Source organism: Scyliorhinus torazame, chromosome 3 (genome assembly GCF_047496885.1).
Source record: "Scyliorhinus torazame isolate Kashiwa2021f chromosome 3, sScyTor2.1, whole genome shotgun sequence".
Lineage (NCBI taxonomy): Eukaryota > Metazoa > Chordata > Chondrichthyes > Carcharhiniformes > Scyliorhinidae > Scyliorhinus > Scyliorhinus torazame.
Window position 1 is genome coordinate 307449589 of NC_092709.1, and position 72089 is coordinate 307521677.

Genomic DNA, 72089 nt, shown 5'->3' on the forward strand with positions numbered 1-72089 from the left:
CAGGTTCCGCACTGGCCAAGCAAGGTCTTTGTGCAGCAAACTGGCACTCAGCGCTCCAGTTAGCCATTGCAGAAGCTGTCGCCTGGCTTGGGTCACAATTGGAGTGTGGCATGCCTACTTTAATGCTCAGCCAAGTTAGATTTTACCGCAGAAGTCTCTCATACTCAATCGTATATAGCCTTATCTCCAACACACTTTTATTCTCAAAATTCCTGTGCTGGCACAACTTCCCAATGGCTTGAGGCAATGCACCAAAGGACATCCATCGCCTATAGTAAACACTCTCCCCCCATCTGCCCTGGAAGTTCCACCACATTCGGGACAATTGATCAAGGCATCTTCCACCTCCCAATTGCACAGCTCAGCAATTGATACCGTGATGGGGGCGGGGCCTGGTCTGGGATGGGGCGGGGACCGGCCCGGGAATTGGGGCGGGGCCTGGTCCGGGATGGGGCCTGGAATGGGGCGGGGCCTGGCCCGGGAATGGGGCGGGGCTTGAACCGGATATCCGTGTCTCCTGGGGCGACCGCCGGGCCGGCTTCAAGATGGACAGCCCCGAGGCTGCTTTCAGTCTCTTCTACGTCGTCCTGTCTTTCTGCTTCGTCTTCACTCCGACCGAGTTCCGCTCGGCGGGGGTGACGGTGCAGGACCTGCTGTCCGACCAGCTGGGCAGTGAGGATCTGGGCTTCGTCCATTACCACATCCGCAGGACGGCGGCCACTGTCACCGTGCACTCGCTGCTACCGCTAGGTCAGGGCAGAGCGGCTCGGGGGGCCTGGGCCAGGGGGGAGCGGATGATGCTATTGGGGGTGGGGGCGGGGATGTAGTGTGACCGTATTTGGAAGTTGGATATCGCTTTGGGGCTAATCGTTTGTGTGTTTAACTGGAGAGAATGGTGTCAACATTAACTTTATAAGCTCCAGACAGTACCTACACTCTTACTCCCCAGGTGCATTCGACACGGACCTTTTGGTGGTTGGGGTTTGGTTACAAAACTGCAGATGTCAATCGCTTTTAATGAGCGAGTTTTCTAGTGTCAAATTTAAATGAGGGGTCAGAAATTGCAAGTGAGGATCGCCGATTATATATTTTGTCGTTTCTAAATCTGTGAGCCAGGTGACGTGTGTATGTTTGTGTGTCAACTTGGTTCGTCCTCGCCTTTGAGTCAGTGATGGGTTTGAACACAGTACTTTCTGTGCACACAGTATAATGAGGCGAGAAGCTCGCAAAGCATTCCAGTTTGTTTTGTCTCTTCGCTCTTTGGATGACTCAATGGGTCCCAGCATTTGGCCTGAATTGCATCTTATTGGCTTTTATATATTCCTACACACGGTTTAATTTGAACTAGTATTGCAAATAAACTTTTTATTCACCTGATTATTTTACATTACCTTTTAGGCTTTTCTCTGATTTGCCTCCTTACAAAGCTTAGCAGTTTCAGATATTTTCTCACATCCCTCTTCTGACAGGAGGGTAGCCTTAAGATCCTTGGCTCCCTTATTTTCATGGACATTTTTCATTTGTACCTAATGGACAAAACTGAATGAATATAGTCCCTGAGATGCAGTCTAATCAGATAACTGCCAAACTTGCTCAAAGTACAAAGCCTACAGACTTGTATTTCATCAATAGAATTCATGTTTCAAATTGATGACCGTTTGTAACAGTTCTGGTGAAAGATCATTAACCTGATATATTGACTCTGTTTCTCCACTCTACCTCACCTGAACATTTCCAGCATTTTCTGTTTTTATTTCCAAATCTAAAATATTTTGGATTTTGTTAATTTGCTAGTATAACGCAGCATTTGTTTGCTTTGTTAGTTGAGGTTTTGCAGTGACAACATAATTATTCAGTTTTCCATCTTCTATACAATTCACCAACATTCATTGAATGTTCAAGTGTGGTGTCTGCTTTTTCTCCTTCTGAACTGTAACTCTAAGTACTGATTTATAATTTAGTATAGCTCTGTTTGCTTGCAAATTTTACCAAAATATTTTAGTAGGTCTTTGGCATCAGTATTGTTATTATCCAAACAGAAACACTCCTTTGGTTTGGTTGGTGCAGTATGAAGAGTGCTGCATTGCTGGAGGCATTATTCCGTGGAAGGTGGGCAGCACTGTAGCATAGCAAAGACCCACAGTTGCTTCACAGTTCCAGGGTCCCAGGTTCAATTCCCGGCTGGGTCACTGTCTGTGTGGAGTCTGCACGTTCTCCCCGTGTCTGCGTGGGTTTCCCCCTGGTGCCCCGGTTTCCTTCCACAGTCCAAAGATGTGTGGGTTACATCGAACAATACAACACAGAACAGGCCCTTCAGCCCTCTATGTTGTGCCGAGCATTGTCCGAAACCAAGATCAAGCTATCCCACTCCCAGTCATTCTGGGGTGCTCCATGTGCCTATCCAATAACCAATAATAATCACTTATTGTCACAAGTAGGCTTCAATGAAGTTACTATGAAAAGCCCCTAGTCACCACCTGTTCGGAGAGGCTGGTACGGGAATTGAACCCGCGCTGCTAGTCTTGTTCTGCATTACAAGCCAGCTGTTTAGCCCACTGCTAAACCTCTCTGTTAGGTGGGTTGGCTAAATTGCCCTTAGTGTCCAAAAAATGTTAAGTGTGGGTTACGGGGATAGGATAGATGCATGAGCTTCAGTAGGGTGCTCTTTGAAAGGGCTGGTGCAGACTCGATGGGCCGAATGGCCTCCTTCTGCACTGTAAATTCAATGATTCTACAAAATCAGAATCCTGCCTATTTTAACGGTTTGGGTGTATGCTGATCACTTGGCACATGAGGAGTAGTCATCTCTGGTGCCTAAGCAACATTTCCTTCAGCCAATCTTGCCTGAAATTAAGTTGACTGATTTTTAAAAAAAAAAAAAGTATTTTAATTAAAGTTTTGCAGAATTTTTCATCATAAAACAGTAGTAACAATAAAAACAAAACAAACTAGAGTGAACATTAACATAGTGCAGAAAGAGAATATACAATAACAGTTAAATAGACATTACCCCCACGCGACTCAGTCTTCCCACACCATCCCAATGAAGCACTCATCCCCCGCCCCCCCCCCCTATAGATTGCTGCTGCTGCCATTTTAATTTTCCCCGTGAAAGTCGACGAACGGCTGCCACCTCCGAGAGAACCCGAGCGTAGACCATCTTAAGGCAAACTTTATTTTCTCGAGGCTGAGAAACCCAGCCATGTTGTTAACCCAAGTCTCTACACTCGGGGACTTCCAAGTCCCTCCACATTAATAAAATCCGTCTCCGGGCTACTAGGGAGGCAAAGGCCAAGACGCCCCCTGAACTCCTGGGTCTTCTGACACTCCAAAGATAGCTATCTCTGGACTCGACACCACCTGTGTGTTAAGCACCTTGGACATTGCCCTCGCGAACCCTTGCCAGAACTCTCTAAGCTCCGGGCATGCCCAAAACATGTGGACATGGTTTGCAGGGCTGCCCTTGCACCTCATACAACTGTCTTCTACCCCAAAAAACTTGCTCATTCTCGCTGCCGTCATGTGTGCCCGGTGGACCACCTTCAATTGAATTTGACTGAGCCTGGCACAGGAGGAGGAATTAACCCTGCCCAGGACCTCTGCTCACAGATCTGCTTCCAACTCCTCACCTAGCTCCTCCACCGGGGTTTCCACCGCCTCCTGTAGTTCCTGGTAGATATCCAACACCTTCCCATCCCCCACCCAGGTTCCGGAGACCTCCCTGTCCTGTATCCTCAGTGGCGGCAGCGTCGGAAAGGCCACTACCTGTTTTTTCAGGAAGGCTCGTACTTGCAGATATTTAAAGGCGTTTCCTGGTGGCAGATTAAATTTGTCCTCTAGCGCCTTCAAACTGGGAAAGCTTCCGTCTATGAACAGTTCTTCCATCCTTCTGATGCCTGCCCTCTGCCAGTTCTGGAACCCACCATCCATCCTACCTGGGACAAACCTGTGGTTGTTACATAACCCACTTCCTAATCATAGCTATATTGGCCACCCAGTAATAGTTGCAAAAGTTCGGCAGCTCCAAACCCCCTGCCCCCCCCCCCCCCGACTGCGCTCCAACAGCGATCTCCTTACTCGTGGGGTCTTATTCGCCCACATAAAGCCTGAACTGACCCTACTCACCCGCTTAAAAGAGGCCTTAGGGATGAAGATGGGGAGGCACTGAAAGACGAACAAAAATCTGGGGAGGACAGTCATTTTCACTGTCTGCACCCTCCTTGCCAGTGACAGCGGGAGCATGTCCCACCTTTTAAAGTCCCCTTCCATTTGCTCTGCCAACCGGGTCAGGTTGAGGCTGTGCAGAGTATCCCATTTCCTGGCCACCTGTATGCCCAGGTAATGAAAACTTTTCTCTACCATCCTGAGCGGCAGCTCTTTCAGTCTCTCCTCCTGCCCCTTGGCCTGGAACACAAACAACTCGCTCTTTCCCATGTTCAGTTTGTACCCTGAAAAACTACCAAAATCCTCAGGATCCGCAGAACCTCCCCTGTCCCCTCCACAGGGTCAGAAATGTACAGGAGCAAATCATCCGCCCATAACGACACCCGATATGCCCCCCCCCCCCCGGAACCAGTCCCCGCCAGTTCCTCGAGGCTCTCGGCACCATAGTTGCGGTTCTATAGCTAGGGCAAATAGTAACGGGTAGAGGGGGCACTGACTCGTTCCCCGGTAAAGCTCGAAGTACCCCCACCTCAGCCAGTTTGTACATACACTTGCTACAGGCGCCTGGTACAGCAGTACACTTGCTACAGGCGCATGGTACAGCAATTTCACCCAGCCAATAAAACCCTCACCAAACCCGAACCTCCCCAGCGTTTCCCACAGGTACTCCCGCTCCACCTGGTCAAAAGCTTTCTCTGGGTCAAGTTGACTGATTATTCATCCTTTATGACTAATGGCATTGTCATGCACAGAATGACCATTGCACTTGTTAACAAAATGGCCACTGCACTTCAGAAAATAGTGGAAGATGTTATATGGATGTAAGGGTTATATTGGATAGAAAGGGAAGGTTGGAATTAAGGCTTTAGTTGAGAAAAATATATCTATCTCCCTCTTGAAATCATTTAATGACTCAGACTTCACTGCACTATGGGGCAGAGTTCCACAAATTCACCACTCTCGGAGAGAAGTAGTTCCTCATCTCCGTTTTAAATCTACCTCCTCTCAACCTATATCTGTGACCTCTTGTTCTATATTGCCCACAAAGGGGAACATTTGGGCTACATTTACTTTATCAATCCCTTTTAATAATTTATATACCTCAATCAGATCCCCTCTCATCCTTCTAAACTCCAGCGAGACCCGGTAGAAGTCTAAAAAATTATCACGGGCATAGACAGGTGGATAGTCAGAGGCTTTTTCAAAGGATGAAAGTGTCAATTACAAGGAGGAACAGGTTCAATGTGAGAGGGGAAAATTTAAGGGAGATGTGCGGGGAGAGAGTGGTAGGTGCCTGGAAAGCCCTGCCAGAGGATGTGGTGGAAGCAGACACGTTAGCAACATTTAAGAGGCATCTGGATGGGTACATGATTAGGGAGGAAATGAAGGGGTACAGGCCGAGTAAGGGCAGAAGATTTTTCTTTTAGATATAGCTTCATGATCGGCACAGGCTGTGAGGGCCGAAGTGCCTGTTCCTGTGCTGTACTTTTCTTTGTGCTTTGAGTATAAGCCTAAACTGTTTAATATCTCCTTATACATCATCCCCGGAATCAATCTGGTGACCCTCCCTCTGAACTGCTTCCAATGCCACCACATCCTTCATCAAATAAGGAGACCAAAAACTGGACATGATATTCCAGATGTGGTCTCACCAACATCCTATACAATTGCAACAATACGTCTCTACTTTTGCACTAAATGCTTACATTCCATTTGCCTTTCTTATTACATTTTATACCTGCATATTCTGCAATTCATCAAAAAGACACCCAGATTCCACTGCCCAGACGCAGTTAGAATCTGCTTTCCATTTAGATAATTTGCCTGACTACTTTATCGGCCAAAATGGATAACCTCACAATTATCCACATTAAACTTCATTTGCCAAATTTTGGCCCAATCACCTAGCCTATCTATATCTGTCTATAAAATCTGTATCTCCTCTTCACTGCCTACTTTCCCACCTATTTTAGTTTCATTGGCAAAATTTGCTATGTTACACAGTTTGCAGGTAGTTGAGGTCGGAGGATTGAACCCTGCAGCACCCCACTAGTTACAGTCCGCCAGCCAGAGAAGGACCCATTTAACCTGACTCTCTGCTTTCTGTCAGTCAATTCGCAATCCAATCTAGTATTCTACCCCCAACCCCCTGCGATCTCAGCTTCTGGATCAATCTTTTATGCGGCACCTTGTCAAATGCCTTCTGGAAGTCTCGATATACCACACCCACAGGTCCCCCATTATCTACCTTGCTGGTTACATCCTCAAAGAACTCAAACAAGTTTGTCCAGCACGACTTACCCTTCATAAAACCATGCTGACAATGGTGGATTGAGCTTTGTCTTTCCAAATGTTCAGTCATATCCTCCTTTAATGATTGATTCCAGCAACGTCCCCACCACAGAGGCCAAGCTAACCAGTCTATAGTTTCCTACTTTTTGCCCCTCTCCCTTTTGAATAAGGGAGTTACAGTAGCGTGTTTCCAATCCACCGGGACCTTTCCGGAATCTTGAAATATCATAACCAAACCACCTCCTTTAATACTCTAGGGTGCAGGCCATCAGGTCCCGGAGACTTATTTGCCTTTAGTCCCATTAGTTTATTCAATACCTGTTCCTAGGGATGGTTATTGCACTAAGTTCCTCTGCATTAACTGCAGTTCTTGGAAATTTTTTATTCTCCTCTACTGTGCAGACAGAGGCAAAATATTGGTTCAGTGCCTCCGCCATCTCTGTGTTCCCCATTATTACCTCACCAGTATCTTCCTCTAACGAGCCAACATTTACTTTAGCTGTTCTCTTCTTCTTTATAAACTTAGAAGCTCTTGGTATCGGTGTTTATTTATCTTGCTTGATGAAAGTGTGTGAATAGATATTAAGTGACCCTTTCCTGAAATACTGTTTTCATATGTTACTCATCTCTCAACTGTTGTTTATTGCAGGTTATTATGCAGGAATGTGTGTTGCATCTTCTGGTGAAAAGCAGTTCTACTTTCTAGTAAGCGAGGGTTGGTTGATTTACTTGGTGACTGCTGTGCTGATCCCTGCTGCTGCTAGTCTTGTGGTGTTGTACTGGTCCTTTAATAAGTGGGGCAACCATCCAATATCCAGAAGCCTGGCGCACTATGCCCTTCCACAGTCTGGTTGGAGAGCTGTAGCATCTTCAGTTAATACTGAGTTCCGAAGGATTGATAAATTTGCTTCTGGAGTGCCAGGAGCCCGCGTTATTGTCACTGATACCTGGGTGATGAAGGTGACTACATATAATGTTCACATAGCACAGCAACAGGACATTCATCTCACATTGACTGAATCAAGGCAGCATGAACTGTGTCCTGATCTGAATACTCCTGTACAAGTCCTCACAATCCGAGTGTGCAGCATCAATCCGAATGTGAAGCCATTCGACATTAGGTGGGTAATGGAGTCCAATGTACAGCTGGATTAGCTATCTGAGTTATCCTGATTAATACTTGAAACCTTATCTGCTTGTCGTAAGGGCCTCTTTCCCGATTCTCTCCCCCCTAACACCAGCATTATGTCTTCTGCCCTCTCTGCAGCACCCTGCCCTCTCTGCCCTTGACAAAACCTCACTGGGTGAGACAGATTGTTGTGGTAAGTGGGTGGGGTGCAGAAAGGAAGAAGCTAAAATTGTTTCACCTCAAATTGAAGAAGTAAAGTGTGTGTTGTCTTTATGTTTATGTGCAGGCTGAATTCGACTGAGTATGGTGAACTGCGGGAGAAACTCCACACAACAGTTCGAAATGCCCATAATGTCGTCATCCATCAGACTCTAAGTGACATGTTTCTTGACACGTTCAAGATCCAGGTGGAATTGAACCAACGGTATAATCTACCTGGTAATCAGGTACATGTAGTCAAAATCAAACATTCTTTTTACCTATGAAACTGTGTTTTGTGACCACACAGCCATGCAGAGATGATGCTGGGCCCATATCCTTTGTTTGAAAATGAGATGTGAAGCTTATCCTGGGAACCTGTGGACCAGTCCATTATTATTGTACTGTTAATGGGGGCCGTTTTGGCTCAGTGGGTTAGACAGCTGGTTTGTGATGCAGAACAAGGCCAGCAGTGCAGGTTCAATTCCAGTACTGGCTGAGGTTATTCACAAAGGCCCACCTTCTCAACCTTGCACCTCGCCTGAGGTGTGATGACCCTCGGGTTAAACCACCACCAGTCTGCTCCCCCGCTCAAAGGGGAAAGTCTCTTGTCATCTGGACTATGGCGACTTTACCTTTTATTGTACTGTTTAACAACGCATCGTCCATAAATGCAACTTCATCCAAAACATGGTCTAACTTGCCAAGTCCCATCAATCCTGTGTTCACTGACACAGTGGTTCCAGGTTCATTGGTGCATTGATTTTAAAATTCTCGCCCTTGTTTTCAAATCACTGCAAGACCTCATCCATCCGCCCCCCCCCCCCCCCCCCCCTTTTTTTCGATCTCTGTAACCTCTTTCCATCCTGCAACTCCCTGAGATATCTATGCTCCACCAATTCTGGCATTTTGACTGTGCCTGATATATCATCTCTGCTATTGATGGCTATGCCTTCAGCCTTAAACTCTGGAACTCCCTCCTGAAACTGCTCCACCTTGCTACCTCTTTGACCATCTTTTGGTAATTTGCCTGCCCAAATATCTCCTTATGTAATTCAGTATCAAATTTTGTTAACTTTTGTGAAGCCGTGAAGCGCCTTGAGAAGTTGAGAAGGTGCTACATATAATGCAAGTTAATAGTATCTTGACCTTCAGAATTTCTCCTCCACACCCCATCAACCATATCTATTTTGTACACCCTGATCCCCATTTCCAGTTGAGAGAGATGGCAGACCCAGAACACTTTTCAGCACCAGCAGTGTGTTGTACAGATCAAGCTGTTCATCCATACACTGTGACTTTCCAGTCTCCCCCTCTGAAGGCTGTTAAAGTTCATGATTAACTGATTGCATTTCTTAATACAAGTAAAGATTATTCGGGTTAGCGGCTGGAGAAAGGGAGCTTTTTATGGTACATGGATATGAACAAGTTGAAACAAAATGTGTTTCTTGCACCAGTCTACAAAAGTGAACATCAACATTAATATAATTCTTAATGAAAAACAGTAGAAGAGGAGGAGTGGTTGCACATGTATACTCTTGGGCTTGTCATTTTTTGCTGAGATAAACCTTAGAAGAGTAAAATGTGCCCTTTTTATCTTCCTTGCTGTGCCAGCCTTTGCTCAATGCTTCCACTTAATGCTAAGGCAGAGGTCGGGAGCTCAAAAGGACTTTAGAGGGAGATTGCACTTACCTCAAAAATATTTCATATGGTATTGCTGTCATAAGTGATAAGGGAATTGAAGGTTGGACTGTGCCGTTATTTATGTGAAAGTTTTGCTGTCAACATTATTTTGATGGGGAAATAAGCGCAATTTTTTTTTTAACGGACTACTTCCAACTAACCACCGGAGACCCAGGAACAGTTTACCATCTTTTTATCATGATTTAAATATTGAGGGAACTCCCCAGAGATACCTCTGGAGCAGCACTCCCCTCTGATACATCTCTCCGCTCTAATACAGCTCTCACAGAGCATTCTAAGACGGCTCTTTCCACCAAGTCACAGATACAGACTGCTTATACAGTTAGTCAGTACACAGAACATTGTTTAAAATCCCAATCTTGTCTGCTGCATAGGTTTATTATTAAACCTTCACCCAGAAGCTTGGCTGTTATCTCCTCCTAGCTGGAGACTGTCTGTTCTTCTAACCAGTAAACAGTCTTACACCTGATGAAGGAGCTGCGCTCCGAAAACTAGTGATTCCAAATAAACCTCTCGAGGGAGTGCAGTGAAGGTTTACCAGATTGATTCCAGGGATGGTGGGACTGTCATATGAGGAGAGATTGACTAGGTTGGGTTTGTTCTCGCTGGAGTTCAGAAGAATGAGGGGGGAATCTCACAGAGACGAATAAAATTCTAACAGGACTAGACAGGGTAGATGCAGGGAAGATGTTCCCAATGATGGGTGTGTCCAGAACCAGGGGTCACAACCTGAGGATTCAGGGTAAACCTTTTCGGACAGAGATAAGGAGACATTTCTTCACACGAAGAGTGGTAAGCCTGTGGAATTCATTACCACAGGGAGTAGTTGATGCTAAAACTTTGAGTATATTCAAGAGGCGGCTGGATATAGCACTTGGGGAGAATGGGATCAAAGGAATGGTGAGAAAGCAGGATTAGGCTATTGAGTTGGATGATCAGCCACGATCGTGATGAATGGCGGAACAGGCTCGAACGGCCAAAATACCTCCTCCTGCTCTTCTCTTCTATGTATATATGTAAACATGTTGGACATGTTGGACTTTAACCTGGTGTTGTAAGACTTCTTATTGTGCTCACCCCAGTCCAATGCCGCATCTCCACATCAAGGAGGGGAATGTAATAGGTGGGTGGGGTTTGCAGCAGAAGTTGCAGCTAGCCCTATTTGCAGTTGTTTATGAGCTGAGAGGCATGTAACTGGCTTGAGTGAGGATATCCAAAGTACAATCTCAAGTTTTTAAACAATTCTTAATGCTGAAGCAGAGCCAGTAATGAGGCTTAAAGGTAAGCACAGGTGAAGGAGGTTACTTGTCCATTCTGGTTAATCCTGCAATGAGGATCTGTAGTTTGCCTCCTGAACCCCTACCTTCATCTCAGTTTATAATTGCCTCTTAAATTATTCCCAATTTGTGATTTGGAAGACTTTTATTTTGTTTGTGTGTAAATCATTATGTCCTGCAGCAGTTGATCTTGAAATAATGCTCTACATTAATGAGCCAGCACGTGCTGGCAAAATAAAGGTGAATTGAATGCATAACACCATTATAATAGAGTGTGAATTGTGCAACAACGTGTGGCAAGGAAGAGGTACCCTTTAAGTTGTGAATCATCATGAATTGCGAGGCTGCTCTCGATGGCCTGCTGGCGACCGTGCCAAAACAGCTCACTAGACCTCCCCATGATTTTCAAGATAAATGAAATGAAATGAAAATCTCTTATTGTCACAAGTAGGCTTCAAACGAAGTTACTGTGAAAAGCCCCTAGTCGCCACATTCCGGCGCCTGTTCGGGGAGGCTGGTACGGGAATTGAACTGTGCTGCTGGCCTGCCTTAGTCTGCTTTCAAAGTCAGCGATTTAGCCCTGTGCTAAACAGCATGATGAATTTGTGCACACATTATAATAATAATCTTTATTGTCACAAGGAGGCTTACATTAACATTGCAATGGAGTTACTGTGAAAATCCCCTAGTCGCCACATTCCGGTGCCTGTTCGGCAACACTAAGGGAGAATTCAGAATGTCCAAAATACCTAACAGCACGTCTTTCGGGACTTGTGGGAGGAAACCAGAGCACCCAGAGGAAACCGATGCAGACACGGGGAGAACATGCAGACTCCACACAGACAGTGACCCAAGCCAGGAATCGAACTGGGGACCCTGGCGCTGTGAAGAAACAGTGCTATCCACTATGCTATCGCGCCACCCATTGCTGCACAAAAACCTAATGTAGAATGTTAGGGCTGCTACTTAATAGCGTAAGGACCCTTTTAATGATTAGGTTTATGTTCCTCCATTGTCACTTAATCTCCTCTACCTAGAAATTGAAACTGGGGTCTTATTCTTGCAGCTGAGTAAATTACCCAATGAAGGTGTATAATCTTTAAGAAAGAAAGCTTTTTTTCCCCCTCAATCCAGTCTTTCTTTCTTCTCTCTTTATTTCTGTATCTTTACTTGATTTAACTCTTAATTCAAAATATTTCCTCTTGATAATTAGGGAAATCGACTATTGGCCCCATTCTTCAACACGGTCCCAGATGGCTTGTTGTCCTCAATTTCAACCCATTCTTCCAGCAAATGTGGAACAAAAATATTTTTGACACCAAGGGAAAGGAAAATAATCGAATAGGGTATCAGCCACTAAATTATGAGTTCATATGCTGTGAGTATTCATAAGGCCTCTTATAAACCTTATTTCATGGCTGAAGATTCCAAGAGCCTCTTCTCCTTCCTCAACTTACACTTATGATACCAGTGATATGTCTTATCAAACTAACCTGCACTAGTCATAATGCTTTGACGTTTCTTTTGAATGCTTCAGGATGGGGAAGTACACATTGGCATGATTGCCTCCGGCTTAAATTATTGCCTTGGTAATGTAGCTTTGTGTTCTGTTTGACGCACTAATTGCTGCTACATACTGACTGACCATGATCAATGCTTAGTCTATAATCACATGCAGACCTTTCGGTAACTCTTTCAGAACTTCAGCAACATTTTAAAGGATTTGAAGCTTTTAAGGAATCTGGGCCAGCAAATGTGATTTTTATTTTTTATTTGTTCATGGGACGTGGACATCACAGGCTGTGCCAGCATTTATTGCCCGTCTGGTTGGGGGGGGGGGGGGGGGGGGGAAACAACAAGGACAAAGAAATGTACAGCACAGGAACAGGCCCTTCGGCCCTCCAAGACCGTGCCGACCATGCTGCCCGACTAAACTACAATCTTCTACAATTCCTGGGTCCGTATCCCTCTGTTCCCATCCTATTCATGTATTTGTCAAGATGCCCCTTAAATGTCACTATCGTCCCTGCTTCCACCACCTCCTCCGGCAGCGAGTTCCAGGCACCCACTACCCTCTGTGTAAAAAAAACTTGCCTCGTACATCTACTCTAAACCTTGCCCCTCTCACCTTAAACCTATGTCCCCTAGTAATTGACCCCTCTACCCTGGGGAAAAGCCTCTGACTATCCACTCTGTCTATGCCCCTCGTAATTTTGTAGACCTCTATCAGGTCGCCCATCAACCTCCGTCGTTCCAGTGAGAACAAACCGAGTTTATTCAATCACTCCTCATAGCTAATGTCCTCCATACCAGGCAACATTCTGGTAAATCTCTTCTGCGCCCTCTCTAAAGCCTCCACATCCTTCTGGTAGTGTGGCGGCCAGAATTGAACACTATACTCCAAGTGTGGCCTAACTAAGGTTCTATACAGCTGCAACATGACTTGCCAATTCTTATACTCAATGCCCCGGCCAATGAAGGCAAGCATGCCGTATGCCTTCTTGACTACCTTCTCCACCTGTGTTGCCCCTTTCAGTGACCTGTGGACCTGTACTCCTAGATCTCTGACTTTCAATACTCTTGAGGGTTCTACCATTCACTGTATATTCCCTACCTGCATTAGACCTTCCAAAATGCATTACCTCACATTTGTCCGGATTAAACTCCATCTGCCATCTCTCCGCCCAAGTCTCCAAACAATCTAAATCCTGCTGTATCCTCTGACAGTCCTCATCGCTTGCCGCAATTCCACTAACCTTTGTGTCGTCTGCAAACTTACTAATCAGACCAGTTACATTTTCTTCCAAATCATTTATATATACTACAAAGAGCAAAGGTCCCAGCACTGATCCCTGCGGAACACCACTGGTCACAGCCCTCCAATTAGAAAAGCACCCTTCCATTGCTACTCTCTGCCTTCTATGACCTAGCCAGTTCTGTATCCACCTTGCCAGCTCACCCCTGCTCCCGTGTGACTTCACCTTTTGTACTAGTCTACCATGAGGGACCTTGTCAAAGGCCTTACTGAAGTCCATATAGACAACATTCACTGCCCTACCTGCATCAGTTAAGAGTCAACCACTTTGCTGTGGGTCTGGAGTCACATGTAGGTCAGACCAGATCAAGATGACAGATTTCCTTCCCTAAAGGACATTAGTGAACCAGATGGGTTGTTACAACAATCGACAATGGTTTCATGGTCAACATTCGACTTTTAATTCCATTTTTATTGAATTCAAGTTTCACCGTCTGCAGTGGCGAGATTTGGGTCCCCAGAGCATTACTCTGTGTCTCTGGTTAACTAGCCCTGTGACGACTTCCGGGTGCGGCGATGACCAGCTAAGTCGCACGTTTCGGCACCTCCCGTTTTAACGGACTTTTGGGCTCTTATCGGGAGCCCCAACGGCAATTTTCGAAGGCTAAACCCACTGTGAGGCGACATAGAAGGGAGTCCCCCTGGATGTGAATGGACAGAAGAGATAATAGTGGCCAGATTGCGGAGGATCCTCTGGAACAGCGGCAAAGAAGGGAAGTGAGAAGCAAGATGGCAGTGGAGGGAGGCCAGTTGGTATGGGGCCTGGAACAGCAGGAGTTCCTCCGGCGATGTGTGGAGGAGCTCCAGAAGGAGGTGCTGGTGCCGATGCTGCAGGCAATTGAGGGGTTAAAGGAGGCGCAGAAGACCCAAGAGATGGAGCTCCGTGGAGTGAAGGCAAAAGCTGCCGAAAATGAGGACGAGATACAGGGCATGGTGGTGAAGATGGAGACGCACGAGGCACTGCATAAGAGGTGTATGGAGAGACTGGAAGCCCTGGAAAATAGCTCGAGGAGGAAGAACTTAAGAATCTTGGGTCTTCCCGAAGGGGCAGAGGGAGCCGACGTTGGGGGCGTATGTGAGCACGATGCTTCATACCCTAATGGGAGCTGAGGCACCGACGGGCCCCCTGGAAGTGGAGGGAGCGCATCGAGTCCTCGTGAGAAGACCAAAGGCAGGAGAAATACCTCGAGCAATAGTGGTGAGGTTCCACCGCTACAAGGACAGGGAGATGGTCCTGAGATGGGCGAAAAAGACACTGAGCAGCAGGTGGGAGAACGCGGTGATCCGCGTGTACCAGGATTGGAGTGCAGAGGTGGCAAGAAGGAGGGCGAGTTTCAATCGGGCCAAGGCGGTGCTCCACAAGAGGAAAGTGAAGTTCGGAATGTTGCAGCCGGCAAGACTGTGGGTTACATACCAGGGTAAACACCACTACTTCGAGACGGCAGAAGAGGCGTGGACATTTATTGAAGAGGAGAAGTTGGACTAGATTGGAGAAAGAGTGTTTGAAATGAAGTAGTGAGGTGGTGGTAAGGGACTGTGAATCAGATGGGGGAAAATTTTCTTTCCCCTCGAAGCGGGGGGACACGAAGAAATGTGGGCGCCGGTGGGGAAGGGAGGGGGAAGGAGAGAGGGAGCTGCGCCATCAGGGGCGGGGCCGAGAGGCAAGCGTGGGCTTTGTTCCCGCGCTATGGAAATTGTGGGGCGCAGGAAGGAGGGGGCCTCACATAATGGGAAGCTAAGGATAAACGGGGGAAGCCGAGGTCAGCCAGAGTTTGCTGACTTCCGGAAGCAATATGGGGGGAGCAACTCAGCTAGAGAGGGATCTAGCGGGGGGGGGTTAACTGGGTTGCTGCTGCTAAGGGGAAGGGGGAGCTGTTACGGGATGGGATGGTCGGGACGGGAGGGCGCCGTCGGGGGGATAAGCGGGTGCGTGGGAACCGGGTGAGGAGCTGGTCTAAAAAAGGGGATGGCTAGTCGACGAGGGGGGGGGGGGGTTAAAGAGCCCCCCAACCCGGTTGATCACGTGGAACGTGAGAGGGTTGAATGGGCCGATTAAGAGGGCAAGGGTACTTGCGCACCTAAAGAAGCTAAAGGCAGACGTGGTCATGCTTCAGGAGACGCACCTGAAACTGGCGGATCAGGTCAGATAAAGAAAAGGATGGGTGGGACAGGTATTCCACTCGGGCTTGGATGCGAAAAATAGAGGGGTGGCAATACTGGTGGGGAAACGGGTATTGTTTGAGGCGAAGACCATAGTGGCGGACAGTGGGGGTAGATACGTGATGGTGAGTGGCAGATTGCAAGGTGAGGCGGTGGTGCTGGTGAATGTATATGCCCCGAACTGGGATGACGTGAACTTTATGAAGCGTATGTTGGGGCGCATCCCGGACCTGGAGATGGGAAAGTTGATAATGGGGGGGGGGGGGAGACAACACGGTGCTGGACCCAGGGCTGGACCGGTCCAGATCTAGGACCGGGAGGAGGCCGGCAGCGGCCAAGGTGCTTAAGGGCTTTATGGAGCAGATGGGAGGAGTGGATCCCTGGAGATTTACTAGGCCAAGGAGTAAAGAGTTTTCCTTCTTCTCCCATGTCCACAAAGTGTACTCCCGGATAGACTTCTTTGACCTGGGAAGGGCGCTGATCCCGAAGGTGGCAGGAACGGAGTATTCGGCTATACCATTTCAGATCATTTCAGACCCGCTGCAGTGCGGGTCATACAGGCCTATTTCCCTCTTGAACGTAGATGCCAAGCTTTTGGCCAAGGTGATGGCGACGAGGATAGAGGACTGTGTCCCTGGGGTGGTGCATGATGATCAAACGGGGTTTGTTAAAGGGAGGCAATTGAATGCTAATATACGGAGGCTGCTGGGGGTGATGATGATGCCCCCACCGGAGGGGGAGGCGGAGATAGTGGTGGCGATGGATGCAGAGAAAGCATTTGATAGAGTGGAGTGGGACTATCTGTGGGAAGTACTGAGGAGATTTGGATTTGGAGAGGGGTTCATTAGATGGGTTCAGCTCCTGTAAAGGGCCCCGGTGGCAAGTGTGATTACAAATAGGCAACGATCCGACTATATAGGGGTACAAGACAGGGATGTCCCCTGTCCCCGTGACTGTTTGCGTTGGCAATTGAGCCACTGGCCATAGCGCTGAGGGGCTCTAGGAAGTGGAGGGGATACTTAGAGGAGGAGAAGAGCATCGGGTGTCATTATACGCGGATGATTTGTTGTTGTATGTCGCGGACCCAGTGGAGGGGATGCCTGAGATAATGCAGACACTCAGGGAGTTTGGAGAATTTTCAGGATATAAATTGAATATGGGGAAGAGTGAACTGTTTGTGATGCACCCCGGGGAACAGGGCAGGGGAATAGACGATTTCCGTTGAGGAGGGTAACAAGGGATTTCCGGTATCTAGGGATCCAGGTGGCCAGGAACTGGGGAACCTTGCATAAGCTTAACTTGGCACGACTGGTAGAGCAGATGGAAGAGGACTTTAGGAGGTGGGACATGGCGCCCCTGTCATTGGTGGGCAGGGTGCAGGCGGTTAAAATGGTGGTCCTTCCGAGGTTTCTTTTTGTGTTCCAGTGCCTCCCTGTACTGATTACAAAGGCCTTTTTTAAGAAGGTGGACAAGAGTATTATGAGCTCTGTGTGGGCTGGAAAGACCCCAAGAGTAAAGAGGGGGTTCCTGCAGCGCAGTAGGGACAGAGGGGGACTGGCACTGCCGAGTCTAAGTGATTATTATTGGGCCGCCAACGTGTCAATGATATGTAAGTGGATGAGGGAAGGGGAAGGAGCGGCGTGGAAAAGACTGGAGATGGCGTCCTGTAGGGGAACCAGCCTAAAAGCACTGGCGACGGCGCCGTTACCGTTCTCCCCGAAAAAATGCACCACAAACCCAGTGGTGGTGGCAACTCTGAAAATTTGGGGGCAGTGGAGACGACATAAGGGAGTGACGGGTGCCTCAGTGTGGTCCCCGATAAGGAACAACCATAGGTTCGTCCCGGGAAGGATAGATGGGGGATTTAAATCTTGGCAGCGAGCAGGAATTGCGAAATTGCAGGACTTGTTCTTAGACGGGACGTTCGCGAGTCTGGGAGCACTGACAGAAAAATATGGGTTGCTACCTGGGAATGCATTTCGCTATATGCAAGTGAGGGCATTTGTGAGGCAACAGGTGAGGGAATTTCCGCAGCTCCCGGCGCAAGAGATCATGGACAGAGTGATTTCGGGGGCATGGGTGGGTGATGGTAGGGTGTCAGATATATATAGGGAAATGAGAGACGAGGGGGAGACGATGGTAGAGGAGCTGAAGGGAAAATGGGAGGAGGAGCTGGGGGAAGAGATTGAGGAGGGGCTGTGGGCAGATGCCCTAAGTAGGGTAAACTCTTCGTCCTCGTGTGCCAGGCTTAGCCTGATACAATTCAAGGTTCTACACAGGGCGCATATGACTGGAGCAAGGCTGAGTAGATTTTTTGGAGTGGAGGATAGGTGCGGGAGATGCGCGGGAAGCCCGGCGAACCACACCCACATGTTTTGGTCATGTCCAGTATTGCATGGGTTCTGGGTGGGTGTGGCAAAAGTGATTTCAAAGGTGGTGGGGGTCCGGTTCGAACCAGGCCGGGGTTTGGCTATATTTGGGGTTGCCGGGAGTGCAGGAGGCGAGAGAGGCTGATGTTTTGGCCTTTGCGTCCCTAGTAGCCCGGCGAAGGATTCTACTTGTGTGGAAAGAATCTAAGCCCCCGGGTGTGGAGGCCTGTATCAATGACATGGCAGGGTTCATAAAATTGGAGCGGATAAAGTACGCACTAAGAGGTTCGGCTCAAGGGTTCACCAGGCAGTGGCAACCGTTCCTCGACTATCTCGCAGAGCGATAAGGGAAAATAGGAAAGTTAGCAGCAGCAACCCAGGGGGGAGGGGTGGGAGGGAGGGCTCATTTGGGTCCTCAGGGGTTTTATGTGTGTGTTTATATATTAGTTATTTATATTAGATGTTACGAAGTTACTATTTTAGTTACTATTTCTGTTGTTTCTTATTTTGTTGTTGGCAGTCGCGTTAGTTAGCATATTATTTATTTTTAAAAAACAATCACTGTATATATTATTACCAAGTTGTAAAATGGGAAATTTTTGTTTGATTGAAAAACTTTAATAAAATATATTTATAAAAAAAACTAGCCCTGTGACAAAACCACTACGCAACAGCCTCCCCAGTCTAGGAATAAGGAACCAATATAATGGATTTGCCAAATTGAAAAGATGTTCTTCCAATCACACACAGTCAATAATGTGGTATATGAATTTCAGTGCCGGTGTGATCCCAGTGATGACCCAGCCCCTACTACTGTCTGAGAAAGTGCCAAATAAAGTCGCACAACCCTCCGAGAAAAAAATTATCCTCAGGGTGGCATGGTGGTTAGCACTGCTGCATCACAGCGCCAGGTACCTGCGCTCAATTTCAGCTTGGGTTACTGTGTGGAGTTTGTATGTTCTCCCAGTGTCTGCATGGGTTTCTTCCGGGTGCTCTGGATTCCTCCCACAGTCCAAAGATGTGCAGGTTAGGTGGATTGGCCATGCTAAATTACCCCCTAGTCTCCAAAAAGGTTAGGTAGAGATTACTGGTTTATGGGGATGAGGTGAGTGCGGATTTAGGTAGGGTGCTGTTTCAGACGATCGGGTGCAGACTAGGTGGACCGAATGGCCTCCTCCACTGTCGTGATTCTATTCTATTTTGTTCTAAAGGGGACAACCCTTCATTTTCAAACCATGATGCCTAGTTCTGGACTCGCCCACAAGAGAAAACATTCTTTCCATGTCCCCCTCGTTGAGAACGCTCAGGATCTTGTATACTTAAAACAAGCTACCCCTCACTCTTCCAAACTCCTGTGGATATCTTTACTAAAAAGTCAACTTGCCACCTTCGCAGGTGCTTTCTTATAAAAATTGCTGCTTTCTTCAAAAAATTAGCATTTTTGCATCTGTTCTCAAGATGAAAAACCTCAACAGCATGTCTCTTTTTCATTTATACTCAAATACTGCACTACCAGGCAACTAAATTATGTGTTTTAATGAAACAAGCTGTGGAACAGCTAGAATAGACATCTCTGGCCATTGGAAAAAATTGTTGAAACCAATATCCACCTTCAGAATAAGATATCGAGCCTCTTCAGTAGATTGAACAATTCAAAATTGAGCAGAGAGTTCTCCCTCGTGTCCTGACTAATAAATTGACTACTGTTTCTTACATTCTCATAGTGATCCCTTCAAAGTAATTCACTGGCTGCAAAGGGTCTTGAGACATCCTGAGCTCATAAAAGGTGCTCTGTATGTGCAAGTTTTACGAGACCCTGAGTTAGTGCGCGGTCAAATTCCAGCCCCACTTTGACTCTTAGTTGCAACATAATTAAAATTAACAAATAATTCTTAGAAAATGCCTGAAAATACCTATGACTGTCAAATAACTACAGTCACCAGGTTTGTAAATGTAAACATAATTTTTATTAATAACAATAACTATAATAAAATATGCAACAAATACAACTGGTTATCTTTCAGTACACCTTTCTTCAGTCTAGACTTTCAGTTCAAGGGCTTTGCTTTCATTCTGTAATGGTTTTCACTGTACATTCATCCAGGTTCAGAAACCAGCGGATAGGTAGCATTCTGGAGAGAGACAGAGAAACACTCAACTTCTTCTCTGAGTGTCCAGGATCTGACTGACACTTCTTGCATCCTCTCAACACCATCCCACTCTGGTAGGACCCAATCACTACCTGTCGCCTGGAGGAAAATGGCCTTTGGCAAATTCATTGGCCACCAGCCAGCCAATCTAACCGAATCCCTCAGATCTCCGGTGACAGAAAATCTTAGTTCTGCTGTTCAAAATTTAAAACTTCATAGAACAGTGTACTATTTTGCAACTTTTGAGTTCCTCACTACCCTGCTCGAATTAAAGGTATGTCTCCATTAAAGATCCTTGGATCAAAAATGATGACAAAATAAAAGAAATAGGAAATCAGGAATCAACAGGAAGGCCCCTTACAATTGGCCAAAGGGTAGAATGCAAATGGATGTGATATTGTACATTACAGGGATTGGCCTAAAGTGGATGCAGCATGAACTTGCCAACTAATTAAAACAAGTGGTGCAGGAGTTGTTTTTTTAAATTGACAAAGCAATATCAAGATTCTTGTGTATTCAAACTTTAAAGTGAGCAATCTCATTAAATCCTCGTGCTGTTGAAATATTGACTTGACAATTTCTGACTTTTTAATGTTCCTCTGAAACAGGAACTGGAGCCATGCATTGGCTGCATGCAGACAGCAGCCAACATCAAACTCATGAAAATCTGTCAAGAGCCAAATGAGGGTGACTGTCAGCAGTGTTACTGTCGCCCCATGTGGTGCCTGACCTGTATGGGGAAGTGGTTCGCCAGCCGCCAAGACCAGCAACATCCAGAAACGTGGCTATCCAATCGGGTGCCCTGCCCGACCTGTCGGTCAAAGTTCTGCATTCTTGACATTTCACTTGTATGCTGAAGGGACTATGAAATGAAAATGGTAATTAGTCTTTGCCATAAGATCCAAACTGTTCAACGACTAGCAAAATGTCATTATGGCCTCTTGCATGTTCTCACTGTCGTCCCTGCTGATTTTCCTTCTGGAAGCTAAATCAAATGTCTTCAGGCCATCTCAAATGTTCCTGCAGTTTTCACTCATTTTCTTTCCTTCAAATTCTTGTGCCACTTCCAATGAGAAAGATTTATTACTTTCCCCTTTCTTATTCCCTCATATCCACCACAAGATGGAACCTGTTGTATTGACATTGCTCCATCTAGTGAGCAGGTTAAAAACTGACTTTTGCAACAAGAACAAAGATTCAGAGCTGCCTGAAACTCAAACTTTCAGATCACTACAATGCTTGTACGTCTAGATTTCCGCAGGTTGACTCTTGGATTCACTAATTGCATTTATTAGTTTGAAACACTTCTAACATTAAGAGTTATATATTTTTTTATATTTCTGAACTCTCTTGGCTACACTGCAGATGTGGATTCTCAATATTTTTATACCTCCAACCGCGAGTAATCTTTTCTATATGATCACTGCAAAAACAATCTATTATAGTTTCGGATAACATTGTTGTGTCATCCATGCCAGAGACCAGGTTTCAATTCTTAATTCAGTAGATCCTTTCTGAGGGGCAGTGTTAACATTTCCTTTATGAACTTATTCTGCAGCCTTCTGGTTTCCAGGTGGTTTGATTTTTCCATTGCCCACTGCAAAATGCTGCTGGTGTTACTAGTTGTAGGAGACTGATTTGGAATTTTCCAAAATGTAGTGTTCCTCAGTTGCATTTTTTTTATTGGTGCTTTTTATTGGCAGAGCTGAATTTCTCGTCCTTAAAAGGTGGTGGTGGTGGCAGTCCTTCTTGAATTGCTGCAGTCCGTCTGTCTGATGCTCCAAGTGCCTTTCCTCCATCAATGAGGGGAAGAGGTCTGTCCATTATGTATAATCTTCACACAATGTCGATCTTCAATAAATACAAAGGGTAGATGTAGTACAGTGCAAACTCTTTTGGAATAAATCTGAAAAAAGACATCACATTCACCTGACCTGCACAAAGGGGAGTCTCTGATTAGGGGGATAGTTTAAAAGTTTGCCAGGCCTTTCAGTCATGAAATTAGGTAAGGTCTCTAAGGGTGGCAGCAGTTTGGAACTCTTTCCGCAAATAACAAAGTGGTGCTAGACTGAGAGGTGTCGCTCGACTCATTCCTTGGATGCAGGGCTTATCTTATGAAGAACAGTTGAACAGTTTTGGCCTATACACATGGGAGTTTAGAAGAATGAAAAGTGATCTTATTGAAAGATACAAGACCCTGAGAGGACTATCACAGTGGTTAACACTGTTGCTTCAAAGCGCCAGGGTCCCAGGTTCGATTCCCGTTTGGGTCACTGTGCGGAGTCTGCATATTCTCCCCTTGTCTGCGTGGGTTTCCTCCGGGTTCTCCGGTTTCCTCCCACAAGTCCCAAAAGACGTGCTAGTTAGGTGAATTGAACATTCTGAATTCTCCCTCAGTGTACCCGAACAGGTGGCAGAGTGTGGGGACGAGGGGATTTTCACAGTAATTCATTGCACTGTTAGTGTAAGCCTATTTGTGACACTAATAAAGATTATTATTATTAATTTGGAGGATGTTTTCCCATGGGGAGACTAGAGCTTGGATACACAGTTTAAGAATAAGCGACGTCCCTTTTAAAATGGAGATGAGAATTATTTTCTCTGTGGGTTATTAATATGTAGAAGTAGAGGAGGCTGGATCGTTGAATTTATTCAGGGCAGAATTTGGGTAGACAAGGAAGTCGAAGGTGATGGGGAGCACATAGGAAAGTTAAGTTGAGAGCACAATCAGATTGACCATGATTTTATTGAATGGCAGAGCAGATTCAAAGGGTCAAATGGCCTATCCTGCTCCCAAGTTCTATGTTAATTTTAAATCTGATTTTGTTTTTTGTTAATCTAAGGTACTAAGTGAAATCTGATGAAGGTGGGATGTTGCAACTCACCATGATCTCATTGAATGATGGAACAGGCTCACTTGGTTAAATGCCCCATCACATTTCCATGCTCCTAAAATGTAGCAGAACGTTAGTACTAAAATATTCTGCTGTAAAACCCATTATGACCAATTCCATTTGACAATATTTTAAGTAGCATGTGCCCCTCTTTAGAATTGAACCAAACTTAATTTGGAAAGTTAATGTTCTTTTAGCAATTTTCTCAGAACTTAAATTGCTTATTCATTCCTGATTTATGCTATCTCATTCAGAGTGGCAATGTTAAAATTGGCACAAAGGGGAGGGGGGTCCTGCACAAAGATGGACAAATATGGGATATGTGCCAAACTATGTCCATGCTGACTAGCGTGCTCTATTCTCCTTCCTGTGGTTCAATATTTGTTGTGATTGCACTCTAGAGATATACAGAAGACTGCAAGCAACATCTTTGGAACAACATCTGTGTTTCAGGAGGAAACAAAATTTGGAGAAAGTGAAAATGGTCTTTGCCTTTTTGAAAGTAACTTTAAAGATGGAATTTTATTTTGAAGCTATAAGCTGTGTTTACTGTAATAGTACTTATTGACAGATACATAATAAAGTATTCTATCCTGGAGATTCATACTGAACATACTGACTGCATCCAAAATTATTTCTGATAAATGTTGACAGTCAAAAAAAAATTCAGTGACCACAATGTCATGATTTACATATGGGTTTGCCACTAGGTGGCAAGCTTCAGAAGTACAAGCATCTCTGAATTCTGTCGATGTGTTGATGTATGCATCATGGATAAACCAATGGCGGTTTACAGATTCTTGATATGTGAATTCATAGAGTCGTACAATAGAATCCCTACACTACAGAAGGAGACCATTTGGCCCAATGACTCTGCACTGACCCTCTGAAAGAGCACCCTAACTTAGGCCCGTAACTCCACCTAACCTTTTGGATGCGAAGGGGTAATTTATGGCCAATCCACCTAACCTGCACATCTTTGGACTTTGGGAGGAAACTGGATGGAGGAAACCCACGCACACATAGAACATTACAGCGCAGTACAGGCCCTTCGGCCCTCGATGTTGTGCCGACCGTGAAACCACTCTAAAGCCCATCTACACTATTCCCTTATCCATATGTTTATCCAATGACCATTTAAATGTCCCGAATGTTGGTGAGTCCACTACTGGTGCAGGCAGGGCATTCCACGCCCTTACTACTCTCTGAGTAAAGAACCTACCTCTGATATCTGTCCTATATCTATCTCCCCTCAATTTAAAGCTATGTCCCCTCGTGCTAGACATCACCATCCGAGGAAAAAGGCTCTCTGTCCACCCTATCCAATCCTCTGATCATCTTGTATGCCTCAATTAAGTCACCTCTTAACCTTCTCTCCTAATGAAAACAGCCTCAAGTCCCTCAGCCTTTCCTCATAAGATCTTCCCTCCATACCAGGCAACATTCTGGCAAATCTCCTCTGCACCCTTTCCAATGCTTCCACATCCTTCCTATAATGCGGCGACCAGAACTGCACGCAATACTCCAAATGCGGCCGCAACCAGCTGCAACATAACCTTATGGCTCCGAAACTCATCCCTCTACCAATAAAAGTTAACACACCGTACGCCTTAACAACTCTCAACCTGGGTGGCAACTTTCAGGGATCTATGTACATGGACACCGAGATCTCTCTGCTCATCCACACGACCAAGAGTCTTACCATTAGCCCAGTACTCTGTCTTCCTGTTATTCCTTCCAAAATGAATCACCTCACACTTTTATGCATTAAACTCCATTTGCCATGTCTCAGCCCAACTCTGCAGCTTATCTATGTCCCTCTGTAACTTGTAACATCCTTCCGCACTGTCCACAACTCCACCGACTTTAGTGTCATCTGCAAATTTACTCACCCATCCTTCCACGCCCTCCTCCAGCTCATTTATAAAAATGACAAACAGCAGTGGCCCCCAAAACAGATCCTTGTGGTACACCACTAGTAACTGGACTCCAGGCTGAACATTTCCCATCAACCACCACCCTTTGTCTTCTTCCAGCGAGCCAATTTCTGATCCAAACTGCTAAATCACCTTGAATCCCATGCCTCTGTATTTTCTGCAATAGCCTATCGTGGGGAACTTTATCAAATGCTTTACTGAAATCCATATACACCGCATCAACTGCTTTACCCTTGTCCACCTGTTTGGTCACCTTCTCAAAGAACTCAATAAGGTTTATGAGGCACGCCCTACCCTTCACAAAACCGTGTTGACTATCTCTAATCAAATGATATCTTTCCAGATGATTATACATCCTATCTCTTGTAAACCTTTCCAAGAATTTGCCCACAACAGAAGTAAGGTCTATAGTTACTGGGGTTGTTTCTACTCCCCTTCTTGAACAAGGGGACAACATTTGCTATCCAGTCTTCTGGCACTATTCCTGTAGACAATGATGACATAAAGATCAAAGGCTCAGCAATCTCCCTCGTTTCCTAGAGAATCCTAGGATAAATCCCATCCGGCCCAGGGGACTGATCTATTTTCACACTTTCCAGAATTGCTAACACCTCCTCCTTATGAACCTCAAGTCCTTCTAGTCTAGTAGCCTGTATCTCTGTATTCACCTTGACAACATTGTCTTTCCAGTGTGAATACTGACAAAAAATATGCATTTAGCACCTCTCCTATCTCCTCGACTCCACGCACAACTTCCCACTACTGTCCTTGACTGGCCCTACTCTTACCCTAGTCATTCTTTTATTCCTGACATATCTATAGAAAGCTTTAGGGTTATCCTTGATCCTACCTGCCGAAGACTTCTCATGTCCCCTCCTGGCTCTTCTTAGCTCTCTCTTTAAGTCCTTCCCAGCTAACTTGTAACTCTCGAGCGCCCTAACTGAATCTTCACGTCTCATCTTTACATAAGCCTTCTTCCTCTTGAAAAGTGATTCAACTACTTTAGTAAACCACGCTTCCCTCGCTCGACCACTTCCTCCCTGCCTGACAGGTACATACTTATCAAGGACACGCAGTAGCCGTTCCTTGAACAAGCTCCACATTTCAATTGTGCCCATCCCCTGCAGTTTCCTTCCCCATCCGATGCATCCTAAGTCTTGCCTCATCGCATCGTAATTGCCTTTCCCCCAGATGTAACTTGCCCTGCGGTATATACCTATCCCTTTCCATTGCTAAAGTAAACATAATCGAATTGTGGTCACTATCACCAAAGTGCTCACCTACCTCCAAATCTAACACCTGTCCTGGTTCATTGCCCAGTACCAAATCCAATATGGCCTCGCCTCTCGTTGACCTATCTACACACTGTCAGGAAACCCTCCTGCAACATTGGACAAAATCGGACCCTTCTAAAGTACTCGAACTGTAGTGTTTCCAGTGAATATTTGGAAAGTTAAAGGCCCCCATAGCAGCTACCCTGTTACTTTCGCTACTATCCAGAATCATCTTTGCAATCCTTTCCTCTACATCTCTGGAACTTTTCGGAGGCCCATAGAAAACACCTAACAGCGTGACCTCTCCCTTCCTGTTTCTAACCTCAGCCCATGCTACCTCAGTAGACGAGTCCTCATCAAACGCCACCCCTCCCCCTCTTTTACCACCTTCCCTGAGCTTACTGAAATATCTAAACCCCGGCACCTGCAACAACCATTCCTCGCCCTGCTCTATCCATGTCTCCGAAATGGCCACAACATCGAAGTCCCAGGTACCAACCCATGCCGCAAGTTCACCCACCTTATTCCGGATGCTCCTGGCATTGAAGTAGACACACTTTAAACCACCTTCCTGCCTGCCGGTACACTCCTACAACTTTGAAACCTTACTCATGACCTCACTACTCTCAACCTCCTGTATACTGGAGCTACAATTCAGGTTCCCAACCCCCTGCTGAACTAGTTTAAACTCTCCTGAAGAGATTAGCAAATTTCCCCCCCAGGATATTGGTACTCCTCCGGTCCAGGTGTAGTCCATTCCGTTTGGAGAGGTCCCACCTACCCCCGAATGAGCCCCAATTATCCAGGTATCTGAAACCCTCCCTCCTGCACCATCTCTGTAGCCATGTGTTCAACTGCTCTCTCTCCCTATTCCTCGTTTCGCTAGCACGTGGCACGGGTAACAACCCAGAGATAATAACTCTGTTCTAGATCTAAGTTTCCACCATAGCTCCCTGAATTTCTGCCTTATATCCCTATCCCTTTTCCTATCTATGTCGTTGGTGCCTATGTGGACCACGACTTGGGGCTACTCCCCCTCCCCCTTAAGGATCCCGAAAACACGATCCGAGACATTGCGGACCCTGGTACCTGGGAGGCAACACACCAACCGCGAGTCTTTCTCGTTCCCACAGAATCTCCTATCTAACCCCCTAACTATGGAATCTCCAATGACTAATGCTCTATTCTCTCCCCCCTTCCCTTTTGAGTTACAGGGACAGACTCTGTGCCAGAGACCTGTACCCCATGGCTTACCCCTGGTAAGTCCCCCCACCCAAACAGTATCCAAAGTGGTATACTTGTTACTAAGGGGAACGACCACAGGGGATCCCCGTACTGACTGCTTCCTCCCAGCCCCTCTCATCGTCACCCATCTATCTTTATTCTTCGGAGTAACTACATTCCTGAAGCTTCTATCTATGACCACCTCTGCCTCCCAAGTGATCCGAAGTTCATCCTGCTCCAGCTCCAGTTCCCAAACACGGTTTCTGAGGAGCTGGAGATGGGTGCACTTTCCACAGGTGAAATCAGCAGGGACACTGACGGCGTCCCTCACCTCAAAATTCTGCAGGAGGAACATTGCACTGCCTTCCCTGCCATCCCCTCTAGATAAAACAAGAAAACAAAAGGAAGAGCTTACCTCAACCCCTTAGGTTAGAGGAGGTGGAAGGGTGGGGGACACTACAAGTGTCGTGTCTCCGGTTTAGCAACCGCCCAACTTGTATACAGGTACTAACAAATCTTCCCAGAAATCACCACGGCTGACTTCTTGCAGCTCTGAAGGTAGGTTTTTAAAGAGGTAAATTTACCTTCCCGACAGACCACTGGCCACTGCGCCCGCCGAAAATCTGAAGGCCGCTTCTCCTGCAAGGTAAGTTTTTAAAGGTTAATCTTACCCTCCCGACAGACTCCTGGCCACTGCTCCCGCTGAAAATCTGAAGGCCGCTTCTCCTGCAAGGTAAGTTTTTAAAGGTTAAACTTACCTTCCCGACAGACCCCTGACCACTGCTCCCGCCGAAAATCTGAAGGGGAAGAACATACAAACTCCACAGACAGTAACCCAAGGTCGGAATTGAACCTGGGTCCTTGGCCCTGTGAGGCAGCAGTTCTAATCACTGTGCCATGTTGCTGCCCTTCACATCATTCTTGGTCCTGTGTTTTTCTGATGTCATGGACAACTCAAAGTTTTAATGCTGAAAACCTTCAGCTGTTATCCAATGGTGTCAACTGTCTTGATGTGCAGCACACTTGCTTCTGTATCATAAGATCATGGGTTTAAGTCCCATTCTAGGCTTGAGCAGAAAAATCAAATGCAGTACTGAGATTGCTTCACTCTCCGAGTGCTGACTTTTGAAGACTCCATCTTTCTGCTTAGGGTTGTATTTCTCATGTCTATGACAGTGTAAGTAGGAGTGATTGTGTTTGTTGGAGGTCAATCACTTCAGACCTGGGACATCACTGCAGAGGTTTTCAGGTACTTTCCTGGGCACAACCATCTTAAGCATTTTCATCTGAAGTGGGAATGTTCACCTATGATTGAACAATATTCAGCCCCATTCCTGACTCTACAGATACCAAAGCAGTCGGCATCCATATGCATCAAAACCTGGACAATATTCCGGCCTGGGATGAAATGGCAAATAACATTTTTACAACACAAGTGCCAAGCAATGACCCACTCCAACAAGAGAAAATCTAATTATCTCCCCTTGAGTTCAATGACATTACCATTGCCCACACTATCAACATCATGAGAGTTACCATTCAACATAAACTGAAATGGACATTCATGTAAATACTGTGGCTACAAGAGCAGGTCAGTAGCCACAAATCCTGCTGCAAGTAATTCACCCCCTGTCTCCCAAAGCTTCTCCACCATCTGCAAGGCATAAGTCAGGAGTGTGATGGAATACTCTCCACTTGTCTGGACAAGTGATGTTCCAACAATATCCAAGATGCTCAAAATCGTCCACGACCAAGCAGCCGGTTTGATTGGCACCCCATCCACAAACATTCACTCCCACCACCATTGACACACAGTGGCAACAGTGTGTACCATCTACAAGATGTATTGCAGGAACTCACCAAGGTTCCTTTGACAGCACCTTTCAACCTGTACTACCTAGAAGGACACGGGCAGCAGACACATGGGAACACCACCATTTGCAAGTTCCCCTCCAAGTTATACAACATTCTGACTTGAAACTATATCACCAATCCTGCAACTCACTTCCTAACAGCAGTTTGGATGTCCCAACACTGCATGGACTGCAGCAGCTCAAAAATGTCACTACCTCCCTCTTCTCAAGGGCAATTACTTATGGGCAGTAAATGCTGGCCTTGCCAGTGGTGCTCACATCCCGTGAATAAATATATATAAAAAAGAAATTTCAAAGATTCTTGGGGGTCCAGGTACAGAGATCAATAAAATGTAACAAACTGGTACAGAAAATAATCAAAAAGCTTAGTGGAATGCTGAACTTTATACTTGACGATTATCATGCTGGCGAATGTCGTGCCCGTTCAAAAAAGGGACTAGGGATAACCCTGGGAATTACAGGCCAGTTAGTCTTACTTCGGTGGTAGGCAAAGTAATGGAAAGGGTACTGAAGGATAGGATTTCTGAGCATCTGGAAAGACACTGCTTGATTAGGGATAGTCAGCACGGATTTGTGAGGGGTAGGTCTTGCCTTACAAATCTTATTGAATTCTTTGAGGAGGTGACCAAGCATGTGGATGAAGGTAAAGCAGTGGATGTAGTGTACATGGATTTTAGTAAGGCATTTGATAAAGTTCCCCATGGTAGGCTTATGCAGAAAGTAAGGAGGCATGGGGTAGTGGGAAATTTGGCCAGTTGGATAACGAACTGGCTAACCGATAGAAGTCAGAGAGTGGTGGTGGATGGCAAATATTCAGCCTGGAGCCCAGTTACCAGTGGCGTACCGCAGGGATCAGTTCTGGGTCCTCTGCTGTTTGTGATTTTCATTAATGACTTGGATGAGGGAGTTGAAGGGTGGGTCAGTAAATTTGCAGACGATACGAAGATTGGTGGAGTTGTGGATAGTAAGGAGGGCTGTTGTCGGCTGCAAAGAGACATAGATAGGATGCAGAGCTGGGCTGAGAAGTGGCAGATGGAGTTTAACCCTGAAAAGTGTGAGGTTGTCCATTTTGGAAGGACAAATATGAATGCGGAATACAGGGTTAACGGTAGAGTTCTTGGCAATGTGGAGGAGCAGAGAGATCTTGGGGTCTATGTTCATACATCTTTGAAAGTTGCCACTCAAGTGGATAGAGCTGTGAAGAAGGCCTATGGTGTGCTCGCGTTCATTAACAGAGGGATTGAATTTAAGAGCCGTGAGGTGATGATGCAGCTGTACAAAACTTTGGTAAGGCCACATTTGGAGTATGGTGTACAGTTTTGGTCGCCTCATTTTAGGAAGGATGTGGAAGCTTTGGAAAAGGTGCAAAGAAGATTTACCAGGATGTTGCCTGGAATGGAGAGTAGGTCTTACGAGGAAAGGTTGAGGGTGCTAGGACTTTTCTCATTAGAACGGAGAAGGATGAGGGGCGACTTGATAGAGGTTTATAAGATGATCAGGGGAATAGATAGAGTAGACAGTCAGAGACTTTTTCCCCGGGTGGAACAAACCATTACAAGGGGACATAAATTTAAGGTGAAAGGTGGAAGATAGAGGAGGGATATCAGAGGTAGGTTCTTTACCCAGAGAGTAGTGGGGGCATGGAATGCACTGCCTGTGGAAGTAGTTGAGTCGGGAACATTAGGGACCTTCAAGCAGCTATTGGATAGGTACATGGATTAAGGTAAAATGATATAGTGTAGATTTATTTGTTCTCAAGGGCAGCACGGTAGCATTGTGGATAGCACAATTGCTTCACAGCTCCAGGGTCCCAGGTTCGATTCCGGCTTGGGTCACTGTCTGTGCGGAGTCTGCACGTCCTCCCCGTGTCTGCGTGGGTTTCCTCCGGGTGCTCCGGTTTCCTCCCACAGTCCAAAGATGTGCGGGTTAGGTGAATTGGCCAATGATAAATTGCCCTTAATGTCCAAATTGCCCTTGGTGTTGGGTGGAGGTGTTGAGTTTGGGTAGGGTGCTCTTTCCAAGAGCCGGTGCAGACTCAAAGGGCCGAGTGGCCTCCTTCTGCACTGTAAATTCAATGATAATCTATGATTAATCTAGGACAAAGGTTCGGCACAACATCGTGGGCCGAAGGGCCTGTTCTGTGCTGTATTTTCTATGTACTATGTACTATGTTTCAGCTATATAAAGCCATGGGTACACCACACCTAGGGACTGGTCAAGTATTCTGGGCACTATACCTTACAAGGATGTATTGGCCTTAAGGAAGTGCAACATAGATTTACTCGATTGATACTCAGACTCCAAGGTTTAAGTTATATGGAGTGATTAAACAAACTAAATTTAGGGCGGCATGATGGCGCAGTGGCTAGAACGGCACCAAGGACTTGGATTTGATCCCAGCCCTGGGTCACTGTCCGTGTGGAGTTTTCACATTCTCCCCGTGTCTGCATGGGTTTTAAAGCCCAAAACAATGATGTGCAGGATAGATGCATTGGCTACTCTAAATTGCCTCTTGGGGGAAAAAAATAATTAGGAACTCGAAATTTTAAAAAAACTAGAGGTTTATTACCTCGAATCTTGCAAGTTAAGGAGTGATTCAATGGAAGTTCAAGATATTCAGGAGAACAGGCAGCAGGAATTGGGAGAAACTCATTCTGCTAGTTCAGGAATTTAGAAATTAGAGCAGACCTTTCCAGAGTGAAATTAAGAACCAATTCCTCCATTATTTGATAAAAGGATAGAACTCACTTTCCAATGGCAATACATGCCAACTCAAATTGTTAATTTTAAAACCTGGCCTGTTCATACTTGCAGACTTAGGGCCACATTGTGTCATGATGATGGATCAAAACCCGAATTACATACAGGGCTTTTGGACTTTTAATATTGGACTTTTAAATAAGACAATTTTTAAAAAAATGAACATATAAACCAAAGATGGATGGAGATGTAAACCTGAGAATGTAAATTCAGTCACTGTCTGAATTACTTTGGTGTGGATTATAGTAAACCATAAGAATCATAGAATTTACAGTGCAGAAGGAGGCCATTCGGCCCATCGAGTCTACACCGGCCCCTAAAAGAGCACCCTACCTCAGCCTACACCTCCACCCAATCTCCGTAACACAGCAACCCCACGGAACATTTTGGACACGATAGTGCAATTTAAGCGTGACCAATCCACCTGACCCGCACATCTTTGGACTGTGGGAGGAAACCGGAGTACCTGGAGGAAACCCACGCATACACAGGAGAACATACAGACTCCACACAGACAGTGACCCAAGCTGGGAATCAAACCCGGGTCCCTGGTGCTGTGAAGCAACTGTGCTAACCACGGTGCTGTCATGCTGGAATATCCCACCTTTTCTCAGACAGACATTTCAGAGGAAGAAGCCATATAAACGATAACTGCCATCTCTGGTGGAAATAATGGAAGTGGATTATTATCTCAATAGGAATTATATCCTCAAAATTATGCACCAGACCTTTTTTGTGGGTTTTCCCCTCCCAGGAAGACACATGGGTCTGGGATAAAAAGCCAGCTGCAAAACGTGGTGTGTGAACTAGTGGTGAGTGTGTCAGAATGTGAGACAGATTCGGAATGGATCAAGAAAATGGGGTTGGATTCTCCTCCGCACCCCGATGTCGAAATCGCGTTCAGCAACGGGGTGGAGAATCCAGTTTCAAGCATGGAATCGGGCTCGGCATCGGTTCCGTGATTCTCCGCCCCCCCCCCCCCCCCCCCCCCCCCCCCCCCGAAAGTGGCGTACCCATGGAGTTCGCCACACCGAGTATCCACCACCTGAGGCCATTGTCTGAGGCCTGCTCCACTATTCTCTGTCCCTGACCGGCCTAATTCCCGATGGTGTATTTCTAATGTGGTCCCACCATTCGGGAAACTCGCGTGGCGGCCGCGGACTGACTCAGGTGCAGGCCGATCAGAGGGCAGGGCTGGCCTCATACGGGACTGGGCCTTTATTGTGCGGGCGGTCCGGGTCGGGTGAGCGGGGGCACTATTTCCGCAGTCCAGGTCCGCGGTCTGAGTCCGCCATGGAGCTCAGTGTGGCCTCTGATCCGGAAGTGCGGGAGGCTATATCGGCAACTGGAGCTGCGAGTTCCATGACAGCTGCCTGCTAGCCCCTGCAAAGCTGTGAATATGTGGCCTTTTGACACCAGTTTTCCTGGCGTAAAAGACCACAGTTTTCACAACGGCGTGGGGACATAGAACCGAAAACGGAGAATCCAGCCCTTGATTTAAATGGACCATTTGGACACTATGGGCGTGGATCTCCGGCCGCGTTGGGCTCTCGCTTGAGCGCAATCCGGCCGGAGAATCTCAGAAAAGCCTTCCAGCGAGCTGCCCGACAGCCTCCACGCCTCCCGGGATTATCCGACGCCTCACGAGGAGACATCAGATTCGGAAGCCCGCCCCTAATGGGCGTGAACGAATTACGCTCACCGACGTAGGTCGTAAATCCAACGGCCTCCTTCGATTTACCAGCCTCCCCACGGAACCTGCAGCCGGGTGCCGATCAGTGCTGATCCACAAAACCAGGTGAAACAGCACCCGGGGTTCTGCTGGGCCCCTGGAGTCCCCAGGGTGGTCAGGGTAAGTACAGTGTGGCTCCTTGGCCCTGGAACATGGGCACCTTGGCACTGCCCAGCTGAAACCTTGGCACTGCCACCCTGGCACTGCCAAGGTGCCAGGGTGGCACTGCCAAGCCAGCGGGAGCACTGCCTGGGTACCCATGAAATTAGGATGGAGGGGGGGTTTGAAGGATGGGGATGTGCAGGGGAGGTAAGTAGAGGCCTCCGGAAAGTTTTGGGGGGGGCTGATGGGTAGGGGTCCTAGAAGGCAGGGAGTGCTGTAAGGCTTGGGGTGGCATGAAATGGGGGAACCCCCAGGGACCCATAATGGGCTGTCCTCACTTGGGGGGGTAGTGTCCATGTGTGTGTGTGTGGGGGGGGGGGGGGGGGACCCACAATCTCACTTAGAGATCAGGGCACCCTTCCAAAATGATGGCCCAATCTCTGAGTTCAGCTCCCAGGGCTAAAAGAAATTATAAGTGTGGCCTAAACCAGTGAGAAACTCATTGGGGCCCAAAAAAGTGACTAAGTGTCATTGAATAGTGGTAGGGAACTCCCTGAAAAAACTGGCACAAATGAATTTAGAAATTTTGGGGGAGAATAGGGCCCAATGCTTGCTGTTTAACATTGGTTTCAAGTCCAGGGATCTGTTGAAACTTCAAAAAACTGAAAAGATGTCAGACATTTTGACTGAAACTCCATATAGCCTTTGATAAAAAGGACAGATAGCTGTGCACCTGACCATACAACTTCAAAGACTGGATAGTATTGAGCTTTGTAGAATTAGTTTATTCAGCTGTGCAACATTCTGAATACATGGCTGAGTTCCATCTCTACTCCTGAATTTAGCCCAGCAGGGACTATTGGCACAGCTGTGGCGAGGATTGCATGTATTATTGTGTTGACAATTTTATGAAAAGATAATGGGATTAAATGTGCTGAGAGGTGTTTGAATGACTGTTTATTTATTTTGACATATTAATTAACACGAGATGAGAGTGATTATCAAGGGGAATTTCCCTGCTTGTTTTATTGACTGTTTTAAAAACTTCTAAGAGGAGCTTCTAAGACAGTCATTTTTTTCAATGGAGTCTGAATGACTGAATTTTTTTAATTTCCTGAACATCTCAAAGGTTTCCCAGTGTTATTATATGGCTCCTGAGTTCTGTACATAAAGAAAGTGGATGAGGGAATACAGAGGATTCAGGGGCCATGGAGGGGGCATGTGGGGTGGGGGGGGGGGGGGGTGCAGGGGGGTAGGAGACGTAACAGTCATGTAGAAACTGGGCTGAAGTCCCAATGAATGGAGGCAGGCCTTCTAACCTACCTGCCTTTTACAAAAGGTGTAAAGCTTGCTCATGTTGATGTTCAAAGACACTCGAGAAGAGTTCAAAGAGAAGAAATGCAGAAAGTTAGCATGCAGATGCAGCAAACATTTAGGGAGGCAAATGGCATGTTGGCCTTTATTGCAAGCGGATTATAGTACAAGAATAAAGAAGTCTTGCTACAGTTGTACAAGGTTTTGATGAGACTATATCTGGAATACCATGTGCATATTTTGTTTTCACACTTGCACTGAAAGTTTGAAGCTCCCTGGGTTGAGGGGGTTGTCTTATGATGAGAAGCTACATAAATTAGGCGAATATTCTCTCGAGTTTTGCAGTATGAGAGGCAATGGCATTGAAACCTGTAAGATTCTGGGGGAGTTTGATAGGGTAGATGCTAAGAGATTGTTTCCAATCAAGATAAAAGCAAATTACTGCAGATGCTGGAATCTGAAACCAAAGAGAAAATGCTGGAAAATCTCAGCAGGTCTGGCAGCACAGGAAGGGAGAGAAAACAGCCAACGTTTCGAGTCCAGATGACCCTTTGTCAAAGCTAAAAGACAGAGAAAGTGAGGAATATTTATACTGTGGAGTGAGAATGAAAGATGAGTTTCTAATCAAGAGATTGTTTGTCGGGGAATTTAAAATTAGGATTTGTGGGGGGCTGGCACAGTTTCAAGATAGATGGGTTGTTTACAAACTTATTATTTTCTTGCCTCCTGGTAATTTCACCTACACATACAATTGCAATATCATTTTAACGTTTTTTTAATTAGTCTGGCCATTCCTTGAGGAAACAAAATACCACCACAACTCTTGTCAGTGAAGAAAATGACCAAAATATGTTTGGTAACTACCTAACTACTTTGCAAATCTTTCCATTACCACCATGTTAGTGTTAGAGCTGTGACTTCAAACAATAGAAGGCACCGCTTTCATTAGATCAATACGTGTGTTTGTACGTCTGTGTGTGTAGGCGTATATACATTTTTGCTTGCTCCACTACTCTGTGGTCTTTTATCCACCCTTGGTAATGTATTCGGAAAGTATGTGTGACTACCACTGACTAGTTCACAGCACGTAATCTTCTGCAGATATGTCTCCATGCACTCAAAACTATTACATTAAAATGAATATGAATAATTTATAGCCTGCATTTTATAGCCTGCAAATGGTGGAGACTTGATTTTGGCAAACAAAGCAAACTACAGAAGATTCTGAAGAACTGAAATAATAAATACAAGCTAGAAACACTCAGCAGGGCAGGCAACATCAGCAGAGTGAGATGAAATGTTTCCAGCATTTCTTCTTTTTGGTAATGATTTGGGTGTGCACAAATGTCATTCTCTGTTTCTTTATTTGGGTGTGCACAAATCTCACTTTGTTTTTTCAGTAATCCATTTGCTCCCACCATGTAGCTGCACTATCTTCATGTACAACATTATCACTATGCAAATTCACAGGGAGACCAGATGCATGGGATCAGCTGCTGACCTGGATAGACAGGACATTCTGCCCACACACAGGCAAAGAAGGTAGGAAGGCACTTTATCCTCTAATCATAAATCAGGGCCTGAATTCTCAGTTTGGGAGACGATATTCTCCCACCAGTGATGACTGGCCTCGGATTTGCACTTGTGCTAGGAATGAGAATCAAGAGGCAATCCCTTGCCATACAAATTTATGCATGATAGGAATGGCAGGGCATTCCGTCACAAATCCCGCTACTGGGCCACTATTTTATATCTGCTATGGTTGACAGCTCTTGGACCACATCAAAGGCAGTTAAATGCTCTAATTTCCTCTTTTTCTCTGCAGAAAGCACTTAACTGCATTTGATGTGGTTCAAGAGTTGTCAAATCATAGATAGATGTTTTTAAACATTGCTGTTAGTTTCATAGCTGTGTACTTAAGATCTATTCAAGTATGAAGGGAAGTGAAATTAAACAATCCAGACATCTGGCTGTGTGTAAGTTGTCAGCTATAGCCTACTAAATCCAATTCCTATTGATGTGAATGAATGCCTTGCAGATTTGAAGGGGTTTAAACCCAGCTGATGTGGTTTTTGCTTTCTAGGAATTTTCAGGTGCTGTTATCTCTGCCTGAGCCAGTAGGTGTAATAATAATCTTTATTAGTGCCACAAGTAGGCTTACATTAATACTGCAATGAAGTTACTGTGAAAATCCCCTAGTCGCCAAACTCCAGTGCCTGTTCGGGTACAGTGAAGGAGAATTCAGAATGGCTAATTCACCTAACGGTATTGCACAGGTAGGTTTTAAAGCAGTGATGTTTTTCACTGCCTCTGTCTGGACCGCTAACCAGCTTCCAAGCAGCGGTCTCTGAAATAGGAGGTCTCTGGTGCGGGGTCTCTGTAATGGGAGGTTTCTGGTGGGGGTCTCTCTTATGCTGGGTCTCTGTAATGGGAGGTTTCTGGTGGGGGTCTCTCTTATGTTGGGTCTCTGTAACGGGTCTCGGCGATGGGGGGTCTTTGGTTGGGGGGGGTCTAGGTTGGGCAGGTTGGGCATTGTTGGGGAGAGGAGGACACTCCACTGGACTTTGGGGGCAACTCGCTTAACCCCTTGGTTCTTTGTAAGGTCCACCACAACAGGGCCACGCTGGGAAATACCCGCACCAATTCCCGCCCATGCGAAACCCGACCCAGAGGACTGGAAAATCACGGGGCTTGGAGAATCCGGTGCCCAGCCCATTAATAGGATACAAATTGGTCAATTAAACCTATTTGCATCCTCCCGCTGGCACGGGCACAAACCTTGGGGCATGTTCCAGCATCAGAACAGGATCAACGTCAGGGATTGATCCTAATTTTGGACAACACTGGATTCTCCACCACATCAGAAACTCCTCTGCTGGCAGCGGGCGGTGGAAATCCAGTCCCAGCCTGAGCAAAAGTTGTAAAAGCTATTGAAGCCAGACTTGTCTGCGTTGCGAACTAATAATTGATATGTGACTTGGGAAAATATCAAACAGAGATAAGAGAAATATAATGAGAAGTTCAATGATCATACCCATCTGGAACTCAGAATGCTACAGAATACTATTTGTTAGCACTCGTTATATTATTGATCATCCAAGAATTGCACTCAGCTTATAGTGTGGCGACTAGGGGATTTTAACAGTAACTTAATTGCAGTGTTGTAAGCCTACTTGTGACACTAATAAAGAGTATTATTAAAATCCATAATCATAAAGGAAAATTAAAGTTCCACTGAATTGTCCAAGAAACAAAAGTGTAATGAAGAAATATATTTATAATAATAATAATCTTTATTGTCACAAGTCGGCTTACATTAACACTGCAATGAAGTTACTGGGAAAAGCCCCTAGTCGCCACATTCCGAGCGCCTCGTTGGGTACACGGTGCGAGAATTCAGAATGTCCAAATTACCTAACAGCACGTCTTTTGGGACTTGTGGGAGGAATCCGGAGCACCCGGAGGAAGTCCACACAGACACAGGGAGAACGTGCAGACTCTGCACAGACAGTGACCCAAGCCAGGAATCGAACCTGGGACCCTGGCACTGTGAAGCTACAGTGCTAACCACTGCATATTTTATACCTTATCAGCATATATCAGGCACATCCTATTGCTCCGTTATATGTTTTGCAAATCCTGGATTGAATCACAGAATCCCTACAGTACAGAAGGAGGCAATTTGGCCCATTGAGCCAGCATCGACTCTCCAAAGGATTGTCCACACCCCAGCCCTATCCTCGTAACCCCGCAAAACCTTTTTGGACACCAAGGGACAATTTAACATGGCCAATCCACCTGACCTGCACATCTTTGAACTGTGGGAAGAAACCGGAGCACCTGGAGGAAACCCACGCAGACACGGGGAGAATGTGCATACTCCACACAAACAGTCACCAAAGGTAGGAATTGAACCTGGGTCCCTGGCTTTGTGAGGAAATAGTGCTAACCACTGTGCCGCGCACATTCAAGGAGCGGAACTCCTTCCTGTTAATAGCGGGCACTCCCTAATTTTGTTTTAAAAATGTATTTTATTATAAACATGTATCAAAACAGGTTACAGCGAATAAACAGCGTGGGAAATATACTTCCCAACAATCAACTATATGTCTGTACAGATTTTTCCCCTTTTTCACCCCCCCCTTCCCCCGTGACGTACAGTCCCTCAAACACGGTCACAAACATCCTCCACCTTTCCTCAAACCCCCCTGAAGAGCTCCTTAACTCATACTTTATCTTCTCTAATCGCAGGCAGTCGTACAGGTCACCCAACCAAGCCTCTACCCCGGTGGCGTAGCCAACCGCCACTCCAGCAAAATTTGTCGCCGTGCAATCAGAGAGGCAAAGGCCAAGACATCGGCCTTCCTCTCTCCATGAGCTCCGGCTTCTCTGAAACCCCAAATATCGCCACCAAAAGGTCGGGGTCCACCTCCTCCTCCACTATCCTGGCTAAGACCAAGAACACTCCCGCCCAGAATCTTCCCAATTTTTTGCAACCCCAACACATGTGCGTGTGATTCGCTGCCCCCCCTCCCCCCCACACTCTCACACTCATCTGCGACCCCCTAAAAGAACCCACTCATTCTTACCCAAGTCATATGCACCCTGTGCACCACCTTAAACTTTTCATTTCATTTTCAAACTGTATCTGGCTCATCCTTGCACAAGAGGAGGTCCTGTTTACCCTTCGCAGTGCCTCACTCCATACTCCCCAATTGATTTCCCTCCCAACTCCACTTCCCATTTCTCCTTGATCTTCACCACCCGCTCGCCTTCCTGCTCCCCAGCCTCTTGTCTATATCCCCAATTGAGGGCACTCCCTAATGCCCACGTGCTTGCAGGGCGACATGCGTGCCATTGGTCGCCCCCTGGGGCATCCCAGCAAAGACAGTAAATCCTAAAGCCCGGGCATCTTGGTGGGCCTGGCATGCATAGCATCCATCACCTCCCAGATGCACCTTTGGGCAGAAGATTGGGATATGCCTTACAGGTCACTGCTTGAGCCCTATAAAGACCTGGTGGCATCGACATTTAAGGTTGCAGTGACCTTCACTCTCACCAGTAGCGGGTGTTCTCCTCCACAGGATGCCAAGGTTGACAGGACTGGCTCCGTCTGGGTCCACTCACGGATCTGTGATGCCGTGACAGGCAAGGTGTCCATAAAATTTAGGGTTGCAACCACCTCACCGGTCGTGGCGGTCGACATGGGGCCGGTTGATAAAGGCAATCGGCTCAGTGCGTCGGCATTTGCTATCTGCGTACCTGGTTTGTGCTCCAGAGAATACTCGTATGCAGCAAGCAACAAAGCCCAGCGCTGGATCCGTACGGAAGCAATGGGCGGTATTGGCTTATCCTCTCTGAAAAGTCCCAACAGAGGCTTATGATCAGTCACGATAGTGAAATGGCGGCCATACACGTACTGGTGGAAGCGTTTCACCGCAAAAACCACTGCCAGGCCCTCCTTCTCGATCTGCACGTACTTTTTCTCCGCTGCAGTCAATGTGCGGGAGGCGAAAGCTATCGGTCGCTCGGCCCCGTTCTCCATCTTGTGGGACAGGACGGCCCCAATACCATACGGGGATGCATCACATGTGACGAGCAAAGGCTTTCCAGGATCATAGTGGGTTAGTAACCCAGACAACGACAATTGTTGCTTTACCCGCCGGAAAGCGGTTTCTTGCGGCTGACCCCAAACCAAGGTGTGATTTTTCTTTAGCAGAAGGTGCAAAGGGGCCAGCGTAGTTGCCAGATTGGGGAGGAACTTCCCGTAATAGTTTACGAGACCGAGAAAAGAACAAAGATGCGAAGTGTCAGTCGGGGCGGGGGCCTGTTGAATTGCACGCACCTTCTCTGCGACGGTGCAAACCTTCGCGGTCCACCCGATAACCTAGGTAGACTACTTCCCTTCACCTGAAATACGCACTTTGTGCGACGTAAACGGACTCCAGCCTCCGAAAGGCATCTAAGGACAGCCTCCAGATTTTCCAAATGTTCCTGCTCCGACGTCCCTGTAATCAAAACGTCATCTAAGTAGACAGCAACACGTGGTAAACCTCTCAAAATGCCCTCCATAACACGCTGAAAAATTGCGCAGGCAGAGGATACTCCAAAGGGCAACCGTGTATATTCATACAGGCCCCGGTGTGTATTAATCGTTACATATGGTCGGGAGGCAGGGTCCAGCTCCAAATGCAGGTAGGCGTGACTCATATCTAATTTTGTGAACGAGAGTCCACCTGCAAGCTTCGCGTAGAGATCCTCTATGCGAGGCATTGGATATCAGTCGAGTCGGGAAGCCGTATTCACTGTAAATTTATAGTCGCCACACAAGCGAACTGTGGCATCTGGCTTCATTACAGGTACAATTAGTGCTGCCCAGTCAGCAAAACGGACGGGCCTGATAATACCCAAACTCTCCAAACGAGTGAGCTCCCCTTCTACCTTCTCGAGCAAGGCGTAAGGCACCGGACGCGCCCGGAAATAGCGCGGCGTGGCTCCTAGTTCGACTTGGATACGGGCTTTTATTTTCCCCAAACAAGGCTGGAATACATCTGGGTATCGTCCTAGCACCTCAGTCAACCCTTCAGAAACTGTTTGGAGGATGTGCTGCCATTGCAACCGCAAATGGCGCAACCAGTCCCGACCCATTAGGCTGAGCCCATGGCCGCGCACCACGATAAGTGGGAAACGCCCCTCCTGACGTCCATAAACAACAGGGGTCATTGTAGTTCCTGTAATGTCCAGTGGTTCCCCCGTGTAGGTGGCCAACCTGGCCTGTGAGTCGGTTAATGGCCAACCTGGCCTGTGAGTCGGTTAATGTAAGGGTCTGTATACCCTGCTTGATGTGGTCGAATGTCCTCTGGGCGATCACGGAGACCGCTGCGCCAGTGTCCAACTCCATCTCAAGCGGGTGGCCATTGACCCGTACTGTCACCTTAATGGGGGCCACACGGGGAGCTGCCACACAATGCAACTGCAGGCAGTCGTCCTCCGTCTCCACGTCCTCAGGAGTAGTCGCCGCAGGTTCATCCACATGGAAGGTACGTCCCCTGGGCTGGTCCCAGTTACGGCCCCTGGGCTGGTCCCAGTTTCGGTCGGAACGACGGCGCCTCTGGCGCCCCCAGGACCGCTGTCCGCGACGGGGTCGGCGCCTACAAGTCTGACACGGACATTGCTCCTCATCCATTGGTTCTGGAGAAGGCTCCCTTCGGGGAGGAATGTCCGACGGCCACTGGCATCGGTCCGGATGTTGCCTCGCCCAAGGTACTGCAGGAGTGCGGGGGACGTTTGCGGACAGAAGGGGTTGCGACCCAAGGCATGCACTTCCATTCCCTGTAGCTCCTGCACTCCTCGTTCTGCGCTCTCTCGGGACAATACTATTTGAATGGCCTGTTGAAATGTCAATGTTGGCTCAGCTAACAACTTTCTCTGGGTGGCCGCATTAATACCGCAAACCAAACGGTCGCGTAACATTTCTGACAAGGTCTCACCATAGTCACAGTACTCCGCAATCCTGCATAGCCTGGGTAAAAAATCGGCAAGGGATTCTCCAGGGGTCCTCTCAGCGGTATTAAACCGGTAACGCTGGACTATCGTGGACGGGGTTGGGTTAAAATGTTGCCCCACTATGTTCACAAGTTCATCAAACGTTTTGGTGTCCGGCGCAGCTGGGTACGTAAGGTTCCTAATCACCCCAAACGTATGCGGCCCACAGGCGGTGAGCAATATGACCACCTGGCGCTCGTATTCGGTGATATTGTTTGCCCGGAAATAGTAACACATCCGTTGTGTGTACTGGTTCCAGCTTTCCAGTGCAGCATCAAAAACATCCAAACGTCCGTACAGAGGCATGGTGTAATAGAAAACAACTTCCAACCTGTATCCAACAAAAATCCAGGGAGGTGGCTTCAGCAGTGTAGACAGCTATTCCTTTAACCTTTGTCGCCAGTTTTGTGAGGGCCACAAAGAATCCAGCACGAATTTTAAGGATACAAAGTAATAACATTTATTTACAATAACATATATATATAACAGCAGCAGCAATTTCCCTTGCTGCACACTCCTTCCTGCTGGTTCCTAAACTGGCCAGCTTTATTTATACTAGGAGTTTACTAATGGTTTCTCTGCCCCCTCATTGGGGAAGCTCATACTCCCACAGGATTGTGGGATTGTCATTAGTCCCCAGCCAATGGTAAGTAGGCAGGTTATAACAGGCCCCTTTCCAAGTTGGACTATTTACATACTGCTCTAAAAAACTCTCCTGGATGCTCCTTACAAATTCTGCTCCATCTACGCCTCCAACACTACATGAGTCCCATTCAATGTTGGGGAAGTTAAAATCTCCCATCACGACCACCCTATTGCTCCTACAATTTTCTATAGGCTGCAGCCTTTGGAGGATCGGGTGTGGGCGATTAAAGATGCCCCGGCACCACCAGAATCCAGGAGTTAAGATCCTTTTTAGGACTGGTGACATACTACGGAAAGTTCATCCAGAACAAGGCGCTGGATTCTCCGCCGTCAGGATGCTCCATTTTGCCGGCAGAACGGGTGTTTCCCGACAACTTGGGACTGCCCCACAATGGGAAACCACATTGACCAGCTGGCAAAACGGAGCATCCCGCCGGCATGCTGAACCAGAAATCATGCACGGCGGGACGGAGAATCCAGCCCCCTACACCAATTACTAAAAAAGGGGCAAGTCTGGGAGTGGTCCGCTCGCCAAGACTAATGGAGAAAATCAAATTCACCATCCGTGGGTCAGAAGAGGGATTCCACAAAACATGGGAGCCATTCGCCCGACTGTTCCGAGACCTGTTTGTGGCCAACACATAAATAAATAAATAGCCAGTAGCCAGGTAGAAGTAGCCAGGACAAGACAGAAAGGGGAAAGCAAGGGAGGACCGGGGGTGAGGGGGCGGGTGTGGGGGTGGGGGGGGAACAAGGTGAGGTAGCAAAACCCAGCAAGAAAAAATGGGGAGCAGCAGTAAAAAAGGGGGGAATGGAGGGGGGCAGTCAAGGAGAGAGGAGCTGGGTGAGGGGGGGGGGGGGAATAGGGAGGATTGCATGCTGAGCCAGATGGCGACAGATTGTAAATAGAGAAACCTAAGAAGGAACCTGTGTGACTGTACAATACATGAAAATGAACGCCAATGTATATAGTTTTGAAAATGCCAATAAAATATTTTTTTTTTAAAGAAAGTGAAAGCCAATGGGATACAGGGCAATGTGACGAGCTGGATAAAAAGTTGACTTAGTAACAGTAAACAAAGGATAATGGTCTATGGCTGCCCTTGCAATTGGATAGTTGTTTCAAGTGGTGTCTCACAGGGCTTGGTGTTGGGACCCTTACTGTTTATGTTATATATTAACGATTTGGATGTGAACGTGGGGAGCACCATTGGGAAATTTGCAGATGACACAAAGATTGGCCAAATGGCGGACAGTGTAGAGGATAGCTACAATCTCCAGAATGATATAGCTGAATTGGTGATAAAGTGGCAGATGGAATTTAACACAGAGAAGTGTGAGGTCATGCTTTTAGGGCAGTGTTTTTCAAACTTTTTTTCCGAGGACCCATTTTTACCAACCGGCCAACCTTCGCGACCGATGCCGGCCGACCTTCGCGACCCACGCCGGCCGACCTTCTCGTCGCACGCTGGCCGACCTTCGCAACCTGCGCGACCCACCATTTTCTCTTACCCTGTTTGCTGCTGACAAAAATGGAGGAAATGGGTTGGATCCCTTTGGCCCTCGTACACACTCCTCCAATGGAGCCTGTTGGATGAAGGTGAAGCCTTCGGTGACGGAAAGTGTGGAGTCTCCATCTGTCCAAAGTTCTGCATTTTTTTCCTGTAACATTTTATCAAATAAACCACCCCCCCCCCCCCCCCCCACCCCCCCCCCCACCGAACTTGTAAAAAAAATAAAAATAGAATGAATAAACTCCCCCCGAACTTGTAAAACAAAAAGCTGCGACCGTTTAAAATTTTAAAAACGGCCGCACTGCACATGCATGCCCGATCATTGGCGCGCATGCGCATAGTTTTGCACATGCGCGCCGATGATCTGGCATGCATGTGCAGTGCTGCCACATTTTCTTTACATGTTCGCGGCCATTTTGAAGGCCGCTTGCAGCCGGCGTTATTAACAGCCGGCTGTTGCGCGCAGATTTGGGCGATCGGGAGCACCGCAACTGATGGCTCCCCGACCCTCCCAACACCTGCCCGTGACTCACCCACGGGTCGCAGCCCCGAGTTTGACACTGCCTGATTTAGGGAGTATACAATAAATGGGAATATACTAAGAGGGCTTAGATGAAGTGAGAGATCTTGGCGTACAAGTACACAGGTCCCTAAAGATATTAATTCAAGTACACAAGGTTGTTAAGAAAGCATGTGAAATGCTCTCCTTCATTGGCGGAAATATAGAATATAAAAGTGACGATATAATGTTGCATTTGTATTGATGCGCAATCAATATACTCGAGATGAAGGTATTCAATAACTGAGGCTTTAATGCACTAGAACTGATCCCCAGCAGCTTCGTTACAGAAAGTGAAGGAGGCTGGGACGGCACCATCTCTTATACCCCGCCTTCGGGGCGGAGCTATCATACAGCCAATGGTAGACTCCAGGGTCTCAAACAATGGCATCGGCCTCTCAGGTACCGCAATACCTGGTATTACCACATTCACCCCCTGTTAAGAAGGAGTCCGGCGGGGGGGTGGTGGCCAGTGAAAAGAAATAGCCCTTCACATGGTAGGACCAGGTATTGAGGCACCGTACAGTCGAGGATTCAATCAAAATGTTCATTTATTGTGAGAGTCAGGATGAAGCAATAAGTCGCTCTGGTGGCCTGATCGTCCTCCTGGAGCGTCGGAGCTTCGGTGGTGATCTTGGTGTAGGTCTCAGTGGTTGCGACTCCGGGAGCATAGTTTCGGCCTCCTCGGCAGCTTCGTCACCCCTGGGCGGCGCTGTTGGGGCAAGCGGTTGGCCTGGGGGGGGAAACCTGTAGGGGGTGCCGATGAGTGGTCGGGCCAGGGCGGGAGTGGCGGGAGTACTGAGCCCTCCCACTGCTGCGGGGGTGGTGGAGGTGGGGGTAATGGGTCGGGAGCGCGTGGGGTTCCGGCGGGCTCTAGGTCCCGAAGGGAGACCGTGTCTTGTCTGCCATCGGGGAACGCCACGTAGGCGTACTGCGGGTTAGCATGCAGCAGGTGGACCCTCTCGACCAACGGGTCCGACTTGTGCACTCGCACGTGCTTCCGAAGCAGGATGGGTCCAGGTGTTGCTAGCCAGGTTGGGAGCGAGGTCCCGGAGGAGGACTTCCTGGGGGAGACAAGAAGACACTCGTGAGGTGTCTGATTTGTGCCTGTACAAAGCAGTGACCGGATGGCATGAAGGGTCACCGGGAGGACTTCTTGCCAGCGGGAGACTGGGAGATTCCTAGACCGGAGGGCCAGTAGGACGGTCTTCCAGACCGTTCCGTTCTCCCTCTCTACCTGCCCGTTTCCCCGGGGGTTGTAACTGGTCGTCCTGCTCGAGACGATGCCTTTGCTGAGCAGGAATTGACGCAGCTCGTCACTCATAAAGGAGGATCCCCTATCGCTGTGTATGTACGCGGGGAAACCAAACAGTGTAAAGACACCCTGGAGGGCCTTGATGACGGTGGTTGTGGTCATGTCTGGGCATGGGATGGCGAAGGGGAACCGGGAGTATTCGTCAATCACGTTCAGGAAATACGTGTTGCGGTCGGTGGAGGGGAGGGGACATTTGAAATCCATGCTGAGGCGTTCAAAGGGACGGGAAGCCTTTATCAGAGCCGGTAGAAGTGCGGTTTGCACTCCGCGCAGATTTGGCAGTCCCTGGTGACTGTCCTGACCTCTTCGATGGAGTAGGGCAGGTTGCGGGTCTTAACGAAGTGGAAGAAACGAGTGACCCCCGGGTGGTAGAGGTCCTCGTGGAGGGCGTGGAGACGGTCCACTTGTGCGGTGGCACAAGTGCCGCGGGACAGGGCATCAGGAGGCTCATTGAGCTTCCCCGGACGGTACAAGATCTCGTAGTTGTAGGTGGAGAGTTCTATCCTCCACCGCATGATCTTGTCGTTCTTAATCTTGCCCCGCTGTGCGTTATCGAACATGAAAGCGACCGACCGTTGGTCTGTGAGGAAAGTGAACCTCCTGCCGGCCAGGTAATGCCTCCAATGTCTCACAGCCTCTACTATGGACTGGGCCTCCTTTTCGACCGAGGAATGGCGAATTTCGGAAGCATGGAGGGTACGGGAAAAGAAAGCCACGGGCCTGCCCGCTTGGTTGAGGGTGGCAGCCAGAGCTATGTCAGACGCATTGCTCTCGACCTGGAAGGGGAGGGACTCGTCGATAGCATGCATCGTGGCCCTTGCAATGTCTGCTTTGATGCGGCTGAAAGCATGGCGGGCCTCGGTCGACAGAGGGAAGGTCGTGGACTGGATTATTGGTCGGGCTTTGTCTGCGTAGTTCGGGACCCACTGAGCGTAATAGCTGAAGAACCGAGGCAGCGTTTCAGGGCCTTGGGGCAGTGAGGGAGGGGAAACTCCCAAAGGGGGCACATGCGTTCGGGATCAGGGCCTATAACTCCGTTCCGCACTACGTAGCCAAGGATGGCTAGGCGGTCGGTGTGGAACACGCATTTATCCTTATTGTACGTGAGGTTAAGGATTTTTGCGGTCTGGAGGAATTTGCGGAGGTTGACATTGTGGTCCTGCTGATCATGGCCGCAGATGGTGACGTTATCCAGATACGGAAACGTTGCACGTAAGCCGTACCAGTCAACCATTCGGTCCATCTCTCGCTGGAAGACCAAGACCCCATTAGTGACACCGAAGGGAACCCTTAAGAATTGGTAGAGCCGCCCATCTGCTTCGAAGGCAGTGTACTTGCGGTCACTATTACGGAGGGGTAGCTGGTGGTAGGCGGACTTGAGATCCACCGTGGAGAAGACCTTGTATTGCGCGATCCTGTTTACCATGTCGGCTATACGGGGGAGAGGGTACGCGTCCAGCTGCGTAAACCTGTTGATGGTCTGACTGTAGTCAATGACCATCCTATGTTTCGCCCCGGTCTTTACCACCACTACTTGAGCTCTCCAGGGACTGTTGCTCGCTTCGATGACTCCTTCCCTCAGCAGCCTTTGGACTTCTGACCTGATGAAGGTCCGGTGTTGGGCACTGTACCGTCTGCTCCTGGTGGCGACGGGTTTGCAATCCGGGGTGAGGTTTGCAAACGGGGAAGGTGGGTCGACCTTAAGGGTCGCGAGGCCGCAGACAGTAAGGGGAGGTATAGGGCCGCCAAATTTAAAGGTCAGGCTTTGCAGGTGGCATTGCAAGTCCAGCCCCAGGAGGGTAGCCGCGCAGAGTTGCGGCAGGACATACAGGCGGGAATTATCGAATTTCCGACCTTGGACAGTGAGGTTCGCCAGGCAGAACCCCTTTATTTCCACTGAATGTGACCCGGAGGCCAGGGAGATCCTTTGGCTTACAGGGTGGGTCACGAGTGAACAGCGCCTTACCGTGTCAGGGTGGACGAAGCTTTCCGTGATCCCGGAGTCAATCAAGCAGGGCGTCTTGCTGCCGTTGACGAGGACCGTCGTTAGAGCCTTCGCGAGTGTCCGGGGGCGACTTTGGTCCAACGTCACCGATGCCAGATGAAGCAGCTGCGAGTTCTGGTCGGGCAGCGTGTAGTCAGACAAGCTGGGGTCCTAGGGCCCCATCCAAGATGGCGTCGCCCACGGGTCGCACATGGTGTCCGGGGAACCCCAAGATGGTGGCGGGGATGGACAAAATGGTGGCACCCACCCATCCAGCGTGGTGTCCGGGGCGCAAGATGGCGCCCTTGGGTCGCACATGGCCCTAGGGAAGGAGCGCTGGTCGGTCGGGGCCTGGGGGGGGGGTTTTGCCGCGGTGGTCCGGAGCCGCCGGAGAGCGCGGCAACGGCGCGGGCCTGACAGACCACTACGTACTGGCCCTTATTGCCGCACCCTTTGCAGGTGGCGGTGCGGGCCGGGCAGCGCGCGTGGATGACCTGCCTGCCCGCAGAAAAAGCAGCGGGCTCCGACGGCATTAGCGGGTCGTCCGGTAGCGCAGGCCAGCGGGGTCAGGGGGAAGATCTGGGGGGTTGCTGCAGCGGGGTGCCATGTGGGCCAGGCAGCAGACGCGCGGTCGGGAGCGTAGGCTTGCGTGTTTAGGTATGCGATGTCCATGGACCCAGCCAGGGCCCGTGCCTCTCTGAGCCCAAGTGTGTCATTCTCCAGGCGCCTCCTGCGGATATCAGAGGAGCTCATACCTGCCACAAAAGCAACTCTTATTAAAAGTTTAGTGTGCTCGCTTCCAGTGATTCCCCGGGGCTTTGCCGCCTCGTAGCGAGCAGGTGACGAACGTAGACCTGGTTAACAGGGCGGATGTAATGTCCTTCCAGTAGTAGGATGGCGGCATCATAGTTCGCCGCCTTCTCGATAAGGGGATACACACCAGGGTTGACCCTTGATCGCAGGAGATGCATTTTCTGGCCTTCAGTGAGCTCACCTTCGGCCGTCTCCAGGTAACCCTTAAAACACGTCAGCCAGTGTTTAAATATAGCGGCCGAGTTCTCCGCGTGGGGGCTGAGTTGGAGGCACTCCGGCTTGATACGGAGATCCATCCTTCCAGCTTAGTTGTAGTGCATTAAATTGATGCACAATCAATATACTCGAGACGAAGGTATTCCGTAACTGAGGCTTTAATGCACTAGAACTGATCCCCAGCAGCTTCGTTACAGAAAGTGAAGACTGCTGGGATGGCACATACCCCGCCTTCAGGGCGGAGCTACTTCACACAGCCAATGGTAGGCTCCAGGGTCTCAACCAATGGCGTCGGCCTCTCAGGTACCGCAATACCTGGTATTAACACATGTATAAAACACTGGTGAGGCCACAACTGGAGTATTGTGTGCTGTTCTGCTCGCCACATTACAGGAAGGACGCTATTGCTCTGGGGAGAGTGCAGAGGCGGTTTACAAGAATGTTGCAAGGGCTAGAAAAGTGTAGCTATGAGGAGAGATTAAATAGGTTGGGGTTATTTTCCTTGGAACAAAGAAGGCTAAGTGGTGACTTAATTGAGATATACAAAATTACGAGGGTAAGAGATAGAGTTTGTCAGGATAAAATTGTTTCCTTTGATGGAGAATTCTAGAACCAAGGAACATAGATTTGAGAAAAGAGGCAGAACGTGTAGAGGGGACATGAGGAAGAAAGGGCACCCGAGTGTCCTCAGGCTCACTTGGACACGATGGGCCAAATGGCCTCCTTCTGTACTGTACATTTTCTATGATTCTACCAGATTGCCTTTCGGAGTTTCTTCAAAATGTGCCAAATTCCGAGTGATGGAGAATATCTTCAGAGGATTACCACATGTAGCGGTTTACCTGGATGACATATTGATCACTGGTTCCTCTGACCAGGAGCACATGAAAAATCTGGAGGATGTGCTATGTCGATTCGAGGCTGTCGGTGTCAGCCTATCGTGTGAAAAGTGTGAATTCCACGTGAAAGAGGTAGTCTACTTCGGCTACTGGGTGGACAAAAGTGGGTTACATTGGCAGCCCAGTAGTACCCACACTGATTAGGCAACACTAACCTTCCTCTGTCCCTGCTCTGTTCCAGAAATACCCTTCTCACCCTCGGGGTCTTTATCGCCCACACAAATCCCATGATGCTCCTGCTGACCCGCTTAAAACGGCCTTAGGGATTAGGATGGGGAGGCACTGGAATACAAAAAGGAACCTTGGGAGCACCGTCATTTTCACCGACTGCACCCTACCTGCCAACGACAGGGGCAACATATCCCACCTTTTAAACTCCTCCTCCATCTGCTCCACCAGTCGCGTCAAGTTGAGCTTGTGTAGGGCCCCCCAGCTCCTGGCCACCTGGATCCCCAGTACCGAAAACTCCTTTCCGCCCTATTCAATGGAAGCTCGTCTATCTCCCTTCCCTGGTCCCCTGGGTGTATCACGAAGGGCTCACTCTTCCAAAGTCCCCAAACTCCCTGAGGATCCGCATCACCTCCGGCATCCCCCCCGCTGGGTCCGCCACATACAGTAACAGGTCATCGGCATACAACGATACCCGGTGTTCCTCCTCCTACCCCCCCCCCCCCCCACCCCCCGCCCCCCCGCCGCACCAGCCCCCTCCAGTTCCTGGACTCCCTTAAAGCCATAGACAAAGGCTCAATTGCCAATGCAAAGAGCAAGCTGGATAGGGGGCACCCCTGCCTCATCTCCCGGTACAGCCAAAAGTATTCTGACCTCCTATGATTCGTGGCCACACTCGCCAACAGGGCTTCGTAAAGTAGCCTAACTCAACTAATGAACCCCTCCCTGAACCCAAACCTCCTCAACACTTCCGAAAGGTACCCCCACTCCACCCTATCGAAGGCCTTCTCTGCATCCATCACCGCCACTATCTCCGCTTCCCCTTCCACTACAGGCATCATGATTAAGTTAAGGAGCCTCCGCACATTGGTACTCAGCGGTCTTACCTTCACAAAACCCGTCTGGTCCTCGTGAATCACCCCTAACCCTAACCCCGGGACACAGTCCTCAATTCTGGTAGCCAACACCTTCGCTAACAACTTCGCGTCCACGTTGAGGAGCGAGATTGGCCTATACGACCCACACTGTAATGGGTCCTTGTCCCGCTTCAAGATCAGCGAGATCAGCGCCCTGGACATCGTCGAGGGCAGGGGCCCCCCCCCTCCCTCGCCTCATTGAAAGCCCTCAGTGGTAGAGGGCCCAGCAGGTCCATGTACTTCCGGTAAAATTCCACCGGGAATCCATCTGGCCCCGGTGCCTTCCCCGCCTGCATACTCCCCAGCCCCTTAGTCAGCTCCTCCAGCCCTACGGTGCCCCAAGCCCAGCCACCTGCTCCTCCTCCAACCCTCGGGAACCTCAGCCGATCCAGAAATCGACGCATCCCCCCTCCTCCGTCGGGGGCTCGGACCTATACAGCCCTCATAAAAGTCTCTAAATACCCCATTTATTCCCACCGCACTCCGCACCATGTTCCCCCCGTTGTCCCTAACTCCCCCAATCTCCCTCGCTGCCTCCCGCTTCCGAAGCTGGTGTGCCAACATCCGGCTAGCCTTCTCCCCGTACTCATACACCGCTCCTTGCGCTTTCCTCCACTGCACCTCTGCCTTCTTGGTGGTCAACACGTCGAACTCGGACTGGAGGCTTCGTCGCTCCTTGAGTAGTCCCTCCTCCGGGACCTCTGCATACCTCCTATCCACCCTTAAAATCTCCCCCACCAATCTCTCCCTCTCCTCTCCCTCCTCTCCTTGTGGGCCCTAGTGGAGATTAGCTCTCCCCTAATCACCGCCTTCAGCGCCTCCCAGACCACCCCCACCTGCACCTCCCCATTATCGTTAGCCTCCAGATAGCTTTCAATGCACCCCCGGATCCACCCGCTCAACTCCTCATCCGCCAGCAAGCCCACATCTAGGCGCCACAGCGGGCACTGCTCCCTCTCCTCCCCTAGCTCCAGCCCCACCCAATGCGGGGCATGGTCTGAGATGGCTATGGCCAAATACTCCGTGACCTCCACCCTTGGGATTAGTGCCCTGCTCATAACAAAGAAGTCTATCCGGGAGTAGGCTTTATGGACATGGGAAAAAAAAGAAAATTCCCTGGCCCCCGGCCTGACAAACCTCCATGGGTTCCCTCCTCCCATCTGGCCCATAAACCCCCACAGCACCTTGGCCGCCGCCGGCCTCTTACCCGTCCTGGACCTGGAGCGGTCCAATGCTGGATCCAGTACCATGTTAAAGTCTCCCCCCATTATCAAGCTCCCTGCCTCCAGGTCCGGAATCCGGCCCAACATGCGCCGCATAAATCCGGCATCGTCCCAATTCGGGGCATATACATTCACTAATACCACCCGCACCCCCTGCAGCTTACCACTCACCATCGCATACCTACCTCCATTGTCTGCCACGCTATTCAGCGCCTCAAACGACACCTGCTTCCCCACCAAAATCGCCACCCCTCGATTCTTTGCGTCCAACCCCGAGTGGAAAACCTGCCCTACCCACCCCTTTCTCAGCCTAACCTGATCTGCCACCCTCAAATGCGTCTCCTGGAGCATAACCACATCCGCCTTCAGTCCCTTCAGGTGCGCGAACACACGGGCCCTCTTGACCGGCCCGTTCAGGCCTCTCACATTCCAAGTTATCAGCCGGATCAGGGGGCTTCCCGCCACCCGCCCTATGCCAATCAGCCATCCCCTTTTCTAGGCCAGCCACGTGCCCGCGCCTCCTGCACTCTCCATTCCCCCCAACGGCAGACCCCCGCCCCGACTCTCTCTCCGAGCTCCAGCTCCCCTTTGGCCAATGCAGCAGCAACCCAGTCCCCCCCCCCCCCCCCCCCCCCCCCCCCAGCTAGGTCCACTCCTAGCTGCGTTAGTCCCCGTAAGTCAGCTGACTCCTGCTGACCCCGGCCACTCCTGCCACTCCATCGACCCCCCAGTGTGGTAGTCTCCGCCCCCCTCTCCTGTCCATCAGCGGGCGCTCCACTACAACAATGCCCTTCCCCCCAGCCCCACCCCCTTCCTTCCCTAGCGCGGGAAAAAGCCCGTGCTTTCCATCAAACCAGCCCCACCCTCTCTGGCGCAGCTCCCTTTTGCAGCCTAATCCCAGCTCCCCCACCTCGGGCCTCCCATCTCCCCTCCCCCCCAATGGGGGCCCGTCTTTCCAACCACCGACGCCCACACTCTCACAAAACCCCCACTTCGAACCATTTCACCCTACCCCACCCAGCACCCAAGGAAACAGTACAGAACAGGACATCCCCCAACATCCCCCAAAGCACAGCAACCACAGTAACCCCCCCGTGACATTCCCTCCCAACCGACCCTCAGTCCGTGTCCAACGTGTCGGCCTGGATAAAGGTCCACACCTCCTCCGGTGTCTCAAAGTAATGGTGCCGGTCCTTAAACGTGACCCACAATCGCGCCGGCTGCAGCATCCCAAATTTCACCCCCTTCCGATGCAGAACCGCCTACGCCCGATTGTACCCAACCCTCTTCTTGGCCATCTCCGTGCTCCAGTCCTGGCATATACGGACCTCTGCATTCTCCCGCCTGCTGCTCCGCTCCTTTTTTGCCCTTCTTAGGACACACTCCCTGTCCACCAAGCGGTGGAACCGCACCAATACCGCCCGCGGCGGCTTGTTAGACTTGGGCCTCCTCGCCAGGACTCGGTGGACCCCATCCAGCTCCAGGGGCCTCGGGAAGGCACCCGCGCCCATCAGTGTGTTCAGCATCGTGACCACGTATGCTCCAGCATCCGACCCCTCCACTCCCTCCGGGAGACCCAGAATCCGCAGTTTCTTCCTCCTCGACCGATTCTCCAAGTCCTCGAATTTCTGCTGCCATTTCTTATGCAGCGCCTCGTGCGCCTCCACCTTCACCGCCAGGCCCAATATCTCTTCCTCATTCTCCGAGGCCTTCTGCCGCACCTCCCGGATCGCCGCCCCTTGGGCCTTCTGGGTCTCGACCAGCTTGTCGATCGAAGCCTTCATCGGCTCCAGCAGCTATGCTTTCAATTCCGTAAAGCAGTGCTTGAGAAACTCCTGCTGCTCTTGCACCCACTGCGCTCACGCTGCCTGGTCTCCACCCGCTGCCATCTTCGTTTTCCTCCCTCGCACTTTTCGCTGCACCAAAATCACTTTTTTCACCGCTCCACTCCTGGTCCAATCCATACAATGCCAGGGAAATCGTACTGTCATCTTCCCACACTGGGAACCGTTGAACAAATGCCGATGGGGCCCCTAAAAAGAGCCCAAAAGTCAGTTTCTGGCGGGAGCTGCCGAACATGCGACTTAGCTCAGCATAGCCGCAACCGGAAGTCCGTAAATAGAAGATTAAGGTAAAAGCGTAACAGGTGGGTTCCTGTCGAGAAAAGGAATTCAGATTTTTTGTAGCCGTGAGATAAGACCTGTTAACTGTGATATTTGTGAGCTGTGAGAATCTGTGTTTTGTTTAACCAATTAATTTTAGTCAAAGTATGAAGTGCTAAGTGGGTAGTATTTTTATCATCTGTCAGAGGGTTATCAGAGGGGGGATTAGGCAGCCATGGCTGACAAAGGAAGTTAGGGAATGCATCAAAGCAAAAGAGAAAGCCTATAATGTGACAAAGAGTAGTGGGAAGTCAGAAGATTGGGAAGGCTACAAAAACAAACAGAGGATAACAAAGAGAGAGATAAGGAAAGAGAGGATCAAATTTGAAGGTAGGCTAGCCAGTAACATTAGGAATGATAGTAAAAGTTTCTTTAAATACATTAAAAACAAACGGGAGGCAAAAGTTGACATTGGGCTGCTCCAAAATGACGCTGGTAATTTTGTGATGGGAGACAAGGAAATAGCTGAGGAACTAAATAAGTACTTTGCGCCAGTCTTCACAGTAGAAGACATGAGTAATGTCCCAACAATTCCGGAGAGTCAGGGGGCAGAGTTGAATATGGTAGCCATCACAAAGGAGAAAGTGCTAGAGAAACTAAGAGGTCTAAAAATTGATAAATCTCCGGGCCCAGATGGGCTACATCCTAGAGTTCTGAAGGAGATAGCTGAAGAAATAGTGGAAGCGTTAGTTATGATCTTTCAAAAGTCACTGGAGTCAGGGAAAGTCCCAGAGGATTGGAAAATCGCTGTTGTAACCCCCCTGTTCAAGAAGGGAACAAGGAAAAAGATGGAAAATTATAGGCCAATTAGCCTAACCTCGATTGTTGGCAAGATTCTAGAATCCATAGTTAAGGATGAGATTTCTAAATTCTTGGAAGTGCAGGGTCGGATTAGGACAAGTCAGCATGGATTTAGTAAGGGGAGGTCGTGCCTGACAAACCTGTTAGAGTTCTTTGAAGAGATAACAAATAGGTTAGACCAAGGAGAGCCAATGGATGTTATCTATCTTGACTTCCAAAAGGCCTTTAATAAGGTGCCTCACGGGAGACTGCTGAGTAAAATAAGAGCCCATGGTATTCGAGGCAAGGTACTAACATGGATTGACGATTGGCTGTCAGGCAGAAGGCAGAGAGTTGGGATAAAAGGTTCTTTTTCGGAATGGCAACCGGTGACGAGTGGTGTCCCGCAGGGTTCAGTGTTGGGGCCACAGCTGTTCTCTTTATATATTAACGATCTAGATGACGGGACTGGGGGCATTCTGGCTAAGTTTGCCGATGATACAAAGATAGGTGGAGGGGCAGGTAGTATGGAGGAGGTGGGGAGGCTGCAGAAAGATTTAGACAGTTTAGGAGAGTGGTCCAAGAAATGGCTGATGAAATTCAACGTGGGCAAGTGCGAGGTCTTGCACTTTGGAAAAAAGAATAGAGGCATGGACTATTTTCTAAACGGTGACAAAATTCATAATGCTGAAGTGCAAAGGGACTTGGGAGTCCAAGTCCAGGATTCTCTAAAGGTAAACTTGCAGGTTGAGTCCGTAATTAAGAAAGCAAATGCAATGTTGTCATTCATCTCAAGAGGCTTGGAATATAAAAGCAGGGATGTACTTCTGAAGCTTTATAAAGCATTAGTTAGGCCCCATTTAGAATACTGTGAGCAATTTTGGGCGCCACACCTCAGGAAGGACATACTGGCACTGGAGCAGGTCCAGCGGAGATTCACACGGATGATCCCAGGAATGGTAGGCCTAACATACGATGTACGTCTGAGGATCCTGGGATTATTTTCATTGGAGTTTAGGAGGTTGAGGGGAGATCTAATAGAAACTTACAAGATAATGAATGGCTTAGATAGGGTGGATGTAGGGAAGTTGTTTCCATTAGCAGGGGAGACTAGGACCCGGGGGCACAGCCTTAGAATAAAAGGGAGTCACTTTAGAACAGAGATGAGGAGAGATTTCTTCAGCCAGAGTGGTGGGTCTGTGGAATTCATTGCCACAGAGGGCGGTGGAGGCCGGGACGTTGAGTGTCTTTAAGACAGAAGTTGATAAATTCTTGATTTCATCGAGGAATTAAGGGCTATGGAGAGAGAGCGGGTAAATGGAGTTGAAATCAGCCATGATTGAATGGTGGAGTGGACTCGATGGGCTGAATGGCTTTACTTCCGCTCCTATGTCTTATGGTCTTATGGTCTTGTGGTCATTGTGAGTCAGAGATTATAACTTAAGTGATTTTTGTTGAGATTTCTCTAATGAACTGAAACATATGGAAATTAAAATCAGTTTAAAAGAAAGAAAGTGCCTTTATGAATAAAAGTAATTGAATATGAATACGTTTTTAGATTACGTGAAAAAACGTAAATGGCATCATGCCAAGTTCTCCACCCCGTAGATTCTGCAGGAAACATTAACCATTTCAGCAGACAGTTGATCTTTTCTGAATTGACAAAGAAAAAATATACATCTCTAAGAAAGCTAATGCCTAGAAAATCAATCATTGGAAATTGACTTAAATGTGTGTTATTTATAGCCCCCTCCCGGGGGATGTTTTGCTGCTTCTAAAATACTCTTATGGTGCATCTTGGTCAGCTTTGAAGGATGGGATTGCAGACCCACCCGGCATAAATGGGGGCTGGGTTCCCAATAATGATAATCATTTGAATGAAGGAAATGAATACTGGTTAGCAAATAGAGGGAAAGAGGCTATCATGCAAGGGTCCAAGAAGCATTTAACCCCCAGGAAGGATGTACCGTAACTAGTGACACCTGACCCTATTAGGCAGACAGACACTCTGCAAATTAGGAGCGGTAATACATTGCATTGATAATGGAATGTTTATAGAACTGTCTCAAATACGAGCTCACCAGCTGCAAAATTTAATAACTTCTGAGCCTGCGCCCGATCGCTCTGTGTCTGTGTTCTATGCTGGCAGCTGAACGTTAACCCTTACAGTACCACTGTTAAAAAAAAAAAATTAAACTGCAGGGAGTCTTACAAAAGACTAATGACCCTTGGGCACAGCTATTAAAACACCTGATAGTGTCCAGATGAGCAAATATAGTGACCCATTGCACGGCTTGGTATGCTCATGAGGATGAGCACGCATACAATTTACAAATGCAAAGTCTCTTAGGACAGCAGACATCATTGCATGTCACTTCTTTTTCTTTTTCGGTGTTGTGGGATTAGGAATGTTATTACAGTTGACCCAAAGACAGAGGGACCATTTTAGGATGGGTTTAACTTCAGAACCCCATTTAACATTGGGCGTAAGACATCCTGCTAAGGCAAAGCAAATAGGAGAAGTGATCAAAGAGGCCAATGGAAAAAAGTAATACATGGGATTTATATTGAAATGGACGGACAAAACTGCCTGATAGAATTTTATGCCAATCAGGGGGGCAAAGTGACCTGGAAAGAGGAGCAATGGCCCGCTACATTTGAAAGACAAAAACCTCCCCGAGAGAGCCATCATTTACTCCCTTCAATCCTGGCCCTGGTACTGGCACATCTATAGGCCCAACATAAAAGTCATGTTGGAAAAGTACATTCTGCCCCAGCGCATAGGGTGCGGTTACAGAAGAACGTTGCCCTGCCCTGCTTAAAACTATACAGGTTGGCACCGAAAGCATAAAAAGGGATAGAGTGAGTGATCAATGTACTATTACAGCAAGGGGTGCTGAAGAGAACACAAAGCCCCTGTAACACCCCTATACTCCCCATTCCAAAGGTAGGAAGACCCAACGAGTGGTGGTTTGTGCAAGATCTTTGAGCCATCAATAAAATTGTTATCACTATTGCTCCATTGGTGCCGGACACAAATGTAATTTTGTCTTCTATACCACCAACAACAGATACTTTCTCTGCCTTTTTCTCCATACCATTGCATCCGGACAGTCAACACTATTTGCTTTACATATCGGAATTAACAGTATTAAAAGAGAATTAGACGAGTGCCAGTTGTCTGCAGGCTCAACATTTTACCACTTATTCCCTCAATATGATGACAATTTATTGAGGGAGCTTCAGAGGGAGGGCTAATTTGCCAACAGAATACCCTTTTATTATTATCACATCTGGCAGAAAGAAGGCATGGGGTCTCAATGGACAAACTGCAATTCTGTCTAGAGACAGTTCAGTATTTGTGATTTCAGCTGCAGCAAGGACAGCGGAGGCTTGGGTCTGAAACCTGTAGCAAGGGTTCCAACTCCACGCATGACAAAGGAAACCTTTACCTTCCACGGAATGGTGGGCTATTTCAGGCAGTGGATACCGGACTATGGAGAGATGGACACAGTACTGAACACGGCTACCCTACAGGACGCCCCTTCAGTTATTACCAGAGAGGGAGCAAGCATTTTGTAATTTGAAACAAGCCATGATTAGCGCCCCTGCCTTGGGACTTCATAATTTCAGCAAGCCCTTTACTCTTTATGTGAATGAAGCAGGGGGATTTGCAACAGGGGCCCTGGTGAAAGAGCATTGAGGAGGGAAAATAATTACTCGGTGGCCCTATGTGCTGTGGTAAAGGGTATGCCAAATTGCTTAAGAGCAGTAGCATCCACAGCGGCCATAGTAGAAAAAATTAATTTTGCTGCTGCTTAATTCATCCGCAACATACCATTTTACTGCGGCTCGACACACTGGGTACGAAGTTATCCTCTCTCGAACCAACTTTACCTACAAGCGAGCGCCAGCTGTCAACGTACCACGCTTCGGTAACCTGGGGTTACCCCATCTCTGGATCTGTGACATCGAAACAAACCTGTTGGACTTTAACCTGGTGTTGTAAGACTTCGTACTGGACTCTTTTTTAACAGGGGGTGAATGTGGTAGTCTGTGTAGAGGTATTATGGTACCTGGTAGTGCTGGAACACCATTGGTAGAAATTGTATGTTTCCTATTGGTCAAACTGTATGGTAGCTCTGCCCTGCAAGGCGGGGTATAAGAGCCCATGCCGCCCCAGCAGCCTTCTTTCTGGACCTGAGCTGCTGGGGGAAACATCTAGCTTATTAAAGCCTTCAGTTGGACAACAACCTCGCTTTAGTGGTCATTGATCGTGCATCACTGTGCACTTGAGCGTGATAGACTGTCATAGTCTGCTTGCTGTTCACTTGAGGTTGCTAGACCTTCATGGTCTTGTTCATGCAAGGACTGCGCTCTGGAGTCTTGCGTTGCTTCCATCGTGGAGTCTGTCAACGAGCTTGCTGTGGAGGCTTGTATCGCTCTCTCTGTGGAGTCTGGCATCGTTCCCTGTGTGGAGTCATGCAGTGGTCTCGCTGTGGAGTCGATCTGTGCGCTCTCAACGGAGTTGTGCAGTGGTCTCGCTGTGGAGTCTTTCTGTGTGGAGGCTGGGACCCTTTGTGGTGTGTGGACCACTCTCTGTGTGGAGACGGGGACTCCTCGTGGTGCGTGGACCACGCTCTGTGCGGCCGCAGGCCACTCTTTGTGGGCTTGTACCGCTGTCTGTCCCTTGGCGTCAGGCCGCAGTATAATCCTGCACTCACGAGTCGGGATGTCATATATGCTGGGCTGAACATCCTCAAATCCGAAGAACTCGTCCATATCTGTGTCGAATTCTTCACTGTACAACACATTGCGTTGCGGTTCGGATTTGGTACTGGGGTCGCCATCTCCAAAGATGAAATCTTCGTCTGAGTCATAGTCTTTAAGGACCATATCATCACTTTTTGTGTCGGAGCTGTCATTGTGCTGCGATGTCCAAAGAAGTAATCAATGTCTGAGTCGTAGTTGTCAATGACTAAATCATTACTTTGGGCGGTGCTAACTGCTTGTTGCAAGGTTCTGCAGAGCTTACTTTCAGCTACTGGTCGAAGTTCAGGCATTGTGCTGTCGTTCCAGGTGAAATAATTGTGTTTTACAGCTTAAAAATTTTTTTTTGCTGTTTTGGGACATTTCCCCTTTGTGGGCGTGGTCTGGGCCCTCTGACGTCATGACACTGATGACGTAAGCGTAGGAATGGTTTGCGCATGCGCAGATGGCTTCTTCTTTACTGTGCGCCGTTTGCGCAACTGCACATTGCACATGTGCAGCTCCTTTCCCAAGATGGCTGTCAATCAAAACTGCTGTTTTCTGCATTTGCAGGTCTACCTTCGCCACCTCGTGGTTAGTATTGGCGCCTCTTTTGCCGTTCTCTCTTGTGTTTTCCTTGCAGTATTTATCAAATTTGTCCAGGACTGTCTGGAAGTCTCTCTTGTCTTGCCCTTTGGAGTACTGGAAGGTCTTGAAGATTTCTTCTGCTCTTGCACCCGCAATGGTGAGCAGAAGCTTCATTTTCTCTGCATCCGCCACACCATCTAGGTCGGATGCTACCAGGTAGATCTCAAATCTCTGCCTGAAAGCACGCCAGTTTGCACTGAGATTGCCGTGGTACCTGAGCTGCTGCGGAATCGGAATCTCGAACATCTTGCCTGGGTGCTGTTGCTGGTAGTCATGTTGAGTTGAACTATATAGATTCAACAGGTCACTAACTGGTACCATGTTGCGTTATGCTTCTTCAGGTAGCATAAGCTGCTTCCTTGATGTATACTCTGATAAAGGAAGGTTCAGACTTGGAGATAGATTTAACACATTTATTGAACAGTTAACAATTCTCCTACTTGGGTTCGACTCTCCTGCTAATCTTACTGTAGTAACTCGATCTAACTAACCAGGCTGCTCCAATCCATGTGGTGGGTGTGATGCTTCCCTGATCTGCCCCTGTCTCTCTGAGTGTCGCCTATGGAATGAGAAAGAGCATGAGTGCCCTTTCCTTTTATATGGGTAGCCCCCTTGTGGTAGTGTCACCTCTGGGTGTGTGGATGACTGCCCATTGGTCGTGTCCTATCTTACTGACCTATTGGTTGAATATCATGATGTCTCTGGTGCTCCCTCTAGTGTTTATTTAGTCCCAGTGTATTTACATTAACCCCTTGTGTGTTTACAGTGTCCTAGCGGAAAAGAGCCGATGGAGCCTGGCAATGGCGAGGAAAGAGCCTATGGAGCCTGACAATGACGAGGCCGGAGCCTGGGGAGTCTGGAAATGGCAAAGCTGGAGTCTGGCTATGGCAAGGCTGGAGCCTGGGGACCCTGGCAATAACGAGGCCGGAGCATGGGGAGTTTGGCAATTGTGAGGCCGGAGCCTAGAGAGCCTGGCAATAGCGAAGTCGGAGCCTGCGGAGCCTAGCAGTGGCAAGGTCGGAGCCTGCGGAGTCTGGCAAGGGCGAGGCCGAAGTCTGGGGAGTCTGGCAATGGCGAGGACAGAGTCTGGGAAGTCTGGCAATTGCAAGGCGGGAGTCTGGCAATGGTGAAGCCGCAGCCTAGGGAGCCTGGCAATGGCGAGGCCGGAGCCTGGGGAGCCTGGTAATGGTGGGGCCATGAGGCTGGGATTCTAGGCATTGCCAGGGCAAGAACCTGCGGAGCAACGCTTTATTGGGAATGGAATCCGCAAGTACATCGGGGCCTGGAAGGGTGATGTCTTGTCCAGCCAGGGAGGGTAAAGTCACTTGGGCCCAGCGAGGTGGACATTTTGTCATTTTGGTGGGATCGGGAAAACGGTGACTGAGTGTGTGTGTATCACAGAATCACTACAATGTAGATCAAGGCTATTCAGCCTACACTGACCCTCCGAACAAGCACCTCACCAAGGCCCACTAGCCCACCCTATCCCTGCAACCCCACAACCCCACCTAACCTTTTGTACACTAAGGGTAAGTTAGCACTTCCAATCCATCTAACCTGCACATCTTTGGACTGTGGGAGGAAACCGGAGCACCTGGAGGAAACTCACGCAGACACAGGGAGAACGCGCAAACTCCGCACAAATAGCCACCCGAGACTGGAATTGAACCCCAGTCCCTGGCACTGTGAGGCGGCAATGCTAACCACTGTGCAAGAGAGTGACTGAGTGAGTAGGGGTATGTGTGGGTGTTTGAAAGAGAATGTGATTGAGTAGGTGGCGTGTGGAAGTAAGTAACTGAGTGGGTGAGGGCACGGGGTGAGTGACTGAGTGGGTGGGTGGGGGTGAGTAACTGAGTGGGTGGGGTGTTCTACTGAGTTATTGAATGGGTGCAGGTGTGGGAGTGAGTGACTGGGTGGGTGGAGGTGTGGAAGTGAATGAATGAGTGGCTAGGATTGTGGGAGTGAGTGAAAGAGTGGATGGGATAGAGTCTGCTTTACCCCCAGCCTCAGTTTTCTAATTCACTCTCACCACCACACAACAACTATACAGACACTCACCCACATTCACTGACACCCCAACATTCTGGTAATTTGTATTGCTTACTCTTTTTTAACACACCAATCTATTGCTACAACATTAGTTTACAAAGAACAATACAGCACAGGAACAGGCCCTTCAGCCCTCCAAGCCTGCGCCGATCATGTGTCCTATATAGACCAACCATGTGTATCCTTCTATACCCCGTCTGTTCATGTGCCTATCCAGATAAGTCTTAAAGGTTTCTAACGTATCTGCCTCAACCACCTCACTTGGCAGTGCATTCCAGGCCATCACCACCCACTATGTAAAAAACTTACCCCGCATATCTCCACTGAATCTTTTCGCCCCTCACCTTGAACTTGTCCTCCCTTATAATTGTCATTTCCGCCCCTCTTAATTTTATAAACTTCTATCAGGTCGCCCCTCAGCCTCCGTCTCTCTCGGGAGAACAATCCCAGTTTATTCAATCTGTCCTCAGAGCTAATACCCTCCATACAAAGAACAAAGAACAAATAAAGTACAGCACAGGATCAGGCCCTTTGGCCCTCCAAGCCTGTGCCGACCATGCTGCCCGTCTAAGCTAAAATGTTCTACACTTCAGGGGTCCACATCCCTCTATTCCCATCCTATTCATGTATTTGTCAAGATGCCCCTTAAATGTCACTATTGTCCCTGCTTCCACCACCTCCTCCGGCAGCGAGTTCCAGGCACCTCTGTGTAAAAAACTTGCCTCGTACATCTCCTCTAAACCTTTCCCCTCACACCTTAACCCTATGCCCCCTAGCAATTGACCCCTCTACCCTAGCGCGAGTGGCGTTTGGTGCTGGTCCCGATAAACAGGGACCAGATGGAACAGCACTCCTGGGGATCCCCAAGGAGATTGGAGGCCCCAACTGCATGCTCTTTGGGCAGGGTGCCGCCCTGTCACTGCTGGTGCCACCTGAGCACCCTGGCAGTGCCACATGGGTGCCAGCCTGGCACTGCCATTGTGCCCAAGTGGCATTTTTCTGCTCGCGGTTGGGCTGCCTACTGTGGGTGTTGGGGGGTGGTGGTAACCCTCACATGTTGCATTTGGGCTGAGGGGAGGTCGGGGATAGGTTCTTGATCAGGGGTTATGGGGAGAAGGCAGGAGAATGGGGATGAGAAAATATCAGCCATGATTGAATGGCGGAGCAGACTTGATGGGCCAAGTGACCTAATTCTGCTTCTATGTCTTATGGTCTTATACCCTGGGAAAAAGCCTCTGACTATCCACTCTGTCTATGCGCCTCATAATTTTGTAGACCTCTATCAGGTCGCCCCTCAACCTCCTTTGTTCCTGCATGTTTCTGGAAAATACCTCTTCATTCACCTGAGGAAGGAGCAGCGCTCCGAAAGCTAGTGACATCGAAACAAACCTGTTGGACTTTAACCTGGTGTTGTAAGACTTCTTACTCTGCCCACCCCAGTCCAACGCCGGCATCTCCACATCCTTTGTTCCAGTGAGAACAAATCAAGTTTATTCAACCTCTCCTCATAGCTAATGCCCTCCATACCAGGCAACATCCTGGTAAATCTCTTCTGCACCCTCTCTAAAGCCTCCACATCCTTCTGGTAGTGTGGTGACCAGAATTTAACACCATACTCCAAGTGTGGCCTAACTAAGGTTCTATACAGCTGCAACATGACTTGCCAATTCTTATACTCAATGCCCCGGCCAATGAAGGCAAGCATGCCGTATGCCTTCTTGACTACCTTCTCCACCTGTGTTGCCCCTTTCAGTGACCTGTGGACCTGTACTCCTAGATCTCTCTGACTTTCAATACTCTTGCGGGTTCTACTATTCACTGTATATTCCCTACCTGCATTAGACCTTCCAAAATGCATTACCTCACATTTTTCCGGATTAAACTCCATCTGCCATCTCTCCGCCCAAGTCTCCAAAACGATCTAAATCCTGCTGTATCCTCTGACAATCCTCATCGTATTCCGCAATTCCACCAACCTTTGTGTCATCCGCAAACTTACTAATCAGACCAGTTACATTTTCCTCCAAATCATTTATTATTTTATTTTTTAAAAATATATTTTATTCAAATTTTTCGGCCAAACAAAACAGTACAAAGGTTTTTCCCTTTTTACAACAATAAAACAATATAAATAACAGTGACCGTTTTTAACAAATAAAATAAATAATATATAAACTAAATGGCAACTGCCATAACAAAAATAATAGCTCTCCCAAATAATAAAATCAAGCAATCCAATATACATAACCAAGTACAAATATCTATACAAAAACACCCCTGAAGACCCACCCGAGCCCTCCCCTCCCCACCCCCCCTCCCCCCTGGGTTGCTGCTGTTACCTTCCCATTTCCTTTATCGTTCTGCGAGGTAGTTAATGAACGGTCGCCACCGCCTGGTGAACCCTTGAGCCGAACCCCTTAGTGCAAACTTTATCCGTTCTAGTTTTATAAACCCTGCCATGTCGTTTATCCAGGTCTCCACGCCCGGGGCTTTGGCTTCCTTCCACACAAGCAATATCCTTCGCCGGGCTACTAGAGACGCAAAGGCCAAAACATCAGCCTCTCTCGCCTCCTGCACTCCCGGCTCTTCTGCAACCCCAAATATAGCCAACCCCCAGCTTGGCTCGACCCGGACCCCCATCACCTTCGAAAGCACATTCGCCACCCCCACCCAGATCCCCTGCAGTGCCGGGCATGACCAAAACATGTGGGTGTGGTTTGCTGGGCTCCTCGAGCATCTCCCACACCTATCCTCTACCCCGAAAAATTTACTGAGCCTTGCTCCGGTCATATGCGCCCTGTGCAAAACCTTGAATTGTATCAGGCTAAGCCTGGCGCACGAGGACGAAGAGTTTACCCTACGTAGGGCATCTGCCCACAGCCCCTCTTCAATCTCTTCCCCCAGCTCTTCTTCCCATTTTCCCTTCAGCTCATCCACCATGATCTCCCTCTCATCTCTCATTTCTCTGTATATATCCGACACCCTACCATCCCCCACCTATGTCCCTGAGATCACTCTATCCTGAATCTCCTGAGTCGGGAGCTGCGGGAATTCCCTCTCCTGTTGCCTCGCAAAAGCCCTCAGTTGCATATACCGAAATGCATTCCCTTGGGGCAACCCATATTTTTCCGTCAGCGCTCCCAGACTCGCAAACGTCCCGTCTAAGAACAGATCCCTCAGTTGCACAATCCCAGCTCTCTGCCATGCTCTAAATCCCCCATCTATTCTCCCCGGGACAAACCTATGATTATTTCTTATCGGGGACCGCACCGAGGCTCCCGTCAATCCCCTATGCCGTCTCCACTGCCCCCAAATTTTCAGTGTTGCCACCACCACTGGACTTGTGGTGTATTTCTTCGGGGAGAACGGCAACCGCGCCGTCGCCAGTGCTTGTAGGTTGGTTCCTTTGCAGGACGCCATCTCCAATCTCTTCCACGCCGCTCCCTCCCCTTCTCCCATCCACTTACACACCATTGAGATATTGGCGGCCCAATAGTACTCACTTAAGCTCGGTAGTGCTAGTATCCCTGCTACGCTGCAAAAAACCCCTCCTCACTCTCGGGGTCTTCCCAGCCCACACAAAACTCATGACACTTTTCTCGATTTTCTTGAAAAAAGCCTTTGTGACCATCACCGGGAGGCACTGAAACACAAAAAGGAATCTCGGGAGGACTACCATTTTGACCGCCTGCACCCTACCCACCAGTGACAGGGGCACCATGTCCCATCTCTTAAAATCCTCCTCCATCTGTTCCACCAATCATGTTAGATTTAGCCTATGTAAGGTTCCCCAACTCCTGGCTATCTGAATCCCTAAGTACCGGAAATCTCTTGTTACCTTCCTCAGCGGTAAATCATCTATTCCCCTACTCTGCTCCCCCGGATGCACCACAAACAACTCACTCTTCCCCATATTCAATTTGTACCCCGAGAATTCCCCAAACTCCCTGAGTGTCTGCATTATCTCAGGCATCCCCTCCACTGGGTCCGCAACATACAGCAATAAATCATCTGTGTACAATGATACCCGGTGTTCTTCTCCTCCCCTGAGTACTCCCCTCCACTTCCTGGAGTCCCTCAATGCTATGGCCAGGGGCTCAATTGCCAATACAAACAGTAACGGAGACAGGGGACACCCCTGCCTCGTCCCTCTATAAAGACGGAAGTAGTCAGACCTATGCCTGTTCGTGATCACACTTGCCACCGGGGCCCTATATAACAGCAGTACCCATCCAACAAACCCTTCTCCAAAACCAAATCTCCTCAACACTTCCCACAGGTAGTCCCACTCCACTCTGTCGAATGCTTTCTCGGCGTCCATCGCCACCACTATCTCCGCCTCCCCCTCTGGTGGGGGCATCATCATCACCCCTAGCAGCCTCCGTATGTTCGTGTTCAGCTGTCTCCCCTTAACGAACCCAGTTTGATCCTCGTGGACCACCCCGGGACACAATCCTCTATCCTCGTCGCCATCACCTTGGCCAGGAGCTTAGCATCTACGTTCAAAAGGGAAATGGGCCTGTAGGACCCACACTGCAGCGGGTCTTTTTCCTTCTTCAAAAGTAACAATATCGTCGCCTCCGACATAGTCGGGGGCAGCTTCCCCCTTTCCCTGGCCTCATTAAAGGTTCTCGTCAAAAGCGGGGCCTGTAGGTCCATATATTTCCTATAAAATTCCACCGGGAACCCATCCGGTCCCGGGGCCTTCCCCGCCTGCATGCTCCCAATCCCCTTTATCACCTCCTCCACCTCAATCTGTGATCCCAGTCCCGCCCTCTCCTGCTCCTCCACCTTCGGGAATTCCAGCTGATCCAGGAAATGCATCATTCCCTCCTTCCCTTCCAGGGGCTGAGCCTTATACAACCTCTCATAGAATGCCTTGAACACCCCGTTCACTCTCTCCGCTCCCCGTTCCATCTCTCCCTCCTCATCTCTCACCCCACCTATCTCCCTCGCCGCTCCCCTCTTCCTCAGTTGTTGGGCCAGTAACCGGCTCGCCTTCTCTCCATACTCATACTGTACTCCCTGTGTCCTCCTCCACTGTGCCTCTGCCTTACCCGTGGTCAGCAGGTCAAATTCCACATGTAACCTTTGTCTTTCCCTGTACAGTCCCTCCTCCGGTGCCTCTGCATATTGCCTGTCCACCCTCAGAAGTTCTCTCAACAATCGCTCCCTTTCTTTACTCTCTTGCTTCCCTTTATGTGCCCTTATGGATATCAGTTCCCCTCTGACCACCGCCTTCAACGCCTCCCAGACCACTCCCACCTGAACCTCTCCATTGTCATTAAGCTCCAAGTACCTTTCGATACACACCCTCACCCTTAGACATACCCCCTCATCCGCCAATAAGCCCATATCCATTCTCCAGAGTGGTTGCTGTTCTTTTTCCTCTCCTACCTCCAGATCTACCCAATGTGGAGCGTGGTCCGAGATGGCTATGGCCGTATACTCCGTCCCTGTCACCTTCGGGATCAGTGCCCTTCCCAGGACAAAAAAAGTCTATCCGTGAATATACCTTGTGAACATGGGAGAAAAATGAGAACTCCTTATTCCTAGGCTTAATAAATCTCCAGGGGTCTACTCCTCCCATCTGCTCCATGAAGTCCTTAAGCACCTTGGCCGCTGCCGGCCTCCACCCGGTCCTGGACCTCGACCGGTCCAGCCCTGGATCAAGCACCATATTGAAGTCTCCCCCCATTACCAACTTTCCCGCCTCCAGGTCCGGGATACGCCCCAACATACGCCTCATGAAGTTTGCATCATCCCAGTTCGGGGCGTAAACGTTCACCAGAACCACTGCCTCCCCTTGCAATCTGCCACTCACCATCACGTATCTACCCCCACTGTCCGCCACTATGGTCTTTGCCTCAAACAGTACCCGTTTCCCCACTAAAATAGCCACCCCCCTATGCTTCGCATCTAGATCTGAATGAAACACCTGTCCCACCCATCCTTTACGTAGTCTAACCTGGTCTGTCCGTTTCAGGTGCGTCTCCTGCAACATAACCACATCTGCCTTTAATTTCTTTAGGTGTGCGAGTACCCGTGCCCTTTTAATCGGCCCATTCAGCCCTCTCACGTTCCACGTGATCAGCCGGGTTGGGGGGCTCTTTTACCCCCTCCCCCCTTGTCGACTAGCCATCCCCTTTTTTAACCCAGATCCTTACCCGGTTCCCACGTACCCGTATATCCCACCGACGGTGCCCTCCCGTCTCGACCACCTCGCCCCATAACAGCTCCCCCTTCCCCTTAGCAGCAGCAACCCAGTTAACTCCCTCCCCCCCCCTCCGCTAGATCCCCCTCTAACGTAATTACACCCCCCATGTTGATCCCAGAAGTCAGCGAACTCTGGCTGACCTCGGCTTCCCCGTTTGCCCTCGGCCCCTCACTGTGCGAGGCCCCCTCCTTCTTGCGTCCCTGTTCCCGCCATAATTACCATAGCACGGGAGCAACTCCCGCGTTTCCCACTCGGCCCCGCCCCTAATGGCGCAGTTCCCTTCTCCTTCCCCTTTCCTTCCCACCGGCGCCCACAGTTCCTCATACTCCCCCCCCCAACGAGGGGAAGAGAGAAAAGTTACAGGATTGAAAAATTAACAAATTGAAAAATCACCCCCGCCCTTCCCTTCCCCTTCCTCGCCCCACATAATCACCCCACCACTTTATCCCAGAAGCTCTTTCTCTCGCCAGACTATTCCAGCTTCTCGTCCACAATGAATGTCCACGTCTCTTCTGCCGTCTCAAAGTAGTGGTGCTTCCCTTGGTGTGTGAACCACAGTCTCGCCGGTTGCAACATTCCAAATTTAACCTTCTTTTTGTGAAGCACCGCCTTAGCCCGATTGAAACTTGCCCTCCTTCTCGCCACCTCCGCACTCCAATCCTGGTATACGCGGATCACCGCGTTCTCCCACCTACAGCTCCGAGTTTTCTTCGCCCATCTTAGGACCATCTCTCTGTCGTTGTAGCGGTGGAACCTCAGCACTATGGCTCGAGGTATTTCTCCAGCCTTTGGTCTTCGCGCCAGAACTCGATAAGCTCCCTCCACCTCCAAAGGGCCCGTCGGGGCCTCCGATCCCATTAGCGAGTGAAGCATCGTGCTCACATATGCCCCGACGTCCGCCCCCTCTGCGCCTTCGGGAAGACCCAGGACTCTTAAATTCTTCCTCCTCGAATTATTCTCCAGGGCTTCCAACCTCTCCACACACCTTTTGTGCTGTGCCTCGTGCGTCTCTGTCTTCACCACCAGGCCCTGTATTTCATCTTCATTTTCAGCAGCCTTTGCCTTCACGACCCAAAGCTCCAGCTCCTGGGTCCTCTGCGCCTCCTTTAGCCCTTCAATCGCCTGTAGCATCGGGGCCAACACCTCCTTCTTCAGCTCTTCCACACAGTGCCGCAGGAACTCTTGTTGCTCCGGGCCCCATACCAAACGGCCACCTTCCGACGCCATCTTGCTTCGAGCTTCCCTTCCTTGCCGCTGCTCCAAAGGATCCACTGCAATCCGGCCGCTATCCTCTCCTTTTTCCATATATATCCGGGGGGGATTCCCTTCTATTTCACCGCACAGTGATTTTGGTCGTTAAAAATTGCCGTTGGGGCTCCTAATAAGAGCCCAAAAGTCTGTTCCAACGGGAGGTGCCGAAACGTGCGACTCAGCTGGTCATCGCCGCACCCGGAAGTCCTCCAAATCATTTATATATACTACAAACAGCAAAGGTCCCAGCACTGACCCCTGTGGATAACCACTAGTCACAGCCCTCCAATCAGAAAAACACCTTTCTATTGCTACTCTCTGCCTTCTTTGACCTAGCCAGTTCTGTATCCATCTTGCCAGCTCACCTCTGATCCTGTGTGACTTCATCTTTTGTACCAGTCTGCCATGAGGGACCTTGTCAAAGGCCTTACTGAAGTCCATATAGACAACATCCACTGCCCTACCTGCATCAATCAGCTTTGTGACCTCTTCTAAAAACTCTATCAAGTTAATGAGACACGACCTCCCCTTCACAAAGCCATGCTGCCTCTTGCTAATACGTCCACTTGCTTCCAAATGAGAGTAGATCCTGTCTCGAAGAATTCTCTCCAGTAATTTCCCTATCACTGATGTAAGGCACACCGCCTGTAGCTCCCTGGATTATCCATACCAGGCAACATCCTGATAAACCCTTTCTGTACTGTCTCCAATGCCTCCTTGTCCTTCTGGTAGTGTGGTGACCAGAATTGGACACAGTATTCCAAATGTGGCAGAACCAACGTTTTATATAATTGTAGCATAATGTTTCAGCTTTTATACTCGATACCCTGTCCTATGAAGGCAAGCATGCCATAGGCTTTCATTACCACCATTTCCTCCTTTGCTGCCACTTTTAAGGATCTGTGGACCTGCATGCCCAGATCTCTCTGTGTCTCTATGCTCCTGATGGTTCTGCCATGTATTTTATAGCTCCCACCTGAATTGGATCGACTAAAATGTATCACCTTGCATTTGTCCGGGTTAAATTCCATCTGCCATTTCTCTGCCCAATTTTTAGCCTATCTAT

The 72089-nt window shown here is 48.6% G+C and overlaps 1 protein-coding gene across 7 annotated transcripts; it reads left to right on the forward strand.

Moving 5' to 3' along the window:
* The first annotated feature begins 493 nt into the window (after positions 1-493).
* tmem129 (transmembrane protein 129, E3 ubiquitin protein ligase) lies at positions 494-23763 on the forward strand. Of its 7 annotated transcripts, XR_011940308.1 has the most exons (6): positions 496-750; positions 7106-7577; positions 7872-8031; positions 20867-21136; positions 21962-22072; positions 23554-23763. XR_011940308.1 is itself a non-coding variant. In XM_072497526.1 (5 exons), the coding sequence occupies exons 1-4, from the start codon at positions 546-548 to the stop codon at positions 12107-12109; spliced, it is 969 nt and encodes a 322-aa protein (XP_072353627.1). In that variant the 5' UTR covers positions 494-545; the 3' UTR covers positions 12110-12142; positions 20867-21020. The 7 variants fall into 7 exon arrangements, 5 of the variants coding, with proteins under 5 accessions (XP_072353627.1, XP_072353629.1, XP_072353625.1 ...); XM_072497526.1 differs by lacking the exons at positions 21962-22072; positions 23554-23763 and adding an exon at positions 11978-12142 and having other exon boundaries at positions 494-750; positions 20867-21020; XR_011940307.1 differs by having other exon boundaries at positions 20867-22072.
* Positions 23764-72089: the final 48326 nt, after the last annotated feature.

Excerpts from the sequence above, each read along its gene's own strand:
- tmem129 (XM_072497523.1), top strand. The coding sequence starts at position 546 with ATGGACAGCCCCGAGGCTGCTTTCAGTCTCTTCTACGTCGTCCTGTCT. Across the intron at positions 751-7,105 it reads GCACTCGCTGCTACCGCTAG|GTTATTATGCAGGAATGTGT; the intron begins GTCAGGGCAGAG and ends TGTTTATTGCAG. Across the intron at positions 8,032-20,866 it reads ATAATCTACCTGGTAATCAG|GAACTGGAGCCATGCATTGG; the intron begins GTACATGTAGTC and ends CCTCTGAAACAG.